This window comes from Hevea brasiliensis, chromosome 11 (genome assembly GCF_030052815.1).
Source record: "Hevea brasiliensis isolate MT/VB/25A 57/8 chromosome 11, ASM3005281v1, whole genome shotgun sequence".
Taxonomy (NCBI): domain Eukaryota; kingdom Viridiplantae; phylum Streptophyta; class Magnoliopsida; order Malpighiales; family Euphorbiaceae; genus Hevea; species Hevea brasiliensis.
In genome coordinates this window covers 83,139,231-83,211,319 of record NC_079503.1, presented here as the reverse complement: position 1 = coordinate 83,211,319, position 72,089 = coordinate 83,139,231, and the positions used below count along the sequence as shown (strand labels likewise).

General features: G+C 31.4%; 7 protein-coding genes and 1 long non-coding RNA gene across 12 annotated transcripts; 1 reads left to right on the top strand and 7 right to left on the bottom strand.

The window, feature by feature from the left end:
- Positions 1-2,014: 2,014 nt before the first annotated feature.
- Positions 2,015-4,954, bottom strand: LOC110632860 (uncharacterized). The gene is made up of 3 exons (XM_058130263.1): positions 4,558-4,954; positions 3,132-3,293; positions 2,015-2,437 (listed from the first exon to the last, which is right to left on the bottom strand). Exons 1-3 carry the CDS (start codon positions 4,567-4,569, stop codon positions 2,183-2,185), a joined length of 429 nt encoding a protein of 142 aa, XP_057986246.1. The 5' UTR covers positions 4,570-4,954; the 3' UTR covers positions 2,015-2,182.
- A 2,490-nt stretch (positions 4,955-7,444) lies between these two features.
- On the bottom strand, positions 7,445-8,524 carry LOC110632864 (glutathione S-transferase U19). Its single transcript, XM_021781227.2, has 2 exons — positions 8,134-8,524; positions 7,445-8,052 (listed from the first exon to the last, which is right to left on the bottom strand). The coding sequence occupies exons 1-2, from the start codon at positions 8,446-8,448 to the stop codon at positions 7,705-7,707; spliced, it is 663 nt and encodes a 220-aa protein (XP_021636919.2). The 5' UTR covers positions 8,449-8,524; the 3' UTR covers positions 7,445-7,704.
- Positions 8,525-17,003: 8,479 nt separating this feature from the next.
- Positions 17,004-18,184, bottom strand: LOC131170655 (uncharacterized). Its single transcript, XR_009141418.1, has 3 exons — positions 17,768-18,184; positions 17,508-17,665; positions 17,004-17,063 (listed from the first exon to the last, which is right to left on the bottom strand). It is a non-coding gene; the product is annotated as an uncharacterized LOC131170655 (long non-coding RNA).
- A 7,212-nt stretch (positions 18,185-25,396) lies between these two features.
- On the bottom strand, positions 25,397-26,360 carry LOC110632859 (protein E6). Its single transcript, XM_021781217.2, has one exon. It carries the CDS (start codon positions 26,285-26,287, stop codon positions 25,562-25,564), a length of 726 nt encoding a protein of 241 aa, XP_021636909.2. The 5' UTR covers positions 26,288-26,360; the 3' UTR covers positions 25,397-25,561.
- Positions 26,361-32,411: 6,051 nt separating this feature from the next.
- On the bottom strand, positions 32,412-33,189 carry LOC110632885 (uncharacterized). Its single transcript, XM_058130262.1, has one exon. It carries the CDS (start codon positions 32,932-32,934, stop codon positions 32,470-32,472), a length of 465 nt encoding a protein of 154 aa, XP_057986245.1. The 5' UTR covers positions 32,935-33,189; the 3' UTR covers positions 32,412-32,469.
- Positions 33,190-33,665: 476 nt separating this feature from the next.
- Positions 33,666-37,543, bottom strand: LOC110632884 (uncharacterized). Of its 2 annotated transcripts, none has more exons than XM_058130261.1 (9): positions 37,268-37,543; positions 37,011-37,147; positions 36,874-36,927; positions 36,613-36,726; positions 35,814-35,882; positions 35,641-35,697; positions 35,307-35,462; positions 34,188-34,268; positions 33,666-34,060 (listed from the first exon to the last, which is right to left on the bottom strand). In XM_058130261.1, exons 1-9 carry the CDS (start codon positions 37,473-37,475, stop codon positions 33,995-33,997), a joined length of 942 nt encoding a protein of 313 aa, XP_057986244.1. In that variant the 5' UTR covers positions 37,476-37,543; the 3' UTR covers positions 33,666-33,994. The 2 variants fall into 2 exon arrangements, with proteins under 2 accessions (XP_057986244.1, XP_021636946.2); XM_021781254.2 differs by having other exon boundaries at positions 37,020-37,147; positions 37,268-37,538.
- A 1,727-nt stretch (positions 37,544-39,270) lies between these two features.
- LOC110632872 (uncharacterized) lies at positions 39,271-42,008 on the top strand. The gene is made up of 3 exons (XM_021781238.2): positions 39,271-39,712; positions 40,115-40,536; positions 41,419-42,008. The coding sequence occupies exons 1-3, from the start codon at positions 39,548-39,550 to the stop codon at positions 41,855-41,857; spliced, it is 1,026 nt and encodes a 341-aa protein (XP_021636930.1). The 5' UTR covers positions 39,271-39,547; the 3' UTR covers positions 41,858-42,008.
- A 378-nt stretch (positions 42,009-42,386) lies between these two features.
- On the bottom strand, positions 42,387-55,254 carry LOC110632871 (homeobox-DDT domain protein RLT1). Of its 4 annotated transcripts, none has more exons than XM_058130260.1 (18): positions 54,528-55,254; positions 53,780-54,213; positions 53,486-53,569; positions 50,975-51,352; positions 50,797-50,886; positions 50,552-50,716; positions 50,208-50,430; positions 49,239-49,339; positions 48,643-48,729; positions 48,405-48,557; positions 48,149-48,304; positions 47,230-47,439; positions 46,486-47,157; positions 45,738-46,298; positions 44,571-45,194; positions 44,350-44,454; positions 43,639-43,902; positions 42,387-43,386 (listed from the first exon to the last, which is right to left on the bottom strand). In XM_058130260.1, exons 1-18 carry the CDS (start codon positions 54,676-54,678, stop codon positions 42,640-42,642), a joined length of 5,205 nt encoding a protein of 1,734 aa, XP_057986243.1. In that variant the 5' UTR covers positions 54,679-55,254; the 3' UTR covers positions 42,387-42,639. The 4 variants fall into 4 exon arrangements, with proteins under 4 accessions (XP_057986243.1, XP_057986242.1, XP_021636927.2 ...); XM_058130259.1 differs by having other exon boundaries at positions 42,387-43,389; positions 46,486-47,154; XM_021781235.2 differs by having other exon boundaries at positions 42,387-43,389; positions 53,486-53,565; positions 53,779-54,213; positions 54,528-55,252.
- Positions 55,255-72,089: the final 16,835 nt, after the last annotated feature.

The window sequence follows — 72,089 nt, the reverse complement described above, 5'->3', positions numbered from 1 at the left end:
CTATTATGATGAAAAACAAACAAAGAGTGAATGAAGGATTCTAGGCAGAAATTAAAAGAGTAGATATAAGGATGAATACATTGTTTGATGCCCAATTGCTCTGATACCAAATGATGAACACCCCCTATATTTAGATTAGAGACATAACATCTAAAGATGAAATTAGATATTTTATGAATAAACAAGGTAGAATTGATAATCAATCAAGACATAATAGTAGCTAGGCTAGAGAATTGATAACCAATCAAGACACAATAGTAGCTAAGCTGCACCTTGATTATAAAGATAAAATAAGCAAATAGTCAATTTGCTTAAGTCCAAGTTCTATTCAAGAAATAAGGAAGAAATCATAAAACTATAATTAACGGCGATAGTCGAAAATCAATACTCTCTCAAGATTTGATCTTAACTATCCATATTTGATGTAGAAGACAAGTATTTATATGAGTTACAAATAATTAATCTATCACATGGCATAAAGAAACAAAAATAGAATATTCTAGAGGCTAGGCTCCAAGGTCTAATTATGTGAAGCTAATCTATTTGTCCTTCAAAGGCTCAAGCCCAAGTCCAATATGCTCCTCTTGGCGCCTCTAAAGTCTACTAACTAAGTTTTGAAACTCCCTTGCTTTTACTCTTGTAATCGGACCTTTGAACAATAGAAGTGGTTCTGGTGGTGGCATCTTCTCATCATTATTTAGCATAAATAATTATGTAAATTAGTAAAAAATAATTTACTGTAAAAAAAAATGTGTGAATGTGTGCTTTCTCAAAATCTGCATGCATGCGTTTTTATTTTCGATAAAAAATTAATTGTATATATTTACTGCATTTAATATTTATAACATAAATTTATGGTTAATTTTACTTCATATCATTTGATTTGAAAATTAGAAATTTATAAAAAAATTAATTTATTTTTATAATTATTTTAATTTTTTAATTTAAAAAATAAATTTATTTTTAAATAATATAGTAAAAATTATATTATTATGTGAGAATTTAATTAAATTTTTTTTCTTTCATATTAATTACTCGAAAGGAAGGGTACAATGACGAGGCAACAGATTACTACAGAAATAAGAATGCAAAGCATGGGACTAGCTGAAAATTGTTCAACTGAGTGCAAGGCATAACTCTCTTACATCTTAGTAGGTCAGCCACCTTTCATTCATTTAAGCTACCTATAGGCTTTTTTTTTTTTTTTTTTTTAATTATAATAATCATTTTTAACACTTTTTTTAGTATAAATTGTGAAATATCTAAGTAATAATAAATGAAATATATTTAAATGAAAATTTGTGACAAAATTTTTTTATGTTTATAATTTTATGATCTATTATTAATTATTATAGTTATTTTTTTTGAGATTTTAATTTTGTAATTAATTTGTTCTACAATTAAAATAAAAAAAATTATTTATAATTAAAAATTTATTGATCATTAGTCTAATATATAATTCACTCTAATTAATTCCCAATATGTATTTTATTTAATAGATATCATAATTTACGTGGGATACATTATTTTCAATTGTATATTTTTCTCAAATTTACTTAGTAAAATAGTACAAATTTATTTTTAAATTTCATTTTTTAATATATATATATATATATATGCCTAATTTAAAAGATAATTATATTAATTTTAATTAATAAAAATATTTTTTTATAAAATTTTAATTAAAAATAAATTTAAAATATATTTTATATAATAAATAAAAATATTTATTCATTATATAATAAATAAAAATATTTATTCATTATATAATAAATAAAAATTTAAATCAATGAACCATTTTGTTAATCAAATAAAACTTCATGAACTCTATTATAATTTATTATTAATTTTTCTAAATTTAATTCACGCCTTTAACTATAATTATGACAACTAATTAATATTCGACTATAATACTCAAAATTAAAAAAAAAAATTGCTATAATTATAATTTAACAAACCTTTAGATTTTTTTGCGCAATTGGCCTTTAGAAAAAGAATGCTAAAAAAAACCAGGTTCTCCAGGAAGAAACATAACAATGCTCTATTGGATGTGAATTAGAACATTAACAGTTCAATTTACAGTGGATCTTTCTAAAATATAGAAAATAACAGAACAGAAGACATTAGAAAATGATACATGTCAATGATGTTTATTCCCTTCTAATGCCTCACCGCTAAAAATTCATTGTCTTGTCTTGCTCTTGCTTTTGCTCATCTTTTCTAGGGTGCCAACTAGTAGAGGAATGCAAATTCCTTGTGCCATTTCTGGTCTTTGTCCTCTGGAAACTTCAGAGCTCACTGTCCTTACTGATCTCCTTTCTCGTTCGTCTAAGCAAATTCTGCTCGGCCAGTACAAGTCTCCATTGCCTTTGCCTGGTCGAATGCCAATTAGCCGGCCCAGTGACATGCTATTGTCTTGGAAGAAGGATGCTGTAGACTGGTTGAACTCACAGAAATAAAATAGATTTTGGCATGAGAACTAGTTCTAAAAAAATAAATTGCAAAGGCTGTTCTGATTGCCTTCATAGTTTTATAAAAAAAGCTTTAGCAGTTACAGCACTGCTCACATGTCCTGTGAATTGGTTTAAAGTTCAAATTAAATCCTCATAAAAGCAAGAAATTTGGAAAGACAGGTCCATCCAGCAGAAGGGGAAACAAGTCTGCAACATGAAAATTTCACTGATTTCTTTTTTGTCAGTCTTGACTAATGTCCTATGGAGAGATGAAAGAACTAATTCTGAAGATAGAGAGGCATAAGACTTCCTTGATTTCTTGCTATCTCACGTCTATCAAGCAAAGCACCACCATCAAACTATAGATTGGATGAAGGAAGCAAGGGGCAGAGCCAACGTTTGGATCTGGAAAAGACTTTTTAAGGCTTTCTTCATTGTTAAAGAGTTCACATATTAGCAAGGTCTGTGTCTTACTAGCAACTGTAATAGGCCTACCTAGAGGAATGGGTAGCATTGATGATTTCATGGTCAAAAGCAAACATTGCAAGTTACATACAAATCATTCTTTGCTAGGAAGATGCAGTTCTAACTGTAAAATTCCTTTTAAACGTGAGCTAATAGAATACACTTATAAAAGAGGAATGGTGAAAATTGGTGAAAGAGAAGTAGTCAGTTCACCTCAGTGTCAAGGTTGGAGGATGAGAAAGAGGAAAAAGTGGGCAAGCGCAAGTGTCCAGGGGAATATGATTCAGCTGGAGCAGCCTGTATGCTTTCCATCACTCGAAGTCTTATGGTCATGATCTGTAGCCCAAGTGGCCATCCATTGGATGTCTCGTTTTCCTGGAAGGACCATTAATTAACACAGAGCAGGTATTGGTAACTTCAAATTAACCCTCAATATATAGCCAATCAAACATTACTGATGTTTTTATCAGCTGGCCTGAATCTTGAATTCATAGCTGAAGAAAATCAAATGAAAATGGGAAGTTCTGGATCAATCTGGAATTGTGGATTATGCTAAAAGGTTGTCATAAGAATCATAGTTTCCGCAACAGGGGAGATCAGCTCCCCTCCAGTGCACAGTTGACCAACAAGAGAATAAGGAAATATGCACATTATCTACTCCTTTTGTGCAGAACATAAAGCTCAATACTAAACGGGTACTTCTATCTGCATTCTGGAAAAACTTTCTTCCCAATCAAAGAGCAAAGTTATGCATGAAAGTATCTTTGATTTACAAAGAAAGACCAGTAATTTTCTTAGTTTTTCATATTAACTTACAAAGCGCAGATCAATGTAAGAAAAGGGCAATTCTTCTGGGAGATTTACTGATTCTACAGGAGATTATGTTTCTCGGTTTCTCATAAATTTAAATAAATGAGACCTTTCTCAACTTACAGAAAATTAGCTCTCTCATAATTTATATTCATAGGAAAATTCTAAATCCCACAGTACAATTCTCAATTTAGCTTACAACAGAAAAACCTACACAGTTACTATCTGTATATTTAACAAAACCTAAAGAAGCACAATGGTGCAAATTTACTGCTTTCTGATAAACATGGATTACTGCATTTGGCCACAATCAGAAGTCAATTCTCTCTTTTCCTTCTCTCATCCCTCCCATTCCCTTGTTTTTGTGGAAGTAGCAGCCAAAAACACAGATCAAACAAGAGTCACAGTAACCATAAAATGAAGCCACCTACTTCTACCAAACACTTAAGCGACATATTTTGATCATAAATTTTGCAGTTGAGTGTATCCCTCAAATCCCAAGTAAGCCACCAATTCAAGAGTTATTGAACACCTTATGCGGTTATACCCATTGAGGAAATAATTAGAAATTTCCATATCAGGAAAATCTCACCCCCATACCCTTAAGGAGAAACACTTTGCTTACAAAACAATCAAATAGTAACAAAAATTAACCAGAGATTCAAACAGAGGCATCAGTTCCTATTCCAACCCAAGAAAGGCAAAATGCCAAAATAGAATTCCCCCAGAAGAATAATTCAAAAGAACCACAAGAAAAACTCATAAATTTGCACATGCAAAATCAAGAATCTGCACAATAGCTGACACAAGAAAGAAGAATGGCTATTACCTCTGTTGCCATGGATGTCTAGAGCTCCCACAAAGAAAAAGAAATACAAGGGTGTTAACAGTTGCAAAGAATTGTTGCAGACAATTAGTAGAAATTTTGCATGATAAGACCAAAGAACTGAATTAGCCTTTTGGTCCTCTCTAAAATTCCTCCTTGAGACAATCCATGGGCTTGGGTCCCACTTTGGATGTTCAGATTTTCAAATCACAACAATCTTCTCTTTCCAACAAGCAATTGATAACCACAACTGTTCTCCCCAAAAAAAGCAACTGTGCAACCGTTAATTTACCGCCAGATTTTAAAGAGTACTTAATCAATCGAACGGTCAAAAGTGAAGGTACAACATGAATTTATGATCAAGAACGTTCACTTTATTGACTTTCAGATGGGGTCACTGCCACCTGCTTATGATTGTGTTCATGAAGTTTTAACAGGAGGTAGGAGGCCCAACTGTCCTATCTGGGGAAAATCTTTTTACAACAATTCAAAGCTAAATCATTTATTTATGGTGGTGGGTAAGTTTTTGGCAGCAATTAAAGCTGTGTTGTTGTATCTGTATCCCTCTATGCTGCATTGAAGGTCACAGGTGACCTTAATATTTTTGGGATATTTCACAGGTATCTCTAACCTCATGATTAATCTTATTTACATCAAACTACTTGTACCAAACCCAATTATTAACAAGTCATCATAGTTAACTCAATAGCTAATAGCCAACCCACACCAGCAAAAATGGGTAAATTTAGACTTTTATTGTACATAGTTGTATTTTAAAATTTCTCGGATCTCTGGTTTGCATTATTATCTCATTCATTGCAATCAGTTTCCGAAGACAAGCCATGAAAAAACAGGTGTTCTACGCGGACCCACGCCCTCATATTTCTTTTTTTCTCCGCCATTCTATAAATATTTATTCGGTTAGATCCCTCCATCCTTATATTTTTCTCTTAAGAACGACAACGGATGACTGGAAGTGGGATCGCTGCCCTGTCCTTGGGGTTGGATTTTTCTTTAGTGGTTTTGCTTTTTATTTTAATTTATTATTGTATAATATAAATTTATTAATTAAAATAAAATTATAAGTTTAGATTTTTTTATTAAAATTATAATATTTAACTGTATAAAATTAATTTTTTTTATAAAAATTAATAATATATTATTATTGAAGCAGGTTAGAAGGGAGATTTTCTCTTATCTCTGCCCAGCACAATTTAAAAAAAAAATTAATTGAGTAAAAGATGAGTCGAATCAGATTCGAAAATAATTATTATACATAATTATTTTAATTTAATACAGTTTACTAGAGTGCGTAGAATTCGATTAAAATAAAAAAAATAAAAAAAATAATTTATAAATTTAATCTATTTTTTAATAAATCAATTAATTTTTTATAAAATATTTTTCATAAATAAATTATATTTTTAAACAAACAAGGCCTAAATAATCAAATTTTGATATAAATCAATTAAATACACTAATTTTAGAAGTAATTGATTTCATTTAAAATCTTATAATTTATTAGCTTCTTAATTTGATGATTCTATTTTAATTATTTCTTCAATTATAAAATAAATTAAAATTTTTAATTTGAAATTTAATTAAAATTTTTCAAAATAAAAATTATAATATAAACTTAAATTAAAAAAAAAATTATTTACTTTCACAATCTATTAACATGAAAATCAACATAAATTCGAATTACAGTTTATAATACACTTTGATGCAAAATGAATTTAATTAATGCAATTACAATCACATCCAGAAAGATGAATAAAAGGAGTTTATACATGCACCTACATAAATGTCCACACACACACACACATATTATTCAATGCTGAAGAGTCCAAATGTGAGCAGATGTGAATGTTCACCTACATTGCTCAATGCACTAAAATCAATAATAATAATCAAAGTTTTAGAATTTGTTGGTATCACCGTGCGTGATAATTTGATAGTTAATTTATGAGATGATTTTATTTTATTTAGTTAAATTTTTTATTTTATAATAATTAAATATTATCTCTATTTGAAAGTGTAATAAAAAGTGATGACAAATTATATAATAATTCATCTCATTGAATGCTACCTCAAGTTTAATAACATATCTTTTTATATGAGATTTAGTTAAATTAAGAATATCAATAAATGACTCCGAACTTCAAACTTAAAGTAGCTATGATCATCATATTCGAAGAGCCTTTATTTTTTATAGTTAAAAAAAAAAAAAGAAATTTGTCTAACAGAATTAAATTTAAGTTATGCAATTAATCAACAGAGCTAAGCCTTGCTAGGTGAAAATGGTTAAGTTAGGGAGCGATTCATCACCATCATATTCTTCATTTGGTAGAAGTATGGGGTTTCAGAACAGAGAAAATAATTTTATAATTTGAATAAGAAATGAGAGAGAAATATTAATTAAGAGCTATACAGTAGCCATTTATATCGATTTTTAATTAAAAAATTAATAATTGAAAGTTAAAAAGATTTTATTGTATAAAATTTAAAAAATTAAAAAATTTTATGTTACATTTTAAAGTTTAAAAATTATAATATTATAAACATATAAATTTAAAAATAATTATTCAAATTTATCCCTTTTTAGTGGGCAGACGCGGCCATTCCATGAGGACACGAAAAGTAATGTGTTGGTCGTTAGTTTAGACTTTTAGACTAACTTCCCTAAAACCTAGATGTCTACATTGAAATTTCCCAACTGACCCAGCGCTCTGCTTACTTCTCTTTCTTTACTTTTCTTAATAACATATATAAATAATTTTTTTTTTTTTTTTTATATTGAGTTGGGTCAGTACGCCCATTTATCCTTTTTTTTTTAATTGCACTCAATAGAATTTGAATTTGATATATATATATATATATATATATATATAATTTTTTTTTTCAGAGGTAAATAGGATTTCATTGATAGTAGAAGGCTTACAAGGCCGAAGGCCGAACAAGCAAGATAAAAATACATAACCAGTACCCAGTAACTCAAAACCCAATAAAGGCCCAAAGGCTAAAATCCAAGAAAAACGCTAGCTAGATGACGAGTCAAACGACGCGAAGACTCCAACCCGAACGAGCACAACCCCCACAACCAGTGAGGTATTGATGGCCATAATTTGAAAATTATAATTAATTTCAAATTCATTCTAATCCCCTCTTCTTACGTAGTTCCGAAATAAATTCATAGACCTTGTTGGGGTCATGCAAGGACTTGGACACACTCTCCCTTTGCAAGCATCTCTTGACCCATGCTGCGAGCTTGGGAAGCTCTTCCACTAGGTTAAAGTTTCCCAAGGTCTCATGGCCATAATAGTATCTATAGGAGGGAATGAAAGCAATATCTACAAACCCGAACGTCTCTCCTCCGAAGTAGGGCTTCTTCCCAAGCTCACCTTCCATCACTTTAAAGTCTTCAATGAGTTCCTTCTCTGCTGCTTCTCTGCTTTCACTGCTTGCTGCCTCAAAAAGCCTGTACATGGTACCTTGGATCTACATCATATAATAAAATTAATTATTTAAGAGAAGAACTTGGATAAAATAATGAAGCAACAAGTTAAGAGATGGACTCGCCTTTTGATCAACAAAATCAGCCCAAAACCGGGCATGAGCTCTCGCGTAAGGGTCAGAAGGCAGCAAAGGAGACTTGTGATTCCAGAGCTCATCTATGTATTGAACTATGATCCGTGATTCAGATATGGGTTTCCCCTTATGTATCAAGACCGGGACTTTCTTATAGACAGGGTTCATTTCTAAAAGCAGTGAGCTCTTGTTGCTCAAATCCTCTTCCTTGGACTCATACTCTATTCCCTTCTCAGCCAGGGCAATTTTCACCCTGGCTGCGTAAGGACTAACCCACAAATCCAATAAGACCACTTCCTCTGCCATTGTTACAAAAATTAACTAAGTTGAGCTTCAAGAAATGATAAAGAAGAAGAGGTTAACATGAAACTGATCAGGCAACAGCATGCTAGTATTTATAGTTGAACTATACCTAATAAATTTCAAAGTGTTTCTAGGAGAAGCGGCTTGGAAATTTCCCCTCTGGTCAATAGGAAAATTAAATAAAAGAAAATATTTCCATAGACCCATATTTTCTGGATCCCTGACATGTGCGTTGTTGAAAAAAAATATAATCAAAAAAACAAAAAAAATAGAACTCTCGCCACGTTGATATATGGCGGTTTTGGTTATTGACGACTGCCAATTTTGTGATTGCTTTATGTAATTGTCATTGCCCTGGCGTAAGCCTTGTGCAGTGCAATCAAAAATATAAATTGATAGTTTGATCTCCCCCGCCATATCAAGCTTAGAGGATGTTTGCAAACTCTTTATTTATTATAATTTTTAAATTTATAAATTAAATTTATAAGTTAAAAAGATAAATCAGGTGACTCAGTTTTTCATTTGTGTTTAAAATTAATTCAATTAAATATTTTATTATATTATTCTTATTTAAGTAAGTAATTATCATATATAATCACTTAACATTATAAATTTTTTATTAAAGTCATTGAACTTTAATTTTTAAAATAATTCACTGAATTCAATTTAATTTCATAGAAGTTACTGTGATAAAAAATTAAAAATTTTCAAGTTAATATGCTAACATGTTAATTATTTTATAAGTAAAATTATCTAATATTGATTATTGAGAGAGAATAAATAAAAAAAAAAGGAGAGGGATTTGACGGCAAGAGGGGTAGCTAAATACGTTTTATGTATCATATTTTTATTTTTTTAAGAAATTAATAAAACAAGATAGTTTTATTTGTAAAATAATTGACGGATTAACAAGTTAACCTATAAACCTTTAATTTCTAATCACAGTAACTTTCATGAAATCAATTGAAATCAATGAGTTTTGTGAAAGAAATTAAAATTCAATGACTTTTATAAATCACTAGGAAAGTTGAGTGACTGCGTGTGATATTTATCAATTTAATTTTTAAAATTTCATCATAAATTTCATTTAATATCATTTTTTCATTTTAATAATAGATGTGTTTATAAACTATTTTTTACTAAACAAATTAATTTTTTATCAGTTACTTGTATAGGCACTTTAACCAAATACTAGCTATTTAAAATTTCAAATGTTAATAAGTTCAAATTAACTTCTAAACACTAGCTACTTATAAGTTGATTTTCATAAGTTAAGCTAAACACTTTCTAAATTAAACATATTTCTCTCAAAATTCTTTAGATTGTTGCACTCTAGTAGTTGTCAAGGGAAATTTTGTTAGTAATATGCCCTAGAGCATAACATTGTACTGTATCATATAAATAATTATTATCATTTAATAGAAATTATTCTTTTCATTTATATTCAAATGCTTTAAATTTAATTTGAAAAGGCTCTTTAATATCTTGTTAGATGTTCTATTCTTAAATTGTTGAGAATATGAGTGACAGAATTATCTAGTATAAGTATTATAAATTTAGTTCACAATCTAAGATACTTCATTGGGCATGACTTATCCAGAAAGATTGCCACTTGTGTTTGTTTTCATGGATTAGTATGAGATACTAATAGGATGAAATGGTGAGTCTTATACCATATGACAAATATAGTGGGCACTTATATGATAAATAGGCCAAACTAGTGACACAAGATAACTTATACACGGAGTTTACTCTTGTCAATACAAAGTCATCTAGATCATAATAATGTATATAATCCCTTGATTTGAGATAACAAGATTATCTTGTATATAGGTGGTTTGAGTTTAATACTGTTTTCTTACTTATACTAAGTATAAGTATATGGGCATATGTTGGCTCCGACTAGTTATATATGGAGATGGGTATTAGTGAAGGTGGGATCCGTTACCTTAAGTAAAGAGGGATAAAATCCTATGTTCATTTGATTGTTCTTGATAATTCAAGTTCCTGACCATAATAGATAGACTTAGTCAGAAAAGAGTTTTTGATAAGCAAGTCTTATTAATCAAGAATTATAATCAAAAGAGAACATATGATTCAATACAATTTTAATTTGACATAAACCATGACTCCAGCTCGAATTAGGATTTTGTAACAGAGAGATTCTAATGTATGGTATGTATGATCTAAGGTTCATGAATTACAGAATTAATTCATAATTAATTGGGTAGACATAGCACATAATGCTATATGTTAACTATAACTCATGAGAACTTGAATGAAAAAGAATTTTCATTTTGAGTTTGGAATGTTTCTAATAATATTAAGAAGTTAACATTACTCTCATTGCCAATTAATAATGAACCTAGTAAGTCACACACATAAGAGCAAAGTGATCAAAGCAAAATTAATTTAATTAATTAATTAAACTATTTAATTAATTAATTAATTAATTAATTAAATTAATTAAATTAATTAATTAATTAATTAGTTAGTTTGCAATTAGATTGTAAAGTCCCTAGTATGACTTGAAATTAAATTTATCAATGAAAGTATTCAAGTTAATATTTAAAGTGTTTAAATATAAACTTAAAAATTAACATAAGAAAGAAGATGAATTTTGACTTGTCAAACTTTGACCATGTTAACTTGGTCAAACTTGAGAAAAAAATTTAATTAATTAATAGTTGATTAATTAATTAAATGGTGTAATTAATATTGATTAATCAAGTCTTAATTTTATTATTAATATTAAGCATTGACAAGTGCACCAATTAGATGGGAACAACACTTTTGATTATCCAATTAGAAATGAGCATTTGTTAGCCAATATTAAATATAAAGTCAAGATATTTATAATGGGATAAGAGAGAAATTAATTCATCTTCTTCATCCCATTAATCAGCCATTCTTCCTCTCCCTCTCTTTAGTTTTATCTTCATCCTTGAGATAAAAATTCAAGAACACCAAGTGTTATTAATCTTGAATTATAAGTGAAAAAGTGTTTCTCACCACTTTAAAAGAGAGAAAACTTAAAAACAACATACTCTTCCTCTCTTCCAAGTTGCTGGCCAAACCACAAGGAAGAAGAAAGAGCGTTTTTTAGTTGATCAAAAAGCTTTGATAAAGGAGCTTGTGTGGACATGCTAGAAGGTCAACAATTGGAGGCCTAGCTTCCCAAATAAGGTGTTACGAATTTGATTCTGTTCCTATTTGGTAAGAAATTCTCTAAGACCCTAACTTGTTAATTATGGGAAAAATGTTTTCTAATGGCAATTTGGCTTGATTAACATTTAAAACATGATTTAGTATGACTAAATTATGTATTTTTTAATAGCTCAATATGATTGCATGATGTATGAAATCCTAGGTTATAAAAAATTTTAAATTGCTAATACTTGCACCTATTGATGATTTGTTCTTGCAATTAGTGCAATTCCTCTTTCAATTGGCTAATACTTGCACCTATTGATGAATTGTTCTTGCAATTGGTGCAATTCCTCTTTTAATTGATATCATAGCCACCCTAATTTGCCATTAGGAACATAAATTCATATTATAGGCAGTTTGGGACATTTACAACTTGCATGGGATGCAATTGGAAGTGAGTAAAACTCGAAGGAAAATTGTTGGAATCAAACTAGCCATGGTGAAACCATGTCCAGGTTTGGTTCAGCCAAAATTGAGAATTTTGTAAATAATTTTATTTTTTTGAGTTAGCTTGTTTAATGGTTTTGGACATGCATATGATGATGTTTAAGACCATTCGATACCAAGAAAAGCCATAAATTTTGAGTGAAGCACCATTATGCCAAGGTAGAAAGTCCATAAGGCTATTGATGTAATCAAGGTATTTTCTGAACTTGTATTAATTTTCTTGATAATTAAAATGTTTAATCCAAGTCCCAAAACTGAATATAACATGATTATGAATGTGATTCATATGTGATTAGATTTAATTTTGAATATGTGATATTTAGAATTAAATGTATATTCATGTGATGAATGTATAGATATTGGCATGAAGGGTAATCATGGACTTTAGGAGACCAATGTGATTTTGTTTCTAATATTTTCTCTGGACATGTAATAATTATTTTAATTTTTACAAGGGCTGTATCATAAGTTGTTGTGATAGGTTTCTTAGGTTGTAATTTATTTATTTGAGCTTACATACTCAATTTCATTGTAATTTCATCTTGGTATATGAGATGTAATTGGCCTGGTGGTCTTACAAGAACAAATGGAACTTGATACATTGATAGAGATCAGTGGGAGCACAACACTTCAAGAATTGAAGAACTATAAACAAGCTGCAAATAGATGAATGTGACCTAGGATGCCCTGAATTCAATCTTTGTGGCTAGGATTGAATTCCCATAGAATAGTCCATGATCATGCCTCTTACATTACTACTGTATGAATGTATGTATGTTTGATATGTATATTCATGACGTGTGTGTGACATACATGAAAATGGTTAATGTGCAAAGTGAGATCGAATAGTAATTAGGTCGGCCAAGAAAATCTTCTAACAAAATAATTAAGTTGGTAATTGTGTAATTTAGGAAATTGCATCATGGCCCTCCACTAAGGCAATTATTTGAGAAATTTTTAATATTTGCATTGTTGATTATGGTTACATAGGAATGATGTATTTGATTTAAGAGATTTTCTCAAGATTATTATTAAACATGAGATGTTGTGAGTATGTAAATACTTTGGTGGCCAAGAATGGATGTACCTGAGGTCATTAAGGTTTAGATTTGCACACTTGTTAGCTTGGTGGGCTCAACTTAACTAATACAAGATAAACCAAGAGTGGATATACCTGAGCTCTTAAGCATTGGGGGCCAAATAAATGATTGAATCTCACATGTGATGTGATGAGTAAAGAGTTATTCACTTATAAGTTGTTGTGATTCCAATAATAGATGTGCTTGAGGATGAATGACAATTTATAAGAATTCAATCACCCACTAGAAATACATTCTAACTAGGATTTCTGTTTCCTATTTTGAAAGTGTAGTATTCATCAAATTAGTAGGAGGATCAATTTGATTAAAAGACCATGATCATTTTGGTTAATATACATGATATAATATATTAATTTGAATCTTGTCATTTTCTACAGTTTTAAATATGATAAAATGATCACTCAACCACAAACATCTAACGTCCCAGCAGGCATACTTGACCACAATAGGCTTACTGGTCCCAATTTTTCTGATTGGTTGAGAAATCTAAAGCTTGTTCTGAATTTAGAACCTATAGGATATGTTCTTGATTCAAGGATTCCTGGTCCCTTACCTGCAGGGGCTTCCCAGGAAGAATAAGAAACTTTAGATAGATGGAAAGAGCATGATCTTAGGGCTAGATGCTATATGCTTACTTCTATGACAAATGAATTGCAGAAGCAGCATAAAAAAAATGCAAAGTGCATCAGACATCCTCACTCACTTGCAAGAGTTGTATGGTGAGCATAACAAACGTGCTAGATATGAGATATCTAAATAGCTGTTTAGAATGAGGATGACTAAGGGACAAAATGTGAGAGACCATGTGCATAAGATGATTCGGCTTATTGAACAGTAGGAGGATCTTGATTTTTCCATGGACTTCCATTTGCAAATAGATTTGATCCTTCAATCATTGCCTGAGTCATTTGGATCTTTCATTACAAATTTTCACATGACTAAACAGGAATGCACTCTAGCTGGGTTATTGAACCTGTTAGTAATAACCCAAAAGAACATGCTAGGAAACAAAGGAAAAGAGGTTACTTTAGTTGCCTCTTCTTCTTCTATTGGAAAGTCCAAAAAGAAGAAGAAATGTAATAAGAAAAAGAAACCTTCTGTTCCAGATCTATCTGGAAAATAACCAAAAAGAAGAAAAAGAAAACTGAGGCTATTTCAGACAAAGGAAAATGTTTCCATTGTTAAAAAGAAAGGCATTAGAAGAGGAATTACCTTGAGTATTTAGAGTCTGTGAAGAACAAGAAGGATAAACCTTCTGAAGGTATATATATTTCTTGTTATTTAGATTCTAGTAATACTCATATCTCATCTACAGCTTAGGTTTTAGATACTGGTGTGAGTTCTCACATATGTTTTGATATGCAGGAACTAGTAAGCAGTGAGTGGCTAGATTCATAGGATGTTAGACTCCGCATTGGCAATAGAGCAATGGTTACAGCCTTAGCCATAGGATCTAAATATTTATATCTAAAAGGATATGTTTTATATTTAGATCATGTATTATATGTACCTAATATTTTCAAAAACATTATTTCTGTATCTAGTTTGACTAGAAATAGATATGAATTTTGATTCATAGATGATGTATGCAATATTTATTTTGGAAATAAAATTATTGACATGGGTAGTTTACATGATGGACTTTATTTTTTGGATAATAATGATAAATACAAAACCAGTGCAAGCAATCAAATTGAATTTAATGCCATAACTGAAACTAAATCAAGTCCAAAACATATTTGGCACTTGAGATTAGGTCATGTTGCAGATGATAAGATTATAAAATTGGAGAAAATGAGAATTTTGTCTCCATTGGGTTCTGAACGTACTCCATTTTGTGAATCGTGCCTTCAAGGCAAAATGACTAAATCCCCCTTTGTAGGACAATGACTAAGAGCTAAAGACATTTTGGAGCTGGTACATAGTGATTTATGCAGCCCATTTAAAGAAATGGCAAGAGGAGGTTATCACTACTTTATTACCTTTATCGATGATAAATCTAGGTATGAGTATTTGTATTTAATGAAATACAAACATGAATCCTTTGAAAAGTTTAAAGAATTTAAATCAGAAGTAGAAAATCAAACAGGAAAAAGTATTAAAACTCTACGATCAGATTGAAAAGGAGAATGCTTGAGTACTGAGTTTGATGAGTTCTTAAAGAAACACGACATTATTTCTCAATTGACTCCTCCAGGATCACCAAATTAAATGGTGTGTCAAAAAGGAGGAACCGTACCTTATTAGAATATTAACAGAGTTCCTTCCAAATTAGTCTCTTCCACCCCGTATGAGTTATGGCATGAAAAATAGCCAGGTCTTAAGCATGTTAAGATTTGGGGTTGTCTAGCTTACATTAAAAAGCTAAAGACTGAAAAATTGAAAACTAAATCTGAAAAGTGACAGTTTGTTGGATATATAAAAGATAGTTTTGGATATTATTTTTATCTCCCCTTCATCACAAAGAGTTGTAATAAGCCGAGATGCCATATTTCTTAAAAAGGAGTTTATTCAAAGAGTGGCAAAGGAAGGTAGACAGAATTGGAATTAGAGAATTCCAATAAACCAACAGACCAAATGAATGTTAATCCAACCAGTCAACCTCAACTTATTAATGGTATATCCATAATACAACCTTGAAGGTCAACTAGAATATCTCGTCCACTAGATAGATATAGTTTTCTTCATGAAAATAAACAAGAGTTGTTTGTTCATGAGGAATTTGATCATGGTGATGATCCTATGACCTATGAAGAATGTCACGACCCAACCTATGGGCCGGACCGGCACTAGGACCTGGGCCAGCCTAAAGCCCCCGAGGCCCGTAGTAAGCCTTAACTATTCATTAACCCAACTCTAAGGCCCATTTGGGCCCAATATCAAGAAAACAAACGGACAGAGTCCGGCCATAAAATGGACTTTCCAACGGGAGTTTTCACTCACCCACCTGTAAACACAATAAACAATCCATTGGGGAGCTCAGCTCACCCTCCACATACTCATCAACATAATAATAAATGGGAGCTCAGCTCCCTCATCCAATCCATCAAACAGACTTAAAATATTAAGTTTACAGGTCCAACATGAATATAATATTACAGACCAATTTCAAATAATTACTGCTAACACATGCGGAAATTCTAGGAGTAATTAAATTACACAATATTGATAAACAACCTGCGAGGTAAAAAGGCAGGTTAACCCAGAACAAAATATCCTCCTGTGGCCTGTAAAAATTTTTGAACAGGAGTGAGCGTTCGACTCAGAGAGTAAAATATCAATCTTAACTATAATCTCTATAACTATCTCAAACTAATGCAACTTTGTAGAGTGAAATGCAACATACACAACATTTTCACATCATAACATCAAAAAGGTAATTTGGAGCACTCACACACCTGTAGTATCAATCATAACATATGGGGTGATCCCTATCTGACTCTCTTAAATCCAACCTGGTGCCAGCGAATTACTCAAGCTCGGACTTCCACTTAATAACCAAATCGAGGGTCCCAGCGAATTACTCAAGCCGTGACTACCCCTCGAAGGATCGGGTCCCAGCGAATTACTCAAGCCGTGACTGCCCCATCCTATCCATAGTCCACACCACATCACACGCACGCCAACGCACGCACACTGCTCCAAATTACCACAACAACATTCATGGCACATTAACAGTTATGAATGCAACATAATTCGTGCCTAGAGTTTAACTAAATAAATATATGCATATAAGTGATGCCTGGGCATCTTGAACATATATTAATATCGAAATTACAATTATATTTTATATTTTACTCACAATCTTGACGACAAATTTCTGTGTCTGCTGGGCGGAGGAAGAAGGCTGTCCCGGCTCACCTGACAATCATATTACATTTATTTAATACAATCTGACTCAATACAAATAAAGAAAAGACCAATTACGTCCTAAGTCGTAGAAAATCCCGTGAGTCTCCCTATACCTAGGACCTAACCAACCTTCAAAAGGGCTAAAAACGCACTTCAAAATTCACAATCCATACATCAACAGTTCAATCATATCACACAGCCCCTCCTGGGCCCATCAAATCAATCATCCATCATAATACGCAAAATTTCAATTTAGTCCTTATTATTGATCATTTTTGCAAAAACTGCCCAAACAAGCTCTAAAAATTATAAAATTTTGCCCCGCGGTCCTTAGCAATATTACTAAGCTATTGCAAAAAGAATCGTAATTTTCTAAGCTACCACGAATATTTTATGGATTTTTAATCCTATTTAAGCACTAGAAAATTACGTAAAAACTAGGTTCGGGTTTACCTTTGCCGATTCCGACTTCGGGGACGCGCTCGGGACGTCTGACAATGGGGGGCTAGCCAAAACCTCGGCCCAATTCGGAGACTTTTCCGGTCACGGGTCTGTCTGGCCCGAAATTTGCAGACCCGGTCAACTGTCGAATTTCCGCGAATCGAGGATACCTACACGAAGCCCATAACACGGGGGTTAGCACATAAATTTTTCAGAATTTTCTAAGCTCATTTAATGCTCGAAATTACACTGCGAAGTTCCGTGGGACCCACCGAAAAACGGTGTCGGAAAAATTCGAAATTTATGTCGTTGCGAAGCTCTCGACGAATGGAGCGTGCCGGTGGCCTCGGTTTCCTCGTGGGATTCACGGTTTTCGAGAAATCTAGCCCAAAAGTCGAAATGGGCTAAAATCTTCCCGAGCAAAAATCGGACAAACCGCTCGATGGATTTCGGCGTTCTTGGTGTCTATGGAAAGCTCTCGCCGAGTAGATGATTTTAGACACAAGACCCGGTCCAATCGGTGGCCGGATCGGCCGGATTTGGCCGGAGAAACTGGAGCGACGCGCGCGCGCAGGGGAGGGGAGGAGAGAGAAAAGAAAGAGAAAAGAGAGGGACGACGCGCGCGGGAGAAGAAAAAGGAAAGGGAGCCGGTTCGATTCGACCGGTCCGATCCGGTCCGGTTCGATTCGGCCGGTTCGATTCGAAATACAAAATTTTGAATTTTTACTGCACGGGACCAAAACGAGGTCCAAAATTCAAAAATTCAGAAACTCAGAAAAATACGTAGACTCCAAATATATTTTTAGTTTTGCCACGTGGTCTTTAAATTAATTTTTAAAAATCATCAAAGTTTATATTTTCGGAAAATCGAACCCGATTTTTAAAATCCGAAAAATCTCAAAAAAATTCCTAAAATTTAAATAAAATTAAAATATCAAAAATACTCATAAATAATAAAATTTGGGGTGTTACAAAGAAACTATATTAGATATAGACTCTTCTAAATGGATCAAATTAATGAATTCTGAAATGGATTCCATGTATAAGAACCAAGTTTGAGATCTTGTGGACCCACCTAAAGGTAGTATACCTATAGGGAATAAATGGGTTTTCAAGAAGAAAATTGATTCTGATAGAAAGGTGGAGACCTATAAAATAATACTAGTTGCGAAAGAGTTTTGCTAAAGGCAGGGGATCGACTATGAGGAGACTTTCTCGCCTATTGCCATGCTTAAATCCATTAGGATTTTATTAGCTATAGCAGCATACAATGATTATGAAATTTGGTAGATGGATGTCAAAACAGCCTTTCTCAATGGATATATTGAGGAAGACATATTCATGGAATAACCTAGGGGTTTTGAATCTCAAGATGGTTTCAAAGTATGCAAGCTATGATCTATATATGAGTTAAAATAAACTTTGAGGAGTTAGAACAACTATTTTGGTGAAGTCATTAAATCTTTTGATTTTATCAAAAATGAAGATGAGCCCTGTGTATACAAAAGGTTAGTGGGAGCTCAATCACTTTCCTGATTTTGTATGTGGATGATATTTTATTAATAGGTAATGATGTTGGTATACTTACTACTGTAAAACTATGGTTATCAAATACTTTCTCCATGAAAGACTTAGGAGAAGCAACCTATATTCTTGGTATTCGATCTATGGAGATAGATCAAAAAGAATGATAAGTTTGTCGCAAAGTCTTTGCTTGGAAAAGGTGTTAAAGAAGTTTAACATGCTTGATTCCAAGAGAGAATTGTTACCAATAAGACATGGTATCCACTTTTCCAAAGAAATGTCTCTAAAGACACCTGAGGAAAGAGAGAAAATGGCCAGGATTTCATATGATTAAGTAATTGGAAGTTTAATGTATGCAATATTGTGTACTAAGCTAAATATCGCTTATGTTGTTCGTTTTACTAGCAGATTTCAATCCAATCCTGGTGTGGATTACTGGATAGCTGTTAAGAATATCCTTAAGTACTGGAGAAAAACTAATGATTTATTCTTGACATATGGAGGAGGTGATCTCCAAATAGATGGTTTTACAGATTTTGATTTTTGATCGGATGTGGATGATAAAAAGTCTATCTCCGGTTTTGTATTCACATGTAATGGATGAGCAGTCAGTTGGAAGAGTTTCAAGCAGTCAACAACTGTAGACTTTACTATAGAAGTTGAGTACATTGCTGCATTAGATGCTGCAAAAAACGCTGTTTGGATTAAGAAGTTCATAACAAAACTTGGAGTGGTTTCATCAACTATATCACCAATTCCACTGCATTGTGATAACAATGGTATAGTTATACAAGCAAAGGAACCCCGATCTCACTAGAAATCTAAACACATAGAAAGGCGATACCATATTATCAGAGAGATAGTTGAAAGAGGTGATGTAGCTATGCAGAAAATAGCTTCGGCTGATCCCTTAACCAAAGTCATAACACAAAACTAGCTAGATCGACATCTTGAGAAGATAGGTCTCAGATTTTGTAATGAATGACCTTAGTGTAAGTGGGATATTATTAATAATATGTCCTAAAGCATATCATTATACTGTATCATATAAATAATTATTCTCATTTAATAGAAATTATTCTTTTTATTTATGTTCAAATGGTTTGAATTTAATTTGAAAAGGCCCTTTAATATCTTATTAGATGTTCTATTCTTAAGTTGTTAAGAATATGAGTGACAGAACTATATAGTAAAAGTATTATAAATTCGGTTCACAATCTAGGATGCTTCATTGGCAATGACTTATCCAGAAAGATTATCACTTGTATTTGTTTCCATAGATTAGTATGAGACACTAATAGGATGGAATGGTGAGTCTCATACCATATGACAAATATGGTGAGCATTTATATGATAAGTAGACCGAACCAGTGACACAATAAGACTTATACATGGAGTTTACTCTTGTCAATAGGAAGAGTGACACAAGAAGACTTATACATGGAGTTTACTCTTGTCAATATGAAGTCATCTAGATCATAATAGTGCATATAATTCATTGACTTGAGATAATACAATTATCTTGTATATAGGTAGTTTGAGTTTAGTACTGCTTTCATACTTGTACTAGGTATGAGTGTATGGGCATGTATTAGCTCTGACTAGTTATATATGGAGATGGGTGTTAGTTAAGATGGAATCTGTTACCCTAAGTAAATAGGAATAAAATGCGATGTTTGTTTGATTGTTCTTAATAATTCAAGTTCCTAGTCAAGACAGATAGACTTAGTCAGAAAAGAGTTTTTGACAAGTAAGTCTTATTAATCAAGAATTAGAATCAAAAGAGAACATATGATTCAATACAATTAAAGTTTGACATAAACCATGACTTCAGCTTAAATTGAGATTTTGTAACGGAGAGATTCTAATGTGTGGTATGTATGATCTAAGGTTCATAAATTAGAGAATTAATTCATAACTAATTTGGTAGTCATAACACATAATGCTAGATGTCAACTATGACTTATCAGAACTTGAATGAAAATGAATTTTCATTTTGAGTTTAGAATGGTTCCAATAATATTAATGAGTTAATATTATTTTCGTTGCCAATTAGTAATGAACCTAATAAGTTACACACATAAGAGCAAATTGATCAAAGTAAAATTAATTTAATTAATTGATTAAAGTGTTTAATTAATTAATTGAATTAATTAATTTAGTTTGCAATTACATTGCAAAATCTCTAGTATGACTTGAAACTAAATTTATCAATGAAAGTATTCAAGTTAATATTTAAAGTGTTTAAATATAAACTTGAAATTTAACATAAGGAAGAAGATAAATTTTGACTTGTCAAAGTTTGATCATATTGACTTGGTCAAACATAAGAAAAAAAAGTTTAATTAATTAATGATTGATTGATTAATTAAATGGCATGATTAATATTGATTAATCAAGTCTTAATTTTATGATTAATATTAAGCATTGACAAGTGCACCAATTAGATGGGAACAACACTTTTGATTTTTCAATTAGAAGTGAGCATTTGTTAGCTAATTTTAAATATAAAATTAAGATATTTATAATGAGATAAAAGAGAAATTAATTCATCTTCTTCATCCCATTAAGCCGGCCATTTTTCCTCTCTCTCTCTCTTTAGTTTCATCTTCATCCTTGAGATAAAAATTCAAGAACACCAAGTATTGTTGATATTGAATTATAAGTGAGAAAGTATTTCTCACCACTTTAAAAGAGAGAAAGCTCAAAAACAACATACCCTTTCTCCCTTCCAAGTTGATGGCTGAACCACAAGGAAGAAGAAAGAGTATTTTTGAGTTGATTAAAAGGCTTTGATCAAGGAGCTTGTGTGGACAAGCTAGAGGGTCAATAATCGGAGGTCTAGCTTCCCTGATAAGGTGTTAAGAATTTGATTCTGTGCCTATTTGGTAAGAAATTCTTCAAAACCTTAACTTATTAATTTAGGGGAAAATGTTTCCTAATGGCAATTAGGCTTGATTAGCATTTGAAACATGATTTAGTATGACTAAATGATATATTTTTCAATAGCTCAATATGATTGCAAGATGCATGAAATCCCAAGTTATAAAAAATTTTAAATTGCTAATACTTGCACCTATTGATGAATTGTTATCGCAATTGATGCAATTCCTCTTTCAAAATTTACATTTAAATTGTAGACAAAGACGAGTAATGTAATAATTATTACACTTAATTTGACTTAATTTAATAGTTAAAAGTATATTACTCATCAAATAAGTAACAAATTCGAGTTTCCACTTTCCAATTTTCTTATAAAAAAACATTTCCACTTTCATTTCATTACATATATACATAGTTTTATAAATTTATTTTATATTATACCCACAAAAAGAATATGATATATTTATCGCATTAATTATTCCTTTCAAAAAATATTTTATATGTTGAAAATTTTTTGCACAAAATAAAATTCATGTACGCTTCTAAAAATTGTCACACCCAAAAGACTTTATACACGAAAATTGTGCAGAGAAATGTTTGGATTATTCAAACAATAACTTTTAAAGAATATTCTTTAAATATATTAATCAATTTCAAAGCACAGTATAGAAAATCAATTGTATATATTATTGTAATTGGATATTCATAATTCGCTATTTCTATTTTGAATAAATACTATAAGTGGTCACTCAATTTTATTAATATTTTTATAAAAATCATTCAACTTTATATAATTTGTTTTATAAAATTTACTGAATTTTGAACTTTATATAATTTATTTCATAAAATTTATTGAATTTTAATTTAATTTTATAAAAGTTATTGTGATAAAAAAAAAATTAAAGGTTTTTAAATTAATCTACTAACTTATCAATTATTTTATAAATAAAATTATCTTATTTTATTAATTTCTTAAAAAAAAAAAGGATACGTAAAATACATTTAGTTACCCCTCTTACTGTTAAATCCCTTCCATTTCTTTTTTTTTTTTCACTAGCAATCACTAATTAAATAATTTTTTTATAAAATAATTGACAAATGATTAAGTTAATATAAAAATCTTTAAATTTTTTATTATAATGATTTATATGAAATCAAATTAAAATTTATTAAATTTTATGAAAAAAATTAAAATTAATAATTTTTATAAAAATACTTATAAAATTAAATAATCGCAGTGTGATAATCACCGTCCTATTTTCCCATCAAAATAAGGGACTAATAAAATGACAATAGACTAGATTGAAGTCCCTGAATACATTATATGGAAATTGTTCCTACAGGAACCGAAACACCTCAATTAATTGACCTAACTAATGACAATGATAATGAAGTTTGCTTTTTCTGTTAAAAAAAAAAATCTTAACTATTAATGTAATAAAATACTGATCAAACGAGTAGAAGGAATTACAAAACGACATGATTAAAAGGGACAGTATTGATGGAGGTGTGGGCAACAGAAGTGGGTGGGTATGATCATTAGTCACTATTATATCTCCCAATTGCCCCCCACCTGATCATTTTCATCCTTCTTTACCCAACACCATAAATTCTTGTACAAGTACGTGTTCCTTATTGTTTGATGAATTAACATCCTTCCTGAGTTGGGGCACCAATCCATATATATCCATAAAGATCGATCAAAGTTTAGGCTACATTTACAGCCTATTTTGTATGAGTTTTGAAAGCTCAAACTATTTTTTTTGAGTAAAAATATTATTTTAAATATTATTAAAATAATAATTTAAAAAAATCGTTTCGTTATTTTAGTATTATTGATTAAATTTAATTTTTAATTATTTTTTTAATTAATATATTTAAAAAAATAATTTTTTTAATAATAATTTTAACAATAATATTAAATGGATTATTAATCATCAGGTATAGATAGGATTATACTATATTAAAAAATTATTAATATCGAAGCCGTAATGTTAGAAATTTATTGGGAAGATTTGATTTCGATATGATTATCAACTCGATTGTGAAAATTGCGTAATTAAATAAATAAAAAAATTAACCTAACATATAACAAGAATAATAGTCTTTGGCGTACGAGCTCAAGAAGTCAAATAAAGCAAATACTCCAAAGCTTAATGAGAGAATGATTGAAAAAAAAAGGTCAGCCCGCCAATCACGGAGGAACACAATTTCCTTATGAGCTTCTGGAGCGGCCATGAATCTGCCAGCGTTGCTACTCGTTATGCCAATGGTTGGTGGATATAATGTCTTACATCATATTAATTTTAAAAAATTTGATATATTTTTAAGATGAATTAAAATATTAAAATTTTGTGAAGTTTAAGTTTATTTTAAAATAAAATTATTAAGTAAAAAATATATACATACATATGTAGTAGAAAGACTCGAGAATAAATTATTGAATATATTTGATATATTAAAAAAATAATACACCTATTAAAAAAATTAATTGAGAGACTCACATTTTTACGAGGGAAAGTGCATATGGTGCATCCAATAATTTCCCTAAAGGAAGTGTGTTGCAAGTGGCTTAGTGCAGAGTCGAGGCACATGTATTAGCCAAAAGCCAAGAAAAGTGCCTACACTAGCAGCCTAGCACAACCCAGAAGTCATTTTCGCAATCTTAGGTAGCAATTTGCAAGGAAGTGCCTTGGTTCGACTCTGTTGGTGACAAGATATAGCTTTTACACCATTGGATTTTTCTTTTTTGGACCCAGTCCACCATAGAGATAAAGTGCATCTCATAGTCTAAGTTGGCAGGCAAGAAATTTCCCTTTTAATCATCATAATATGTATTTAGTGCATGGCTCGCTATCATATTGCCGGGTTTACACTTTAATCTTTTGTAGCTTTCAGTTCTTCGTCTATACAACTTTACATCCTGAATTCACATCCGATATTGATTCTGTAGATGCTTTGGCTTAACGTTGCATATATGTTTGGTTGAATTAATTCCATCCAACAGAACATATAATAAAGTGGATTTCAAATACAAAGTATTGATTTGGCATTTTCCACCCCCAAAGTGCAAGTTGAAGGATAAGATGGATAGCTATTAATTCTAACATCTAATACGAATTCTTAGTGGAACCTTCACTTTTTTGTTGGGTTATGAAGATGAATTAAAGACTATAGATAAAGATGATGAATGAAGAGGTAGCCATGCTAGCTATCATGAATAAAACTAACTATTTACTCCTCATAATTGTCATTGTCTTATTTAAGGGCCCTGGACTGGAGAGCCTCCCACATCTAAACTTTAATGTAAAAAAAAAAAAAAAAAAAAGAAATCAGTTTTTAAGTTTCTCATTAGGGTTAATTACTTGAAAGATTGCAACACGAAAAGCCATATGCATTCACTGAATTAATTATTAATAAAATATAACCATACTCTCTGATATACCTCTGTTTTTGAAAGCATGAAGCCTAAGCAAACATTAAAGAAGATCAAATTATAATAACCACAATAAATTGATTGATATTTTTTTTAATCTTTTCACAAGAACATATATTTTAATTTAACTTCTAATAACATCACCCATTAATTATAGTTGAACCAACCTCATCATTTTCTTCAGTACTTCACCTCTTGATCACAAAGCCTAAAAAAGATTAAATCAAGGCACGTACTGCTCATCTTGGGCCTCTTGGAAGTTCTCCTGGTTCTGATAGCTTTGCATGGAATTGTCATAGAAATTCTCGTTGTTGTTATTGTAATAACCCCTAGTATCGTAATTGTTTCTTGAATTATGGTACTGATTTGGGTAGTAGTTGCTCATCTCACCCTTGATATCATAATAGTACTTCCCATTTTCCAAGAATCTGGTGTCACTCATGCCTTGCTTCCCTTCGTTTTTGTACCCATTTGCACCATTGTAGTAATAGTTGTTGTTCTGGTTGGTCGTGGGGGTGTAGCTTCTTTCATGGAGGCTTGTTTCACCCAAGTTTTGTTGCTCTTCCTCGTATGCATTGTTGTTGTATTGATTGTTATTGAAATAATTGGTGTTGGTGCTGGGGTATTTGGTGTAGGTTTCTTTGTAGGGGCTGTAAGTGGTGGTGGTAGTGTAGGGTGCATTTCCCAGTTTAGTGGTGGTCGGAAATTGGGTCTGGGTGGACTCTTGACCATACAGGCCATAACCATTTTGGTTCTCTGGCATGAAGGTTGGCTCTTGTTCTTGCTTCTTCAAGTTCTCTTCTTCTACGTTGGGGATCACCGCAGCCTCTTTGCTGTTGATGGTGGTGGGAGAGACCTTGCTAAAGAACTGGCTGTCTCTAGCATAAGTTTGCATAAAGAAAAGGGCTAAGAGGAAGAAAAAGGAACAGAGTTTTGGAGAGGAACCCATGAGTGGCAATAGGAAGCTAAGATATGAAATGTCAGTGGGTAGTGTTTAGTGTATAGTGAGTAAGAGTTTGTGATGGGTATCATGTTTATATATAGAATGGTGTCTCAATCTCTCAATTTTTTCTACTAATTAGTTGAAGGGGTAGTGATGATTATTGTGGTCCCTAATGCATCAGAAAACTTTAACGAAGAGCCCTCTCCCCCTTTTTTTTTTATTATTTCCTCCTCATGCTTCCTGTTAATTATGTTTGTTTTTTATTTAGTATATTTTTCTTTGGCAGTATTTCATGAACATCCATTCTCGTGGAGAGAAACATCCCCATTCAAATTAGTGTTTCCTCTCAAGATCTTCTCATGTGACCCATTACTTAATTAGATCTCAATTATCAAATTCAAATCACTATGTTTGATCCTACTTTCTTTATATATTTCTTATCTTTGAAGCAAATCAAGCTGGATTAAAGCAAATCAATACATATACGTATTCCCATAATGAAGATTGGAAAAGATATCAATTAACATCTAAAGAATCCGAGGTTTATGTCAATTGCAGCAAATTCCTCAGAAGTTACCAATTACCCATGTAGTTAAAATGGGAAATTTCCCCCCAAAAAAAGCTGAAATTGCTAAGAATCTTCAAAACAAAAGTGGGTTTTATTTTCCTGTGACAATTAACGTAATAATTTGTTTAATGGGAGGGGCAAATATCGGAACTTAGAAAGCTTAAGCAAAGTGGATAAAGATGTATAATGATGGCCATGGTTCTGGGCGCGCAATTATGCGGGGATTGTGGGAGGTGGGGCAAAGCTAGCCAATAATGGCATTTAGTGCAGACAGCATGTGGCCTCTTCCCCTTTGTTTAATCTCCATTGACACACCTAACCTTTTGCTATTCATTTTCTCTCATTCTTTAATGGCAAATCTGCAATCTGTAAATACAAAACTATGCATAAATGGTACCTTCCATTTCTTTTCTTTCTTGTTTGTTCATAATTTAATTTTGGGGGCGTAAATTTTTCACCCTCCACCATTTATTTATCTCTATTTGTTCATAGTGAGACAATTTTTTTTTTTCAAATTACACTGAAATTATTTATAAAGTAAGAGTTTAGAGTGGTTAAAAGTCAAATTTTAATTAAAATTAAATAAAATAATTTTAAAGAAAATATTAAAAAAAAATGCATATTAGTAGCTCCTTGTTTGCAGATAAACACATCTGCGGGGGTTAACATTGTAGAAGGACAGGCTCTTATACCATATAGAGAAAATGAATTCGTTTTAACTTCATCTTAAAAGTTAACTCAAAAGAAAGAGATTTAATTCAGTCATATATTTAACTCAAATATCTTATTTCAGAAAACGTGAGATAATAGTTTAAGATGGTTAATAGCATATTATGCAGCTAAAAACGTGGCATTAATGAGTTTTACATATAGGCATGATTAATGGTGTTTAGTTTAATTTGGTTAGGTGAATGGTGTAAGTTTATATCATTTGTTGGGTTGATAGGTTTATTTTATCACCAAACTAAGAAACTTTGATGCAAAGTTGTTAATTTATAGCTCAACGGCTACGTACAAATATATGCTTCAGGATTTCCTGATAGGAAAAAAAAGTTCTAATGCTTCTAGAAATGATAAATTATTAACTATTTCAGGTATATGTGTACTTTTACTTATAAAATAGAGTCTCATATAGGAATCGCTATGAGTTGAGTTTTTGTAGGTATTCTACCTAATCGAACTCTAATAAGAAGGATTTGATTATTATATAATCGAATTTGGAATGAATTCGGATTTGAAAAATAATATCAGTGATGGGTTCGGGTCAGATTTAAATTTTACATATTGGGTATTTGTTATCCGAACCTATTTATATAAATATCTAATTAAATATAAAATATGTATTTTTTATAATAATATTTAAATTTTTTTATATTTTATTTTATATAAAATGAAATTTAAATATTTTATAAAATTATTAAATTTTTAAAATATAAATTATTAATCAAAATAATTTTTTATGAAAAATATTAATTAAAATATATAAAATTTGAGAATAAATTTTAATCGGGTTTGGGACGGATTTGGGTTTTGATAATGTTAATTGAGTTTGAATTCGGATAGGGTAATTTTCGCTAGTACTCTACTAGTTGTCATCCCTAATCTCATCTCATACTAAAATATGAGATTCATTTTCTATAATTTACGAAAGAATTCACATTTTTTAAGTATAAAAAATACTAAAATTTAATGCGCCTAATAATTTCTTTGAATAAAATCTGAAATCAATCAAGGTTTTATTGGTTTAAAATCAGCCTAAAACTAAGGTATTAAGTTTGAATCTCAGTTTCCATTTCATGAATTTGTATTTAGATTTGAGAATTTGGTTGATTTGATCTATTGGATTTGAAATTTAATAAAATCAATAAAATTAATTTTTTTTTAAAAGAAAATATCAAATCGAATCAAATTAGTAGTCTGATTTAATTAGCTGAATTAAATTGAATTTAATCAAATTGAAATATTTTCGTTACATCAATTTGGTTGATTAATTTTTTATATTTATTTTTTTATATATAATATTTATTAAAAATAATAAAATAAATTTAATCAGTTTGATTAATTTAATTTTTCATCATAAAAAATAAAATTGAATCTAATTAATTAAATATTTTAAAATTTAAACTGAACAAAATTAATCGAATAACCGAAAAGCTGAATTTTATTAATTCAATTTTTGATTTAAACTAAACAATGCTAACCTCTTATTAAATTGAAACTAAAATCAGAAGTCTACTTTGGAACAAAAAGTTTTTAAAATTTATAAATATTTAACAAATTATATTTAAGCCTTAAAATAGTTTAAGAAAATAATTTGATTAAAATATTTAAAAATATATTTTAATTAATTACAGTTGATTAATAAAATTGAAAAATTAAGGAAATAGAATCAAAATGAAGGAAATTGATATAATTGACATAATTAAAAAACAAATTAACATAACTAATTAATTGACATATATAAAGGAAAATAACATAATTAACATAATTTGAAAAAGAAAATTAATATAATTAATATGATTACAGGAAATTTAATGACCTTTTTGTCATTATATTTAAATATATGTAATTGGAAAAAACAGGGAACTGTCCAATGCTGGGTGGTTGTTCCTGCAACTGCCAAATTAAACCAAGTTATGAACATAATTATGAAGATTTGGTGAGATAGGTCCAACCCTTGTTTGTTGCACATGATCATCAACATAACCAAAATGGGTGTATCTCATATAAGCTGGGTAAATATCAAATGCAATATTATAAGTATTTTCATAAAAATTATTAAATTTTAATTTTTTTTATAAAATTCATTAAATTTTAATTTGATTTCATAAAAGTTATTATAATCGAAAATTAAAAATTTTCAGGTTTGTCAACTATTTTATAAATAAAATTATTTTATTTTATAAATTAAAAAAAAAAAAGAAAACAGAATGCATAAATTGTATCCAGCTATCCTCCTCGTTATCAAACTTCTCCCTTCTTCTTCATCGATAACTACTAGTTAGGTAATTTTATTTGTAAAATAGTTAACAGATAAATAGACTAACATGAAAACTTTTGATTTTTAATCACGGTGATTTTTATGAAATTAAATTGAAATTTCAATGAATTTTATGAAAAAAATTAAAATTTAATAACTTTTATAAAAATACTCATAAAGTTAAGTGACCATACCCCATATAAACTTGATCAATAACCATTAAATCAAATATTTGTATTAAGATTTATGTAAAATTAATATATAATAAATATATGGCTCTACTTATAAATATTTTATCTAATAATTAGCTATTTATAATCTCACCCAACCAAGAAAGGCTCCTAATGAAACTTGCTTTAGCTTCTTGTTTTCTATGATATATATATATATATATATATATATATATATATATATATATATAATTAAAATTAAAATTAATTAACCCAAATTAAAGAACTTGATAAATTGTTTAAAGGGTAAAAAAGAAAAGCAAAAGGTATAAAGTAAGTTCTCTCTATGGTTGGTACATTTATCAAAAATAAAAAGATGTTAGAAAAAAAAATTAAAATAAAGAAAAAGTTTTTATTGCTTAAACAAGCTGGCCAGTCACTCTAAAATACAAAAAAATGAAAAATTTCCAATTTGTTTAAGACATTAAAAAAATGTTTTTAATATAAAGTGCTTGATGATTAAAACGTTTAAGGTGGACAACAAGCTCAAAACTATTACCATTTCCTCTTCAAAAATGGCATTAAAACTTACATTTTATTTTAGAAAAATTATTATTTAATATTTATATTTTAATAAAATTATTTATTTAATTTTTCTATTTTGAAAAACATTATTTAATTCATATTTTTTTTTAATTTATAAACTATTTAGTTCTTTTCATTATTTTAAAATGATTTTTTTCCTTAACTCAACTATTCAGTCTCTATTATTTGAATTATATAATTATTTAGTACCTGTAATTTTAAATTCATCAATTATTCATTTTTTTGTCTATAAATATTTTATCTTTTGACTAACTTGACTAACAAAAAAAGTAAATTAGAGGATTAAATAATTCACTAACTGAAATTTTATAAAGGGATTAAATAATATATTTTTAAAATAAAGTAATTAAATAATTATTTTTTTTTAAATAAAAGGGTTAAATAATAATTCTTCATTAAACTTAATGAGTAGCACTATTAACTCCATAACAGGAGTCAGGAGATGAGATCAACATCAGCACAACACCAATAGATGAGAAGCTACAATCAAAAGAAGCAGAGTGGTGGAAGCTTGATTGATAGAATGCCAGGTGAAAATGAAGAACCAATGATGAAGCTTTCCATATATTGTCAACGTTTGCATTTTGACCTAATCAACCAAAACTCATTTTGCCCTTTTCTTTTTTCTTGGTTTAGGTGCAATTTATTCCGTGATTTGCGGCTATCAAATTTGCAAAGCTTGTATTGGCAGTAGCAATGTGGCATTATTAGAACAAAGTAAAAAGGAAAAGAAGACAACTGGGAATTGGCAAAGTATGTTACCAAAGAAAAAAAAGAAGAATAAAGGAAAATAAACAAGTTGTTGAAGCTTTGAAAGGTAAAAGATTAGCATCCAAAGTACTAAGTCATTGATGGGAATTCATTATTCTTTAGCCAATTTAGCCCATTCCATCTTGAATGTTTATCTGTTTTTGAATTAACAAGTCTCCTTGTCAGCCTGAAGAGTGAAGAATATATTTCTAAGTTTGGTTGCTTCTAGCCATCCAGAGAAGACCGATTGATTAGTCTTTCATGGAGCAGAAAGATTCATGTCAAAGGGTGCAATTCAAATTTCTTTTAACATAACAATCTCAAGAAAACGTCATGAATGGAAAAAATATGAACATAGGCAAAATGCTGACCCACTGCGGCAATACCAACAACGTTAACATAAAAATCTTCTCTTGCTACGAGCATATATTATGAATATATGGAAGAATTTTTAGATTACTTATAGATTACTTATGGCTATTTGAATGGGGTGAGAGAAAGGTAAATAAAAAAAAGATAAAAAAAAAAGTAAGAAATGAGTAAGGTAAGAAAGATTATAATAAAAAAAAAATTTATGTTTGAAGAAGAGTAAATTAATAAAAAGATAAGAAGATATAATATATATTATTTATATTTTGAAGGTGGTAAAAAAAGGATAAATTTAAAAAGTGTAAATAAAAATATTCATAATTTTCGATCCTCAAAAATTAAAATTTGAGAAGTAAAGACGTATATCACTTATCTTTACTTACTCTTATTCTCTGTTAACTCACTCTTTTTAAAATAGTATTAAAATAGTTATTTACCTATCTTTCCCTTTGTGTAGCCTTCCTAACCTCATCCAAACAGAGCCTTCTACCTTTCTTTTCAATTCTGCTCAACAAACGACTGCAACTTTACGTGGGTAGAAATAATCCCTTTTCGCTGCCTCATTAAAGTATTAATTATGTTATTCTAATTAACCAGCAACCTCTTCAGATGGGTAGGTCATAGGTATTAAGATTCGCAAAAACAGAAGTTCCAAAATTCAAAATCATAACCAAACCAGAATAACCATGATGGAAAATTGTTACAATTTTAATTACATGCACATGTTACAAACCCACAATATTTCTTAAGAATCAAGATTAGGAAGAGGGTTCCAGAGCAGAAGTGAAAACAGTAACAGATTGGGAACTAAAATAGGAATAGAAGGATGAATATTACTGCCAAGTCTTTTCCTTCTCATCCTCATCCTAAAATATACTCTTTTTTGCTCATCACCCCACTGTGCTTCCTCTACTCCTTTTGCAAGAATCAGCGGTGGGGGTTGTTGGTATGGGCACTTGGACCTCCAAGAAGTCTCAGGAATCCCTAATCTGGAGACCCTTTTGACAAAGAGAGAGAATCCCCACCTCAGATGGAGAGAAGGGAAGATCCTGGTGTCTTTGGTGCAGAGGATCGGTGGGTAGTCCCAGTTGAGGTAGCACGGAATTTGTCTGGAGATAAATAATTGAGAGTAGAGAGGTGGTGGTGTTGTGGTGCTGGTTAGGACGTGGGTTAGGGCTTGTAGTCTCTGCTCCCATGTTGTGTCCTCCATCTTGACGATGAGATTGAAATGAAAATTTTTGCTACTATTCCCGGTCTCAAAGAAAGAGACTGATGGCGTGCCGAGCTGTATGAAAACAGGGCCTTGGAGGTGAAGTCTTTTCCTCTGTTTTGCTTTTGCACGTCACGTGATGAGCTTTGCATTTAAACATAGATAGTTGAGTGATTAAATGAAATCAAACATTCAATTCAGTGGCTCCATATATATTCAAATCTGAATTATAGTAATGATAATGTGTTCTTCACCAACTATAATAAATAATATGCATGATGATAATCACATCATGATTTTTATAAGAATTAATTTTCATCGTTAAACGGTGTGTGTCTATCTCTAAATATATATATATATATATATAACCTCCATCACAAGTTGATGAAAATATGTGACCTTGGATTATGTATTTAACGAATCGGACACCCCCATATTTTATCGGTTCATACGTCTATCCACCAGTGAAAAACAAAGTGAAAGAACATGAAATTTATTATGGATATTGTAGCTTATTTTGGCTTAGCCATAAAGCAATAATGCAACATCATCCAGAAACGTATCGATTTCTTTATTCAAGGGATCTATCTAACAGCGATATTTATAAATAGAGTTGAAATGCTGGCGTCCTATACGTAATGAAATCAAGAGTTAGGGGACCAATCACCAAAGTTCTACCAACGTAAGTAGAAAACTGGCGCACACATTGAATATCTATGGACTATCCCACAGAATTTGAAACAGTAACTTGGATTCTGCATCAAAACTTAAACTCGGTTCATAGCATATTTACATTCAGAACATTAGAATATTGATTTGTAATGTCAAAAACCCAAACAATGTGGGCATAAAGTATTGATTTTGACCTTGTAAGGCTAATAGGATAACCACCAGAGATCATGTAAACGAAATTACAGCAGGATCCAACATGGACATGTGTTACAAGTACCACCCCGCACCCACTTTCCACAAAAGCTGCATAGGTTGGTAGTGTTGGTTTGCGCATTATCCTCTTCTTCACAATAGAATAGGCTGTTTTCATCGAGAGTAAAATTCTCAACTAGTGCAACTGTGATGAGAGCAACATCCAAGCACTCAAGACTGGGAATATGATCAAAGCAGAAGCCTGCGGTTTCACAAAATCCATTCCAATGATTTATTTTACAAGAAAAAACTAAACAGTGGATGCATTAGTATACAAACATCTGTTGAGAGAGAGACAGATGGAGAGAACTAATAGCAAAAAAGCATACCACAAAAAATACTAGTTCCTCATTGGCAATTCGGGCACTGAACTCATGTCTTTCCATTTCTCTTTTGATGAAACCTTGCAGCTATAAAGAAAATGAGAGTCAAAATTTCATTAACGCAACAAAATGGTGCCTAGGGGACACCTAGGTTATAGGGCCTTATTAAAGAGGACAAGGGCTAGTATTGCAATGGTGACCTAATTATGCATAAGCTCGCTTCAATGCTACTCTGTGACCATGAGCAAAATTATACATATAGATGATATTAAATATAGGCTGGTAAATGCTTGCATCATATCCACAAATCAGTAAACAGACTGTAATACAAATTAACTCTGCAATTGCTCTTAAACCTTGTCTCTTACAACTCTCAATAGTTGGGAGAGGCCATTATTAAATCCAATCTGACCAGGTCATTCTCCAAACTAGCCTTAGATTATATTTGATTGAATGAAAAAAAAAAAAACATGATATCTTGCAGAAGAAAAAGACATAGAAGATCATACTTATCATAAAGAATGTTCACTTGTGGAAAATTGAGGTAATTTTCTGAAAAAAAATTTCAAAAAAAAAACTGAAAAACAGAGTTTCATGTTCACATGTGCTAATTTTCTAAATGGAGAACTGGAAAATCAATTTTCCAAAATTTAACTAAAATGTGAAAAAGTTTTAAATTGTTTTCCACTGTTTTCCTTTATAATAAAAATTTTGTTTTCCAAATGGAAAACAATGATTTTTTAGAAAAATATTTATTTACAGTGATAAAAATTAATCATATTATTATAAAATAAATGAATATACACATTAAAAAAAATTTAAAATAAAGTTTTTAAGCATTTTTTACATTGACTTATTTTTTTAATTATGAAAGATATAAATAATTTTTTTTTTAAATTAGAAAATTATTTTCTATTATTCGCAAGTGAACACGTTTTTCATTTTTTCCTTATTTTCTATAGACTATGAAAACCAGAGTTTTCTTAGAAAATGAAAAACTCAAAATTGTTTTCCACTAGAATTTCATATCTACAACAAACTACTTTTATTGGTTATCCTATGAAGAGAGGAAATGAAAATCAAGACAGGAGATATTGTACAAAATTAAGAAGAGAAAGTATAAACCTCATGGTGGGACTCTTTCACTGTTGAAAAGAATCTTTCTAACTGATGTAGAGTTTGGGAGATGTAGGATCCAAAGGCAGACTCCATGCCAAACAAATGCGAACCCAGTGGCCCAAGAGACTTTGGAAGATATTCACCGGAAAGGTCATTTATGAACTGCAAATCCACAAAAATCAAGAAAATTGGCCATAACAAACATCTTGGATAATACATCTCAAAATAAGAAACTTCTTATCTTTAAAGACTCATTGTTGCTACTCATAATGCATGGGAACATTGAATAAATTTCAAATGACATGAAAACATGGAATAAGATTAAATATCTTAATATCACCTTCAAGAATGAGCATCTAGGAATCCTTGCTCGTCTCCGAGCCTTTAATATGCTCATCTGTTAAAAAGAGCAGGGAGGAATTGTTATAGATCATTTGAGGCATTAATATCAGCCTTTGGCTTAACAAATCCTTAGGAACCTATGGCTAATATTGCCCTTTTGCTAAAACATACTTCTCTTAGTTGAAGAGCCTGCTCAAACTGTTGAATTTGGATCCACTGCTCTGACACTATGTCAGCCATCTGAAAGAAACCAAAAAATATCCATAACTAATGAATGTGAAGAACTAAAATGTGAAAACTTGCACTAACAAACACTAATTCTTATTTTGTCTCCTAAGTACAGGAATGTATAATGTTATTAAGTGCATGATAACAACTAATCCCACACTCCCCAAAAAAAAAAAAAAAGGAGAAGCAGAAGGAGAATAAGAAGCAACAATTCAAATAAAATTTTTCCAAAACATATTCACCATCTTCTTTTCTTTAAATATTTCCAGAAGATTTTTTCCTTCTTCTTACACTGAAAATTTTTGAGGGTATAACTATAATCAAGCTGAGTCAGTCAATATAGTGCACTCAAAACTCAATGTTCGAAACTGGACTTAAGGGCAATTCAGTTTTATTTTTCATGTTTGAACACTTCTCAATGAAAACCTTGAAATACTTGAGCTCCATTGATATCTGGTTACTGTTAAAATTTAGATAAACTCATTTACTAATCTCCAATTAAAGCTCAAACAAATTTAAGTGAGCTTGAATTCGAGCTTGAGTTCATAAATTATTGTCTTTAACAGGTAATGCTATGGAACAATTTTGCCTCGTTTGAATGAAAAAAGAACTTGAAAATGAGGGGGTTGGATTAACTACTAAATGATGTAAAGATTTTTCTTGGTTTTGCTGTTTCATTCATTGAAATATCTATACACATCAAAGAGTTAAAATCATTAACAACGGGTTTAAGAGAATGGACCTTCTCAACCTGCGAAGTCACTGTTTGCAATCTGTCCTCAGCTTCTCTTGCTTTAGACTCTAAAACATGAAGATCAAAATTGTTCTTTCTTGAAGTTGCCCATAGAACTCGTATCTAGGCATTATCAAACTAAAGGCCGAGTCAGTTGAATTTTCGATGAAGTATAAAACAAACTCATTGTCAATTAAGCATAGCGCTAAGCAGATTGAAAGAGGTACCAGAGAAAAGGAAAATTTATAAGGAAATGCAACAGCAACAAACCTCTTCTTCCAGAACATTAACCTTTTGATCAGCGGGCAAAGGCAGTGAGCCACCCTACAATTAAGAGCTCAAAAGTCAATTCCAGATATTGTAAGCATGGAAGCATTCATATCATCCAACAGGTATAAGTAACGAACAAAGAAAACCTTCAAATTTGAAAGAGTAGATTGCAAATCGTTAATCTTCTTCTCCATCTCCTGAATTCGATACTCTCCTTCCTCCAAATAAAGGTCTCTATCCTTAACCTTTTGGATGATTTCCTCAAGAGAAGATTCTGCTCGTAGAAGCAAGTAAATTAGGGGTTCCTTTACAAAATTAAATCAGAAGAGCACAATCTCAAGTCTCAAACTACATGTTTGGTTCAAAAAAAAGATGAAAAGGGATTGGATGTTACCTAATTGAGCGACCTTGAGCTTGGCGTCGTGCAATTGGGGGAGCAGGTGGTGGATGCTCTGCGGATCTTGAGATGAGAGATCCAATAGAGAAGACAAAAAAATAGCGGGAAATAAAATTAGAAGATAAATCGCCGCCATTGTCGTCGTCTCGTCTCTGCTACTACGCTGACCATGTGAGCTAGGTAGTGTCCTCCTGGATCTATGCATCTGCCATATTACACTCCAAAATATGTGTGTACACGTGGCAAGCCAGGTAGGGTGCTTTGCGCGATCTAGAAATTTTGTATGGCTCTGAAATTTTAAGAGGTAATAATTTTATATATTTTTTAATTTTAATATATAAAAATAATATAATATTTTAAATTTTTATTAATTATTTTAAATTTTATTTCTATTGTTTATATCTCCTAAGTTGTTTAATAAAGATTTTATAATATATAATTATTAAAATTTAAAATATAAGGTAAAATGAAATAGAATATATTTAATGCAAATGCAATTATATATATATATATATATATATATATAAGAATTATATAATTTTTGAAAATAAATTATTAATTTATTTTATAAATGGTATATATAAAATATAATTAATATGAATAAAATTATATTTATTATATATTTCAAAAAAATTTTAAATTCTGACAAATTTTAATATATATAAAACATGAGTGCACCAATAGTAAAATATGAGTGTTTTGTAATTTTAATATTTGAATATATACATACTACATATAAATTTTTAAAATTTTATTTTTTATTTATTTTGAAAAAAAAAAAAAATATATATATATATATATATATATAATCAAAATTTGCCACTTATGCCTACCATTAATTAATATTTAGCATAATTAAAAAATAATAATTTTATTTTAAAATTTCTTTTTAACTAAACGTTATCTAATTACAAATTTAATTATATGTATTAAATAATACTAAAGTTAATAATTTTGTCTTATTATTATTAGTATTAGATAATACTCAACTTAATAATTCTATCTTAATTAAGTTTGAAATTTTTTTTAAATTTATTTTTGTAATTATAAATTTAATTTTTTATGAGGCCTGTTACTATAATTAGGAACTAAAAAATTAATAATATTAAGAGCTCTTTTAAAATATTAAATTCATGTGACATCTTTAATTTTATTTTCATAAAATTATTAAAAATAATTTATCGAATATGTGAATAAATAATATTTTTTTATTTTAAAAATACTTAATCTTTAATCATTAATTTTTACTTAATACTTTTATATTATTTTATACCCTTAAATTATATTTTTAAAAATCTTTATTTATTAAATATTTTAATTTAATTGATTGCTTCGATTTAAAGTAAATACGCCTAAATCAACATATACTAATACATAAATTTAAATAATAATTAAATTTATTACTAATATATTAAAAAACAAATAATTTAATCAATTAAATTTATTTGATATAAATTAAATAAAAATTAAAAATAAAAAAATTTAAATTATTACCACACAGCATATATCTTATTTAAAATATTTATTCTAATATATTGGTGAATTGGTATTTATCACAATTCAAAGAATAAAGGTGAGGAAAACAATGTTTTTTTAAACAATTCATAAAATTATAAACTCATATAATTTTAAAAAAACAAAAATTCGAAGTACTTAAAAATTAAAATATTTTCAAATTTTAATTTAGTTTTACATTTTTATTTTTCTTTTTAATTTTATCAATAGTTAATAATTAAAAAATAAATAATCATGAATAAAAATATTAAAAATAATAAAATTTAAGAAGGATATTAAAAGTTATAAATGAAATAATAAAGAAAGATATTTAATTATCTTTATTTTATTAATAATGAAAATAGAAAATTAATAGAATGATGAATATCTGTAAAATTAAAACTTATAGATATTTTAATTATTTTTAAAATATTAAATATTAATTATATCATAATAGAAATATAACAACTTATTTTTATAATTCAAGACCGACCATTTTCTATAAAATTCTGGAAAGTTCCACAGCCTTCTACATTTTGGTCCTCTAAGATGTTCGAGATAAATCCTTCTCCTTCTTTCCTCTTCTTATTGAGCCTCCTATAGAGCTACACCAATCAATTGGACATCAAAAGCTAACATCCCGCCATCACAGCCAACAACACCAGTAATCCAAACCCCCCAACCATATAGCTGGTAATTTATAGGTTATTGGGTGCCACCCCTTCAATTTTCAGCAGAAGACAGCAGCAAGCAACACAGAGCGAGGAAGAAGAGAAATTCGATATGGGTGTTGATTACTACAAGATATTGCAGGTCGACAAGAACGCTAAAGATGAAGATTTGAAGAAAGCTTATAGAAAGCTTGCCATGAAGTGGCACCCAGATAAGAACCCAAATAACAAGAAAGAAGCTGAGGCTAAATTCAAGCAGATCTCTGAGGCTTATGAGGTAAATTATGATAACCATCCAATCTCTCTTTCTGTTTCAAGCAGAAAGGTTCTATTTTGTATATGTATTTGCTGCTCCTTATACATGGAACTTACGTATAATTATCATTTAAAATATATATATATATATATATATATATATATATATATATATATATATATATCCGATAAGGACATAGTTGCTTTCTTGGGTTTTGGAAGGCAATTGGCGTCTTTCGTGTTTCAATCACTTTTTATCATTCGAGATTTGCTGATTTACACTTTAATGGGTCTTGCTCTGTTTTTATGCCTTTTGTCTTCTGATAGCATGGTTGTATTTGGATTCAAACTAAGAATTCTAATGTCATCTTTTATAGAATACATTAATTCTGGAAGCTCAAGTTGTATTTTGATTCTTTTACAGGTTCTAAGTGATCCTCAAAAAAGAGCAATATATGATCAATACGGAGAAGAAGGGCTCAAAGGCCAGGTGCCACCACCAGGTGCTGGTGGTCCTGGAGGAGCAACTTTCTTCTCAACTGGAGATGGCCCGACAGCGTTTAGATTCAATCCCAGAAATGCCGATGACATTTTTGCCGAATTCTTTGGTTTCTCAAGCCCATTTGGAGGAATGGGAGGTGCTAGTGGCATAAGAGTTGGTCCAAGGTCCTTTGGTGGAATGTTTGGTGATGATATTTTCAGTTCTTTCGGTGAGGGACGCCCAATGAGTTCAGCTCCTCGTAAAGCTCCTCCAATTGAAAATAAATTGCCTTGTACCCTTGAGGAGCTTTACAGGGGGACCACTAAAAAGATGAAGATTTCAAGGGAAATTGCTGATGCTAGCGGGTAAGTGATCTATTCATTCCAGATTTGTTAGATGCTTTCTTTTAGTGATTTAAAAGGAATGAATTAAAACATTTCATAGAAATATCATCTATGGTTAAGAGGCTTGGTGGCCAGGGCTTATAGTCGATAGTAACTATTGGATGCTAGCTATAGTGATGGAATTGGTGGTGACTTTTGTATTTTTCATCCTGAAAATTCAGCATTGTCGCAACCATTTTGTTGTCATCAATATGATGGCTATTGCTTCTGTAGTTGCTAATGCTGCCCTTTGCAGTTGTAAGTCACCTGTACCACTGCATGGAAGGCAGTGTTCTTTAGTTTACTTCAGAAAAAGGCATTGAAGAAATCAAAATTAGTTCATGAATCGCTGATTTTGTTAAAATAGTAAGCTGTTGAGGCTTAGACTGTTCAAGTTGGTCTTAGGTTCAATTAGCTTTCATTTAATTTTACCCTTTTTCTGACCATGATTTGGCTGATAGTTTGTACTTCTGTAGGCAATTTTAATTTCTTATTTGGTATGCTTCAGTGAATTAATTATACATGCATGATTTCTGTACTCAGAATTAACATTCTTTCTTTAAGGCATTTGGTCTTCAGCCCTTCTTGTTGTACCTTTTTTGTGCGGATAAATACTCCTGGTGAATATATTATCATCTTGTGCTAATTGATTCTAGGGCTGGAATTAAGACTCATGTGCAAGATTGGTATGTTTTGGATTTTTGGTTGTCAATGTCATCCTAGTTCACCATTAAAATTTTACAACCATACCAAGCCAGTTGGGCAAATTTTCTGTGTGCTTCTCCCTCTTGATAGCTTTAGCTACCCTGATTTAGACTACTGGTTTACTAACTTCTGGTTTTTTCTTGTTTGAAAATGACACAGGAAAACCTTGCCAGTGGAGGAAATATTAACCATTGATATCAAGCCTGGCTGGAAAAAGGGAACAAAAATCACTTTCCCTGAGAAAGGCAATGAGCAACCAAATGTTATCCCTGCAGATCTCGTCTTTGTCATTGATGAGAAACCACACGGCACATTTACAAGGGAAGGCAATGATCTGATTGTAACCAAGAAGATACCTCTTGCAGAAGCTTTAACAGGCTATACTGTCCATCTTACAACTCTAGATGGTAGGAGCCTGACCATCCTAATCAACAGCGTGATTCAACCGGACTATGAAGAAGTTGTTCCAAACGAAGGCATGCCTATACCAAAGGATCCCTCAAAGAGGGGAAACTTGAGAATCAAGTTCAATATAAAATTCCCAACAAGGTTAACTGCTGAGCAGAAGTCAGGAATCAAGAAATTATTGGCCCCATAGATTTGGGAGTTCAGTAATGCTCGGTCTCTTTGTGAATACCTTTCTTTAATTGTTTTTGGAGATGGCTGTTGTTCTGTGTTGCTAGTTTTTGTACCAGAGAATTGAACATTAAACATCTAGTTGAATAAAATAATAGCAAAGTTCTGAGATATGCATACGATAGCAAGATGCCACTGTATTTAAACTATACAAAGTTATGGGCATGGAAGCGCACTGGTTTTTATGTTTGCTTATGGGTAGGTGGGCAACGATGGGCGTCTAGACACTGTAAAGACGATAACTACCTTGGTGGAGCTGTGCAGGTGCTGCCTCAGTAAAAGGGAAAAAGGAACAACCCCTATACAAGAGAGTATACTCTATTTTCGGAAACTATTAGGTGCTTATTCATGTAAGAAGCATATATTCCGTATGTATTGTTATTTATCTACAATAGAGGAGAATTATTTTGTTCTAAGAAAAAATTTTATTATATATATATATATATATATAGAGAGAGAGAGAGAGAGAGAGAGAGAGAGAGAGAGAGAGAGAAGAAAAACTCATTTTTCATGGCGCATCGCTTATAATCAAATCCAATGCTCGTTAACAATAATGGATTAAAACGAGAATCTATTGTATTAGTTGTAAATTCTACCTGATATTGCACCATAAATTGGAAAGGGCAACCTTGTTTCTTTGTTCTCTTAGGCTTAAATTCAGTCGCTGGCTAAGCTGCAAAGGCCAAAAATAATGCAGCTCACGAGCAAATGGCTGCTGGGACTTTCATCAATAGCATACTCTTTTCAGTCACTAATATAGTCATCTGAATCTGCAGTGTCTGTGCCTTCATCATTCTCTATCTTATTTCCTACTCCCTCTGAACCCTCACTTATTTCTACATCTCCCTCGGACTCTTCAGCTCCCATTTCTTCAATGCCATTATCGTCTCCAGAAGCATCTCCATCATCATCACTCACTTCCAATACATTTCTATTCCATCTACTGGAAGCTCCATTAACACTTTGATCCCAGTTTACTTGTTCATATTCATCTGCTTCAACATTATCATCAGATTCTGCTGCTTCCATACTGTTACTATTATCAGCATCATCCACATCCATCCTCACTTTTTCAATGCCCCAATCTTCCTTGCCCAAGTTTCTCAATGATCCACCATAATTCTTCGGGCCAACAGTGTTGGTCATACGACCAATCAATGCCTCCTCAGCTACCATCATTTCTGCTCTCCTCTTCCTAACTGTTCGACGACCCCGACTGGAACCTTGAGTATTTGTCTTTCGTCCTTGTTTTGATCCTAAATTGAATTTCTCAGTTTCCCTAGCATTACGCCTATTTGCATCAGACTTAAGACCAGGTGCTCTTCTTTGCCACTTTGTACCATATCCTTGATCACGGCCTCCCCGCCGGCATTTCTTGCTGTTACGTTTGCTACGCAAGTCCGTTACGTTATCTCCTTTGACATGTTCACTTTGCTTTAGTCGTTTCCGTTCAACCTCTTTGCTCTTGAGAAGAGAGTATCTTGAAGGAAGCTTCTGCATATAAGAGGAACAAATTACCTAACCAATTCAAGAAAATCTCCACAACTGTTCCTAGAAGACATTTTTAGGGAGATAAGCCAACATGCCCACACACAACTTAACCTGTTCAGCCAAGGCACCCCAACCCCATGCTTAAGTACACCAAATTTCCCCCATTATAGGCAGGCTATGAAAAAGATGGTGAAAAGAAAGAAAAGGAAAAAGCAAAAAGGGAAATTTTGAGGGTGAGGTGAAAGAACTGACCATATATACTTTAACTGGCTTGTCTTCACTAGGCTCAACCTTTTCATGCTGAATGTACGTAATTGAACCATCCAGCTCAAAAAGCCTAAGAGCCACAGCAGCAGTGGTTTTTGGTATCCATGGAAGCACAGGAACTGATCTCAGATCAGTAGAACCATATAATGCACTCTGTGCCGAAGTGGAAGAACTCAATAAATCTTTTGTCGTCTCAAAATCAGCAGATAAACAGTCTCGTTTTATGGCACTCTCAAGCACCGTCAATATCTGCAACATAAATTATTAATTAAGGAAAATCATCCCATAATATAGGACAAATTAAGATGCAATGTTAGGCATATTATGCCATACTGACACTGGCTTACCACAAATTGTTATATTGCACATCTGTAGATACAATTCTCCAATTAAAGAAGCAAATAAACACAAAATACATAGAATCCTTGTTTTATGCACTTGTACCATACTACCATGCAAAGACTTCATAATCCTGATATGTGATTTCACAACATTTAACTGGAGTTGATAGAATTATGAAACCAATGCAAGAACAGACGCAGAAAAAGACTAATGCATCTTAGAGATGCAATGCGGCTAAAACATGTAGCAAGGCAACTATGACTACACATTATAAATTTATGTTAAACAACAACAAACAATGATTTTGCTGATAAAAATAGTTCAAATTGGGCAGTAAGAATTAATGTCTAGAACCTGCAAGAGTTCTTCAGTTGACAATGACACGTTCAACTTTGTAGCCCAGGTCTTTCTGTGGTTTTCCATCCAAAATGACTCGAGACCTTCTGGGGGAACAGATACCTGCACGTTCAAATGGACAAATAATAAACGAGTCAAGACGACATAATCGCAAGTACTTGAGATGTCAAATTGTAAGAAAATTATTACTAAACTGCAATATCAAAATGCCATTTCACCTCAATGAAAGCTAACAAAGCTTTAAGTAATCTGATGCCCAGAGGTAGAGAAGCATCACAAATCCTGTGGTTTAGTTTCCTTTTAACTTTACACTGAACCCCATGTTCTGAAAAATTATAACTCTTATTAACAGCATTGAATGTCTGGTGGCAAGAATCACAGTGAGTGTCTTCAGTGAGAAAAGAATCAAAACACCAGTCACAAGTTGTCAATATCTGTGAACACCTTTTCTTCCCATATTTCATGGAACATAAAGTCAAGGAATTGAAGCATTCCTTCCACATCCACTTCTGAAAATCTTGGTACCTTTTCATGGCACCTTTCTTTTCTATTTCATTTCTTCCAAGCTCAATTCTGAAAAAAGAAAATGTATCCAAGGTATCTAAGTTTGAACCACAAACCATACTGCTAGGACTGCTGATGCCAGCAGAGCAATTAGGGCTAGAATCTGCTTCACCAGCTTCATTTTCAGCAGTGGTTCCATTTTGGCATATAATGTCTTCAGATTGCAAATTTCTTCGAACATTCTCTTTAAAAGATTTCTCAATCTTCTGGAACATTATACGCAAATGGGATTCCCTAATTCCACGAGTATCCAAAGATGACAAAAGGGCATCAAAGGCCTACAGATAAATGGAATTGAACATAGTCAATGAACTGTAAAGTATAAGCCACAAAAACACATAATTATATGAACTAGAATGCAAAAAATCATCAAAAGCATTATCATCAGTGAATTCTCAAGAGATAATTTTCCTACATTCATGAACCAAGAAAGAGGAGCCGCTATGATGCAGGGGGAAATGTTGAAGAAAGAGTTTTCCCCTAATGCAAGGAAAACCTCCCTCAAAAAGCCAGCAGAAAACAATCATCATTTAGTAAAAAACTCCATGGCTCAAATAATAAAATAATTATGATTACACCTACAAATTATATATTTTTACTTCTAACAAAAAATTGAAGTTACACCTTCTGATAACCTCATTTGATAAGTCAAAAGTTATCATTGCCCAATTAAAAAGGTAAATAATAGTTGATGAAAATAAGTGAAACTTGTAGCCGTAGATTTGTTCAATTCATTATAGCAGACTTGCAATCAAGATACAAATGATAACTTTAATATCACAGAGGAATGGGAAAACACGCGTGCATTAGAGTTACATTACCCGTTCACAATCAATAAGCCTCCAATTGCCATCATTTAATTCAACAAAGATTCTACCAGAACAAGGATCATTTTTAGAAGCAGATGCTACAAACTGCCAGTATCTATTCCGTCTGCGATCTTGTCCAAGAGGCAAGGACCTGTAAACATATGTCTCTTCTGCTATGTGGCCAATATAAGCTTTCAGTTGTGAGCGTGACCTTTTTGAAGCATACCCATGCTGCTGACTTGCGAAGTTATCCGGATTCATGGAGAGATCTTGAACCATCAAGGTTTTTTCAGTAGGTACACTGTTCAGGTGATTCTGTACATTTCCTGAAGCAAGCAATGGTTTTTGGTCTCCAGTAGTGCTTGGAGATGCCTCCTTATTTTTACTATCAACAAAAGGCAATGGGCTTTGGCTGCCCTCCACTGCAGAAATAGTAACTTGCATTTCAGCTTTGCCCCCGATGGAAGATGGAAAATCTAATGCACTCACAATATCTTCTTTCAAGCGACTTCTATCTGATTGTGCCTCAGCCCACATTTGCTTTTTAAGAGCATTTGCAGCTTCCAAACGATCCTACAAAGCAGATACCACCAATTTTTTATAAACACACATGCTCAGACACAGAGAAGGAAAAGAAAAGGGGTGGGGTGGGGGATGGGGGGGGTGCGGGGGCGAGGGGGGACAAAATTGAGCCCAACTTTCTTCCAATTAAGAGTTATTTGATAATTATAATATATGACTAGTTGGAAAGAACATGTACCTCAAGTACAGAACGAATGGCATTTCCTTCATTTGCAAGGCCAACCAGTGCAACAAGAGCATTAAGACGCTCCTCAACACTTAAATGAGCATATTCCCCTTCTGCAAGTCCTTGAATCCATGATTCACCTGACTTGCTTTCATCAATCTCAATATTTTCCTGATCTATATTTCTTACCCCAACATCTCCATGAGGAACACGTTGCTCAACGCTACTTAGAGTCTTTGCATCCTTTGGACCATTCAGATGGACAGATGAAGATTCTTTGACAGGCTCATTTTGTTCAATTAATGGAATACCATTGCAGATACTATTTTTTCCACTTCCTGAGCAAGTATTTGCTTCACTAGACTTGTCTGCACTTCTGGTAGCACTCAATGGAATAGCTAAATCATCAACTTCAGGGTCCTCATCAACATCACCTTCAGAATCTTCATCTCTTTCAGCATCATCAGCATCTTCTCCACCTAAAAACCCATTTTCAAATACCTGAATTTTCTTTCTGGCAGCTGAAAGTATTGCCTCACCATCAGCTGGATCTTTTCTGTAAGCAGCCCGTACGCAATATGTTGAAGGGGCAATTCTTTCAAAAAGCTTTTGATCCCTAGTCAAGGCAACAGATATAGATGCCTCTGGTGTCTTGCTTGTTGTCAGGTCACGAAGCCCAGACTTCTATATGCAATTAAAAAAAAAAATTAAGTCATAGTGGACTTAAAGGTAAACTTAACAAATAAAAGAACTCACTTGAATCTTGTCTGCAAGTTCTAGCACAGTTAACCCCTTGCTTCCCTCGAGTGAAAGAACATGGAAAGCTGCAAACTTAACCGTTCCAGGTGTCAACCGGTGCCTAGATCTTCGAGGAAGTAATAAGCCCCTCTCTCGCATTAGTGCAAATGCATTTTCAGCTGCTGATCCATTGCGCAGAGTAGAAATTGTATTTTCACAACCTTTAACCTGAAATTACAGAATTGTACAATTAAATCAAAATACAGAATAAAAACTAACTATGGGTCCTCAAAAAAATCTGCACCTAATTGCTCAACAAAGCAACAGAAACTAAAAGAACAACTTAAAGTTCTGTTTATTTGCAAATTTGTCCACTATGAACACAGCAGTTCTATCAAATCAAAATATTTGCAATTTCCAAGACATAATTATGCCTCAAGAGTTAAACCAATAAAGCAATATCTTGTCTATGGAATTCAAGTTGATAATATAACACCAATTTCATCTAGATTATGAATTGTTAGATTAAAACACTGCTGTAAACTAGGACACTCGATTCATGCAACTGACATTCATTTTTATGTGGCTATCTAGCTACACTAAGGTGTAAACGTAACCGTTTTCTTATTCATACCTAACTAGATACCAAAAAGAAGCTGATAAAACTAAAGTAATTGGCAATATCAAAAGATAGATCTTATTAAGCCAAGCTTTAATCATAGCTAATGTTTCTTCTACAATAATTTTTGTTCCTCTCAAATCTCAATCTGCCTAGTTTCAGGCAATTTCCATTGTTACATCTTTATCACCTTAACATTAAGCTCAGAACATGAATTCAGTGAGGTATACATGGTGTTAGTGAAAGAGTAAGGCACACAGAGCGTGTGTGTGAGAGAAAGCCAGATAAGAAAATGCAGAAACGACTTGAAGGGAAAACCTCATCATTATCACCAAAGTATGTCCGTGTTGAATTCCTTTTCTTCAGCCGTGGCCCAAATCCTGCAGACAATGCCAATTGCCGGAATATTTCAGGCCATGTTAATGGATTTAAGTGTCGCTGCCAGTTGCGAATGTCAAAGCCCCACATATATGCCTAATACACAGCAAAAATAAATAAATAAATAAACAAAGAGAGAATAAAAGGCATATTGTGCCAAATCATGTTATTGACATATTAGTGGAGCAGAAATTACCCCTTCAACAATCAGCAGATGTCCACCTTCAGGATTAGCAGAACAATATTGATTTGAGCCCAATCCAGTAGAAGGTGTCCTAGCAACATCTTCAATATCTTTGATTATCAATTTCAGAAGAGCAACATGCACCTCACCCAGCAACCTTGAATCCTAAAATCAAAATAATATGTATATCAATAGGGAGGAAAAAGCAGATGCCAAAAATGAAGCAACAAAAAAAAAAAAGGTAACTCACATAGTCGTGAAAAGCTTGAACAAACTCATCAAGGGTAAAAGGCCATAACCCAAGAACATCAGCAAAAGTAATAACAAATCTCCAAACCTGAAAAAACATGTTGAGATATAAAAAAAGGAGGCACTAAATTAACATTAATAAAATGTCTCTCAAGCACCAATTTTAGGAAAGTGAAAACAAATGACTTAAATTTATAACAACAAAGGAAGGCCACAAATAAGGCCATTTGAGGAACCAGAATTCCATTTGCAGAATTAGACTACTAGATTTACCTAATGAATCAGATACTTGACAAATAACATAATCATGGCTAAAGTTTGAATAGAACAACCTAGCAGGAAAAGCCACTTGCCAAACACATAAACATAAACATGCACAAAAAGAGAGAGAAACTGCTTGAACTAACAAGGCTATTATTCCTCCCAACTGCAGAAATCACCATGCATTAAAAATGAACAAGTGCAGAGCATGCACAATGGAAGGATAGAGTATCAAAATGCACCTAGCATTAACTATCCATCGTAAAAAAGTAAAATAAGATAAAATAAAAAAGCAAACAAGCAAATGAGTGAAATAAAGATGATCTTAGGACATACCATCAGAAGATTCCCAATATTTTCCTCTGAATCAATCCAAGGTTGAATAGCAAATGGTTTTTTCAATTGTACAGACTCTGGTGGGAACATTCTCAAAGAGTCTGTGAAAACAAGAAAAAAAAAAGTTTGGATTCAACTGACCAGGAAAAGAATAAGTAGGGCAAAAAAAATAATGATACGCCAAACAACAATAAAAAGATCTCATTAGCATGAATGGCCAGTAACAACATTAGAAAAAATATAATGCCTAAAATTTGGGAAGCAGACATGCAGTCAACAGGTGCGGAGATAGAAGTTTATATTTGAGGGGCCCAAAAATAAATATTAAAAAGAAATTAAATGAAATCTTAATAAAAATGTAGGGACTGAAATAAAAATATAAAATATTAAGATATCAAAATTAAATAATATAAAATATATGAATGAAATTTATATAAAGTGCAGGGGTCGAAACAAAAATAAAAATATTGGAGGGTCAAAGAACATTTTTTTTAGAAATACACTAAAATTAATAAGTAAATTTTTTTTTTTAGAGGGGGGGGGGGGAGGAGGGGGAGAGTAATTTTTTAAAAAAAATATATTAAAATTTATGGGTAAACTTTTAATTTTAAAAACTTTTGGAGGGACCAAGGCCCCCAAACCTCTACCTAGTTCCCCCCTGGCAGTCAAGATGGAAACATTTGAAATGGAAGTGAATTGGAGACCCATGATAAATTGGTAATTTCATCTTTGTGAGAAGCAAAAATTAACTTTGTATTAGCACCAAACATATGGGCCTAGTTTGTGCCGCTATTAAGTCATTAGAATGTCAGCTACGCATTGGGAATATTTATATAAGCTAGCATGTTAAAATATTTAGCCTAAAGGAGAGCAGAAGCTCCTGCTGTTGTTTAGATAAAAAAAAAATAAATAAATAAATTTTACTATAAGGAGACAATCAAATATTCATTTCCAACAAGTTATCATTACCTCTAAATGAATCGAGGTTTTGCAAAGTTTCATAGTTGAGGTGAACTATTGAGGTTTGCCCCTTGCTTGCAGCAGCTAATTCCATGAGTTCCAGCTGTACATCCTCTATAAGATCCATAGATTCCTTTGCAATTCTGCGAGCAGTTGCCTTCTCAATTGCAGCTTGTCGCTTCACTGCCTCTCTCTCTCTCTGAAGTTCCTCCTTTTGTCTCCTTTTTTCAGCCTTTAATTCAAAATAAACAAAAAGAAAGAAGATACAGTTGAGACAATCTTGATCTGAAAATCAAAACATCAGCCATAAAACTAGGATAGCTCAAAGCTAAAAAATGGAATCCCATACTCACTCTTAAGTACTCTTTCTGTAAAAACTTTTCCCTTCGCTCCAGTTCACGTTTTTGCTCACGCAGCGATCTCTCCTCCTCCCGCTGCCTTTCACGCATCAACCTTTCTTCTTCCTTCCGTCTTTCACGCTCATGCCTTTCCATTTCTTTCCTCATTCGCTCTTCACTCTGAGATCACAAGGTTCAAATATTAGTGTCAGATAGAATCGATTGCATTGATCAACATCTCATGACTGATAAGACAATACCTTCCGCCTCAGTTGATCCTGTTTCTCAAGCTCTTTGCGGATCTGATTTTCATGAGCTTCAACTTCCCTCGCAATTCTAGCTTCATCATTCTACAATAATCAACCACACATAATTATCAGTCCATTAGAAAAAGAAGAAGAAATAGCCTACAAAACACTTTTGAATAGTTCAGGATACCTTGCGTTTCTTTCCAATCCGCAAATCTGTATCAGTATGGAAGACTTGAGCATTAGGAAAAATATCTGCATTTTCTGATCCCGCAATTGGGTGAGCAATAGACTGAGCACTTATTCTATTGTTTGTAAAGAAGTCATGATGCACAGGATAGTCATCATCCCTGTGAAGTGATGTAAAGATTTGTCCCCTCTTGTCTTGTTGAGACAAATGGCGAGCACCTTGAACCTTGGCCAATGGTTCATCTTCATGCACAAATGATGTTTTTCCCCTCGAAATATCAACTGGAGGATCACGATAAGGAGATTGAGCTACTTGCCCATATGCATCAGATCTAATACTGGAGTCCTGGAGAAAGTCATGAAAAGCCCTTGCAGAGGCCTGGGATAGAATTTTTACAACTGTGAGAATTTAACAATATAAACCAGGCAATATACTATATGTAACTGGATATTTGATGTTGACTTGGAAATGCATACATTAGATCAGACTAAGAAAACTAATATCATAAAAAAAAAATTATGTAAATGCATTATGAGCATGAATTCCTTGTTCTTTGGAGAACCTTAGCACATTAATACAAACATTCAGGAAAAAAGGAACTTAAACATATAGTGGAACATTTACGATGATAATTCCAGCTAAATATGTAAGCAAAACTTCTTCCTAAATCATTTCTTTCGACCAGATGGCCTCTTGGATTCATTATTCATGTTTAAAAGAAGAGGATAAAACATGATTCTTGCCCAAAATCCAATAAGGAGCTACTTGCACCTAATTACTCAAACCAGAAAATATATAAACACAGGAGAACATATCTAAACCATGCCAATTGACATCAGGATATACTCCATATTGGATTAGGAAACAAAAGGCAGCATGATACCCTTGTTCAGTCAACTCCTATAAAAAGTGATGTCTTATTCAACAGCAAGTTCAGAGGAGAAGACCTCAGTGGCCAACAAAGATTGAAGAGTTGGGAATGAAGGCATACGTCATGGTTTTCTAAATTACCAATACATAACATGTCAGCTATTGAGTAATGGGATTTCAGCCTACCTACGGATTCAATATTTTCTTGTTTATCACTCTCTGCTTATGGAATCATCCTCAATCAGTCTGAATTGGCCAAAACAGCAGATATGGAAGTTATTAATGTAATTGCTGTAACAGCCATTATAACTAAAACAGCTGTAAAACATGGATTTTCTGCCATAAAATCTCATTTCTTACCTACCCAGATCCCATAAACATTTTCTTTGAATTCAACCTTTTAGAAATTATATTGACATCAACTTTATTTTGCATTGATATGCTCAATTCCAAGTTTTGCTCCAAAAGCTTTTTGCAAAATAAGGTATTCTTATCATCTTTTTATTTTATGTTAGCAATAATTTGTTTTAAACAACTTTAAATTGTTAGGTGCACAAGATCAATGTTATGGAGCAATTTGCTTGCATCTACAAGATTATGATGCATATTTAGTTAAATTATTGTTTTACTATTGATTCAAGTCATTTTGCTAGTTTTTAAAAAATTTCAAAGTAATTCCAACCAATAGAATCCTGTATGGTCCAACAACACAACCACCACTTTGACAAATTACCATTAATTCAAACCTTTAGTGTAACACAAGAATGTTATCAAATCAACCCTCTCTCTATGTCTATCTATCAACAACTTTTCTTATCTCTTATTATTGCTATGATCTGCACATTCCAGCAGCTTATACTTGTTTCTGCAACTTGCCCAGCCTTTAAAACTCAACCATTTGAACCATGCCACAAGTCCATAAATACTTCAATACCATAATCCCAAATTAACTACATACCAGCACCATAAAGGTTCTAGCACGCAGATAACTCAAACTTCCCACACCAGAATCCAACATCAGCAGGCAAGATAAATAGTCAATTATCTATGATATAGTTCAATTTTAGAATCCAGTCTAGAAACATACAACAAGTCAAACATAGCAATGGAGAGAAAACTAGCCTTAAGAACTTACGGGACATGACAAGCCTTGACTTGAATGATAGTAAACTTGACCAGAAGAAAATATTTTGCAGATGTTTTCTTTAGCTTCAGGTTGCCACCTAGCTTTAGCTATTTTAACAGAATATTAATATTTTCTTAATTGGTAATTGCGAGTTGTCATTCTCATGATGGGCTTATCTATTAGCACTAAGATAAAGAAGGACAAGGTGCATGTCCAGACAAATAATATCAGCAGAAAATTTTGAAACACCAAGGACTTGAAACTGGGAAAAGAAAAAAAAAAAAAAAAAAAACACTAACACCACATACCATGATGAATAGATGCTAAAAAGGAAAGGGGAAAAAAAAAACTAACACCACATACTACAATGAATGGATGCTAAAGGCTCATCAAGCATTTAAACCATATTGTAGTTCCGTAGCTGCATGGAAATATCACAAATCTGACGCATAAATGTGCATGCCAATATGATCAATATAATACGAAGACTCATATAAAGAATTTGAGAAACCAACTTTGCTGGATTTTGCATCATGTCGCTCATATACTTTTCCATCATAAGAATGCATTGACCGCTTCTGGTGCTCCACCATTGCTACCGCACATGGAATACCAAAAAAAAAAAAAAAACTTAGCGAATGCAATACTAAAATAAAAAATTAGGAGGCATAACAATTTTAAACAAGAAAAGTAGAGTCCTGATTCACAATGTCTTTATTTACAAGATCTCATTTCAACATTAACCATATACACAATATCTGGGCAATTAGAAGCACAGTACTACAGAAACTTGTCAAGCTGCTCATACCTATAGGTGCCCCAAACGCATCAGGCGGCAATGGATCAAACTCCATCCCAAGAATTGGCCCGTCCTCCCTCAATGGCTCCCCCAGCTGTGCTTCCACGCACGCAATAGCTCTAAGCTCCATAACTGACTGTGGTGATGACTCATAGAACCTCCTCATCATTGACACATCATCCAAAGACGCCTTCCTTGGCTCCATAAATGGGCTAGAGCCTGAACCTGACCCAGACCCATAATCACTTCCAGGCTCAGTCCCCACTGCCCTCATCTCCTCCACAGGAGACTCCATCAAAGGCACTGCCTTACGGGGTTTCTTAGCAGGAGTCTCCTTTTTGTCCTTTAATCTCCTGTGACAAAACCACATCTGCAATTGCCTATCAGAAAGACCTAACTTCTGTGATAATTCTGCCCGCATAGCCTCTGATGGGTATGTCTCCACTGTTAAATCATGAACAAAGCACCAAAATCAACAAACTAAACAAAAATATTCAACTTGTAAACATGTAAATACATAAAGCATCAAGTTTACCTCTATAAGCATCAAAATTCATTCACTTCACAAAAATTCAACACAATGAACACACACCCCAAAAAAACCGCAAAAATCAACATTGGCATATAATAACAATACACATATCAAAAAATACACCCAAAAACAAAAGGAAAGAAAAACAAAGGGATCAAAAACATAAGAAATCACAAAATTTAAAAAGAAAAAAAAAAAGTAGTTATTAAGAAGGAAGTGCACAGACAAGTATAAGCCTTTTCGAGAACTTCAAGTTGGAAGGGAGTCTTCATCTGGCGTTTAGGCCTGCTCTGGCCTTCATTAGAATTACCAACGTTGTTGTTGCTATTGTCGTTGCCGTCTGTATTCTGATAGTCCCCTTCAGAATTCGCCTCCATTGAAGCGATCTCGATCTCAGAATCCAAAAATCGAAAGAATTAGGGTTACCAAAACACAACCAAAAAGAGAAAGACACTAGAGAGAGAGAGAGAAAGACGGGTAAAAATAAAATAAACGGTGAAATTGCAATTTGTTTGGCTTTCCACTTTCTATTAAGAACTAAATATCGTGATAATCAAGGAAGAGAAAGATCGATTGAATTAACACTTTATTTATTTTCTTTTTCTCGTTATTAATAATAAAAAAAAAAAGAAGAAGAAATCAAGAACAACAAAAGACCAACAGCAGCTGCAGTAGTAGTTTTTGTTGGGGTTTCCATTTTTAATTATAATTATTAATTTTGTTTTGTGATAAATAGAAAAAAAACACGAAATTAAATTCTTTTTTGGTTTTATTTAGATCATTATTTGCTTTTCTTGTGTGGTGATTGGTGAAGTTTGTCAACTTGTCAATGTATTTAAAAAAAAAAAATGAAAAATGAAAATTGATGAAGGTAGCTTTTGTGGGGAATAAATGGCTGGGTTCTTGTTTGTTTGTAGCTTGTAGACTAGAACATGGCTGTTTTCCGAGGATTCGACCCTATGGGATCTTCGTCTTCCACAATCGTGGGAGGACTTTCGGTTTGTGTTGTTGGACGGCCCCATATCTCTCCTCCGCCTTTCACTTTGGGCTCTATTGCTTACTCGCTCTTCCCCTTTGCAAATTGGGCTTTCTGGCCCAATAAAGGATTTCAAATTTAACCCAAAAAAAAAACTAGATTCTAGATTAATTAAAATAGAAAATTAATTTATTTTTATATAACTTTTTTATCATAAAAATTTAAATATTATAAAATGAGTCCTAATAATAACTAGATTACAATTAAATATTATTAATTTTTATTAGGATAAATTTATAATTATATTACATCGTTTGCAATTTTTATGTTATATATATATAATTAATATTTTTAAATGATTAAAAATAATTATTAAATATAATTATTTTTTTACAAAAATTTGATAGAGTGATATATTAAATTTATTAAATAAGTTTGATTAAATATTTGATTAATTATATTTTATATATTTCATATTAAATTTATTAAATATTTCATTAAGAATATAGGCATCGACAAATTTATCACGTGTATTAATATAAAAAAAATTAATATTTTATATTAAATATTTTCTTAAAATATATTTATAATAATTATATTTTAAATATTAAAATTTTAAAAATAGAAAACAATAATATATAATCAACTTTCAATATTTATAAATATGTTTGTATTTCATGATTTTTAAAATTTAAAATTTTAATTATATATTTCAAATATTATATTTATAAATATATAAATATTTCTTTGAGAGAAATAGTTGGCTTGCTTCTACACCATGATTAATTGTGGTACAAAATTTTATCATTAAAATCTTAGTGAAATTTCTATTCAAAAGTAAATATTAGTGAATTTTAATTTATTAAAATTACTTTGATTCTTGAAATGTGTTGCTATGTGAGTTTAAATTTATAACACATATTACCACATTTTTTAAATAAATTTACTAAAATTATATAAATAATATAGTTTTATGTTTAAATTTGATAATAATTAATATTTTTTTAAATTAAAATAAAAAATTTCAAAAGATTTTTAAAAGGCTAATAAATTTCCAATTATAGTCAATAATTCAAACTGTGATATATATCTAAATATTGTATACTCGAGAAAAATGCTTCATATTAATAATTTGAAGTTAAATTTGCTACTGCACAATTAGCCATAATTAATTAATTAGTGCTATGATTAAAAATGTTAAGCATCTTCATAAAATAATATTTACAATAATAAAATATTGAAATCACAAAATAGAAAAATAATAATAATATATGATTAATTTTCAATATTTAAATACAATTAATATAATTAGATTTTCAATGTCATAATTAATTATAAATAAACATTAATTTTTAAATTAAGAATATATATATATATATATATATATATATATATATATATATATATTAATTGGTCAAATCAAAATAAAGAAAAAACTCAAAATTTCTTAAAAAATATAATAATATATTTATAATTTAAAATTTTATTAGGTGTTCCAAGAGCATATTTCTTTTACAATCTTCCTACTCTTTCTTTCACAATCTTCCTTACAACTTTTAGGAATTGCATTGTGAAATTTTTGAATTGTCCTTTGTTATTTTATATGTATATATAGATTCTATATGTACATATTTCCATGGTCATCTTTAGATGCGTCTATCTTAATTATGAGAGGTAGCTTAGATCAATAGCAGGATCAGCCACAAGGGTTACTGAGGCATTTTCATACCCTTATACTCAACCAAAGCTTTTTTGGAAGCAAGCTTGGCAACTTTAGTAACACAAAACATCAGAACCACTGCACATAACCAAAAAGGATGATTAAGCATTTCAAATGTTCAAAATTTTGATAAACTAATGATAAGTTACAGCAGGCTTAATTGCATTAACCGTCCTTAAACTTAAGGGGTCTTTTCATTTTCATCCATAAATTTCAATTTCTTAAAATAAAATCACTCAACTTAAGTTTTATTTCAAAAAAAGTCACTTTGACTTGCAATGGCAGGTTTGTAAGTTAAAAATAATTAAAATTACTCTTTTATCCTTCTCTTTTAATAAGAATAAAAATATTATTTTGTCTCTTTTTAATTTTCTGTCCAGTTGTCTCCCTCCCAGCTCTCTCCTACATGACCTTCGTCCCCCTCCTCTTCTTCCTCCTATATCTACCTCTTAAAATGATATGGACTTGAGGATGTGAGAAGTTTTTTTTTTCTCTCTCTCTCTCTCTCTCTCTGAAAAGGATGTGAGAAGCTGAAGGAAGAGTTGATGAAATTGTGAGGGGCAAGAATGGAGGTTAATGGCCAATTTGATGGAACGGTGCTTATTAAGGAAGAAGGAAGAAACGACATCAGGGAAAGGCGAGAGATTTAGCTAAACGCATAATAAATTCTTGGAAAGCAGTTGAAGATATTGGAACAGATGCAAACGTGACCCATCTTCTCTTTGTAACTCTCTTTCTCTCTCTACTGTAACTCTCGTTCTCCATCTACTGTAGTTCTTCTTCTTCTCTATACTTCTTTTTTGCAATTCTTGTTCATATACAATAAGTTTGTATCTGTGTGTTGTTTTTCCTTCTCTTTTGCTCGGTAGATCTCTAAAAGTTGAAACTTTTTGGTATGGGTTTTGGTGTTTATTTTGTTTTATGATGTGGGTTTTGGGATTAAACCAACAATTTTTCAGTTTTTTGTTAGACCTAATCTATTTGATTTCTTCTCATTATTTTCTCAACAATTTTTTTCACTCAACATTGAAAATTTTCTAGTAAAGCCTTTCCCCACCTGTAATCAATGGTGAGATCTAGGTAGTTCAATTGATGATTCTGTTAGATAATAAGATTCAAATTGATTTTTAGTCTACTTGTTTTCTTTAGTATCAAATTTGATTACTCTAATATGCTTTTCTAGTAGAATTGTGTATCAATTTCAATTGAAAATCGTTCAAGGTTAAGTTAAAATTATGTAGATTTTTATGAAGTTATGTTTGTAATAAAGATTTTTAATTGAATTATTGTGTCCAATAAAATTGTTGTAAGTTATCAAATTTTGAAATTTTGTGTTCATAAATACATTATGTAGTAAATGAAAAGTGGATAGTTAAATTGTGTTGAATGATCATGTAGGCCTTCTCTGGTTCTTCCTTTATGTTATATTTTTAATACTTCTACGTTTGCTTATGTTCACAGGTTTGAAAATACGAAGGATGCAATGAGACTGATTAAGGAGTTGAAGTTTGAGAGTTCAAGGCCATTTGAGATCCCTACAGGTTAAAGATGATGATGTTTAATGAGATGGGATTTTGTGGTGACATGGATTTCTTTTCTGCTCCTCTTGGGGAAGATGTGGCTAGTCCACAAATTGAGCTAGAGCCTACTGTGGAGGATGATTATAGCGATGAGGAGACTGTTTCTTTTGAGAGATGGACAAAATAGTAATTTTATTTTTTTTAACTAGTAAACCTGCTACTGCAGGTAAGAATGACTTTTCTTAAAATAAAACTTAAGTTGAGCGATTTTATTTTAAGAAAATGAAGTTTAGAGATGAAAATAAAAAGACCTCCTATGTTCAAGGATGATTGGTGCAATTAACCCAGTTACAGCACCAATCTTCAATTAGCGATCCTCAAAAGGAAAAATTGAAAAACTTCATTTATTAATTAGGTGTAGATTCTGTAAATGAAACACCATAGTCCATTTTTCCTATTCAATTTCTCCCAATACAATTGCTTTAACACATGAATTTCCAAATTGATATTATGTTCAAAAGGTACCACCCTCACACTAAAAATTTTGTTACAAAGATAAATTAACTTACTATATAAAGGAAAATAAAAGTACAGGACATTTCAATTGTGACAAATTCTTAATCAGAAACTTACTGGGAAAATGAGAGTTATATGGTAACCCTGTTATTCCATGTAGGATTAATACATATAATGGTAGACCAATTAAAAATTAACATGCTATGGGACCAACTCATACTTATTTGTATAATTTTAATTGGCTTTCCATTCCATGTAGGTCATCCTACATGAATTCACTGCTATATTATATAATTTTTCCCAACACGTGAAATGTTTGTGCACATGCCCCAAAGGTGTTGACCATGTCAACTTCCATTTAGCTCACTTCAATTTATGGATATGTAATGAAAATCACTCCAATCTCTTTGAATGCTAAAAAGTCAAAACCCAACTCAAATGGTCAAAGAACTAAACTTAATAATAAACTTGGATTACTTGTAATTGGCACTTAACAATCAGCAACATTTTCAGAGAATAAGCTAAAAAAGATTCCAATGGCTATTGAAACCCCCTTCTCGCCTCCTCTTTATCTCTGTCCCTCTCTCCAAATAACAACAGAGAGAAAAGCAAAAGAAAAAAAAAATACCCCTATAGCAATCAGAAAAAAAAGAGAAGTGTAATATATTTTACAACTTACCAGATACAACAAGCTTCAATATGATGCACAACTGCATTAAATGAGTAAAAATGCATCAAGAATTAGAAAAATGGCAACAAAATTTGTGCCATAGAGATGTATGCATAAGAAAGTAGCTAAAATATCAATAGAAACCTTAAACATACAAGAGTCTAATAAGGTCCTTACCCAATGAGTAGTTGAAAACTCACTCCATCCATCAGTCACATTAGAAAGATCTCTCAGAGTTGTTCCAACATATACATTAGCAAGAGTTATTGGTTATAAAGAAGATGTAAAGTTAGATACATCTGCACAGCTGAACCTCATAAGAAGCACTTTTTTCTGATAAGGTTAAAAAATTCTAATTTCAATATATTTCAAGGTTCATTTAGGCAAGATCTAGAATGACAATGTAATGTAGTGCATATAATAATAGATTTTTGTTTAGATTTGAATCAACATAAAGAAAATAGTGAGTGTTTAAGTTGTTTGGTCCATAAAATTTGAATTACTTTAAGCTTGCAAAAGGCAACATGCATAAAATGGATTAAGAGTGAATTGTCTTCAAGTAATTTCAATTCTAAATTCTTAAACACATAGCTGAATCATATTCATAATGTCACAATTACAAAGCATTCCTTTTACATATTTAAAATTGACATTTGCTTAAGACAATAGAAAGAGACACACATGCACACAACACCAAACAATCATCATCCGAGCACCACATGCCCAGATCAAGGTTCTGAAGCATGATTCAAGTTTTACGTGGCCTAGACGACAACCATATATGAACCTGCTTAACTCCACCTCAAAATAACCAATCCAAATCCATAAATTAATCTAAAACATAGTTTCCAACTCTGAAATCTAGAGTTTTTATTCACTCATGGCGATATTTACAAGTGAAAATGATAAAGAAAAAGAAAGAAACATGAAAATAAACTAAAAATAGAAAAACCCAAGTGGAAGAATCCAAGATTTTCAGGATTCTACAACTCCAAACGTCTTAGCAGCCACTTTTCCCTGAGAAATTAATGGCGTCTTCCCTTCTTTCCTTTTCTTTCTTGTGTTTTTTCTTTCTTTCTTCCTTTTTAGGGCAAAAACTAGATAATAATGCTTTTATATAGTCCAAAAAATTATCCTAAAGTAGGTCTAAAAATGGATAAGGAAAAATGAATGGATAGGAGATGGTTATAGAAAATTCCAGGTTAGCAAATGATTTCGCATTCTAGAGTGTCTGCTGACAAAGTTGCTTAACTTGAAGCAACATTTCAAGCAAGATTCCAGGCACTGCACTGCTTAGCGACATAGGGTTAAGCAGGTTCTTCAGCAAATCTCGCTAGGTTCTTCTTCTTCAGTGCAAATCTGCTGCACTTGACTTTCAGCTTGACCTAAGTTGCACCGCAATATGCCATAAGCAACTTCTAGAGCAAATCTTGGTAAGCTTTGATTTCAAAATTTAATTTCTTCAACTTTTTCCCATTATTTAAACTTCCAAATTTCTCTAAATTATCTCCTAATACATTATTGGCTTTCAATTTACCACAAAAACCTATTAAAAATATCAAAATTATAAATATCAAATATCAAGTAACTAAAATTAACAATTTAACTAAAATAAAGACTAAAAACATAAAAACACTTAAATAATAAGAGCAAAATAGATGCAAAACTACTCTAAAATGCCTATATGAAATGAGTGTAATAAATTCCTCCAAAATCAAACATTTGCTTATCCTCAAGCAAATTAAAAATAATTTATGCAATAGGGGTACCTTCCCTAGATTCGTGAAAACTACTTATCCAAGCTCTCAAGTTTACCTTTAGCCACCAACAAACCATATATCCACTTTTAAGGTACAAAGAATTCAATACTTACCAAAACTATCACCATTTAGCCTTGGGTCAATTATCCATATTATCAAGCCCAAACTAATCAACTACAAAGAGAAATCATACCCAAATAAACTCTAAAGCAATCCATAAACTAAAGCGTCTCAAGTGATAATGGAAATAAATAAATGGATGAATGATATCCTAATCCCATAGGCAATCCTCTTATTCTAATCTCCACTAATATAGCAAAACACTATTAAAAAATCAAAGGGACTTTTAAAAGTTATAATGGGGCTAAGAGGATGATAATGAGGCTAACAAAGAAAGGATAAAGGTAACAAAGCATGAGAATAAACAAATTATTGAAAGATCAATATACACAATTTTTTTCTCTTTTTTTTTTAATCAAGTCGGAGGAAGAACTTTACAATAAATCACTAATGCTAGCATATAACTTTGAAACTCTTGGAGGAACTACATAAATAACATTGACTTTGAATTATAATTGTCCCTTTTAATTCATCTCCAAACTCTTTTTTTTGTATACTTGGGTAGTGAATTACTTTACATACCATGATTGACTTTGCTAGCCTCTTTAATTTAGTTACTTCTCTCATCCAATTATTTTATATATATATATATATATAGAAAGAGAGAGAGAGAGAGAGAGAGAGAGTATCTATTACTTAAAGAATTATTCTCATGAACGATAGGTAAGTGTTTAAATTTATGGCTAGATAGTAATGTGCGTACTGAAGAAAGAAAAGAGAACAAATATAGGCTCAAATTGGTTCCAAAGGGAAATTTTAAAGTGAGGTTGGCTAAGGCTAGATCATATTTTTTTCTCAAGTACCTGCTAGGATTTTTGCCTCGAAAGTTATATAAGCTTTGTTCTAGGATTGGTGAGATAAAAATAGTTACTTATCATCCTAAAATTTTCTCTAAGTATTCAAACTCAATGCAATTGATTGGATGACCTTTGGCTAAGAAGATATAAACTAAGGTAAGAATCTAATAACCTTATACCTATCCATAACGTTCAATCCATCAAAACCTTCTAAAAGTAAGCTCAATTGCTTTTCAAAGCAACTCTCACTCATCTAAGGATAAGGTAAAAATTTATTTTTATGATTTGCATGATCCTAAAATGAATGCATAAATTAAATAAAAGCTAAGTGCAATCTATATGAAAACTATATGCAAGTGTATGTGTATAAGTATGTGTGGTTTAAGTGTAAGTATATGGACTAATTGTGTGTAAATGAATGAAATGCAATAAATGAATGAAAATGCTCAAAAATTTTAAAAATTTTACAAAAATTTTGCCCTTACCCCCAAATCAAATGAGACATTGTCCTCAATGTCTAAAATGAATGCAAATATGGGCAAAATTGAATAAACCAATCAATTCATAAAATATATAATAAGCACAAAAAATTTAAAATTAAGGTCAAAAAGATATTAATAATGTATTTCAAAGAGAAAAATGTGTAAAAGTATCCCAAATGTATGAATTGACAATACTTAAGAAGTTGTTTAACCTTGTGTCACAATGAAATAGGGTAAGCAATAACATCATGTCATAAGCACAAATATCTGAAGCATCAGCTGTTACCTCATGATGAGTTTCAATATATAGACATTTAAATGAAACTGTATAATTCATCAACATTAATAAATTTAGATTGTAAGGAAATGGAAGAAGTAATACATGGAGATATAAATGACAAAAGTATTCACAATATATATATATATATATATATATATATATATATATACTCACAAAAACAAAACAAACCAAAATATAGATCAAACCAATGCATAGATATACGCAAAAGTATAAGGAAAAACATGAAAGGTAATTTAAATATCTAAAACTGTCACCAAAACATAAATATATCCAAATTATATGTTCTAAAACTGTCACTAAAAGGAACCAAGAACAAACAAGTGACAAAAAGGAAATATTAAAAGTAATCCTAAAATGAAAACTAAACTAAAGGATCTAATGTTGTTGTTGCTACTACTATTGCTGCTGATGCTGTCGTCAGATGATGCCTAGGCTGCTGCTTAGTCTGTTGGTGGTGCCAGAGGGTCTGCTTTAGGTTCAGCTACTGCTTCAGCTAGTGAGTCCTGGACCTTAGAATGCTCAAAAGCTTTTTCTAGATTCTTAGTTAGGTCCTTCATTTGCTGGAACATATCCTGGCCTTAGTGATAAAGATTATTTTATGATTGGGCTAGCTTGTTGTAGAGTTCCAACATTTTTACTTCATGATTCTATTGCTTCTTTTGTAAGGACTTGAGTTTCTGCTTAAGCTTCTGTTGCTGTTTCTTTTGTTGCTTAACCTATTGCTTACTTAAAGCATCCACCTTGCTTTGCAAAGCTTTTAATGTAGTCAAGATATCATTAATAGCTATTATGGGAGCTGGTGCCTTGGTAGCTAAGCCATCTACCTTGGCTTCAAGTGATTTTAGCACTGTTAAGATCAGAAGTGGGTTGCTGTGCTACATAATGTGTGGCTTGAGGTTTATGCATAGATTCTGCAGTAGGGGTTGCATTAGGGACTGCAAAACCACTAGTGTCACTAGGCTACCTTAGCAAAACATAGACACCACCCTTTTTTTCACAAAGGTCTATATAGAGCAACATAGTACCATCAATATAAGACCCACCAGTACCATCAATACAATACCCACTAGATACTAGAAGAAGGTTATAAACACTAGCAGAAAAGCCAAATGTCTTAGCTATGGCAGTAATGTAGCCTCTAAAAATAATACTGCCAGCAGAATGCCAACTGACAGTTTGTTCCCATTGCTTAGCCAAGAAATAGGCAATGTTCAATGGCTTTCTCTCTCTCATACACCATAGCAAAAACAAATCTCCTGCACCCACTTCATTGTTGCTATGTCCTCTCTTCAAAATAGTGTAAGAGATAAACTTGTGTAAATATTTTAAAACAAGATCCTTAATCCTAAAGGCTTTAGCAGATTTAGGCCTATAATAGTCTCCATAAGGAGATATTTCCTTTCAAAATTTAGCAGGCTAATAAATTAGACCCTGCCATTCTATCTGCTTATAGCCTTCATCCTTCAAGCCAAAGATAGCACTCATTGAACCCATGTCAAGCTCTCTATCAATACCAGCACACCTAAACTAGATTAAATCTCTATGTCGCTCTATATCAGGTCTAAATACCAATTTTAAGGAACTTAAAAATTCTAGGATTAAATCTACATTAGGGCCACCTAAATCTATTTATCTCTTTGTTGCAAAGTCTATAGTAGGATGACGGTGAAATGGCCTACAAGAGTTGTAATTTTTATCTCATACATATTTATGGAGATCACAAAGTGGTATGAACACAATTTTTTTTTATCCATTTATCTATTCTCTTTCTCCCAAACCCATTCATCCTTTTTGCTTCTTTCGAATTCATACAATAGAAAAAAAATTATACTTGATGATTGCATGTGAATCCAAACTATATAATATAGGCAAAATTAAGTATTTTTTTTTTCGAATATACCTCAATCTATATTAAAGTGTTGATTTTTTTTGTGTGTTCTTTTTTTTTTTTTGAAACCACGTCAATCTCATTTATCAATGTAATTTGTTCAACAATGGTTTAAATACAATAATGCATTAAGTGCTTTTTTTGGGTAAAAAATACTCACAGAATAGTCATTTTGTTATAGTTTAATTGGTTATAGTTTGATTGTGATAATTTCTTTAGCATATTGATCGCTTGGTTGTGATAGTCTCCTCTATCAAATTACATTTTTCTCATCACAAGTTGATTGCAATGATTATGATAGTTTCTTTTGTTATTATATATCACTCTAATCTAAATATGAATGTTTTTTTTTATAGAAAATCCCTATACACATCATCCAACAATTAGGCCAACCATTAAGAGATTATTTCATTTGTCATGTGTAAGGTTATGAAAAACACTCTTGAAAAGTATGAGTCACATTAGAAAATTTTCTAAATAGAGATTATCCTATTACTTTTCTTAATGAAGGTCTTAAGAATATGTTAGAATGATATGATATGAAACCTCTATGGATCATATATTTTAAGATTGTTTCACATAAGATTATGAATGTATCTATATTCATGAGCAATGGGTGCAAGGCGAAATATAGAGATGCACCTCCTCTACTTATTACTGCTAATGAACTATAATATGATGTAGTAAAAATACTTGCTAATAGAAGCTATGTGGAAGATAGTGATAAAGATAGTGATTAAGACAGGAAAAAAAAAGACTAACGAAGACAATGAGAATTGACATCTTAATAGTTAAGTGTTGTTAAATTTCTATCCATTTCAATTTTTCCCTCTATAAAATTAGTTAAGCGTATATATTCTAACAATACAAATCCATACTTTTTTTAGTGCATCTGCATGTGACTCCACTGAAGCTAAAGAATCTAAGATTTATTTATAGGCTGAATAAATATGACAACAAATACAAAATGATTAATAAATCTTTAATATACTTTATATAATTAGTCATTAGAATTGATTTTTATTACTATTTTATAGATATTTTCCATTTGTATTCATATTTTGTTCTTTTTCATATTATACAACAGAATATTGCTATTGATTTAATTAGAAATCATGTTGTAGCTGTGAGGAAGAGGTTGTATGTTTACATCATTGAGAAGCAAATATATTGGAGGTGTGAGTATGTGCCAACGAATAATGCCAAATGAGTGATAAAGAAAGGAATGATTGAGAATGGATGGATTTATTTTGTAATAGTCCACAACTTGAAGAAAATTGATACAGTGGAATTTATCGTGACTGTCAATGAACCAAAATATGTTCTTTTTAATGCCATAATCAGAAGGTAAAATAAGAAATATGTTTTTTTTTTATTTACCATATATATATATATATATATATATATATATGAATATGCGTGTGTTTTATTTAAAAAACTAAACTTTTAGAACCTTTTTTGCTTGTACATACTTTTAAAAAGTGGATGGAGGATGTTCCATCTCACTTAGTTGCTATGATTTTAGATTCAAGCTTTGTACATTCTATAATTGTTTATATTAATATTATTATATTACTGTTTGTTATATTAATATTATTTTATTACAATATCTTATATTAATCAACTTAAGTTATAGTTTTTAAGTCAAGTACAATATATATCATTAAGTACTACAATAAAGTAAGAATTAGATAAGGCTACAAGTTTATAACATAGTAATGTCCCATGCATGTTAATTCTCATTTCACAATACTGAGAGAAGTATTGTTGAATCTGACTCTAGGATAATTAACTTAGCCCCCCATCTTTCTTGCTAATTGGATTGCTTCCAGTATTGCCCGAGCTTCTTCAAACAAAGATGAGAAATAAAAAATTTCTTTGGCTGACTCATTAATAAGACTCCAAAAATAATTTTTATCCACCACCGCAATTTTTTTTATCTCTTTTTTTCAACTTATATTGATGTAGATTAAACTGAGGAAGTAATAATATTTTGATAACATTCAATACTATAAAAACTACAAACAAGATCTACCACAATCAATAAATTTCTTACTAAGTTATAATAAATTCATTTTCGAACTTATGCCATTACATAAATCTTAATAATTAAGCAAATCTTGTCCTAATTGATAGTGAAATTCTTACCTCAACATCATTGTAATTCTCTTTTGTTTTTGATTTTTACCATTTTTTTTTTTAAGAAAACAACACTATATCATGTTATCTTTTTTAAGAAAATAACACTATCTTTTTTTTATACTTAATTTTATTTGTTGACATTGTAATTTAATTATTAAATAATTAATAGATAAAAAAATGTAGGCAAAATATATTAATTTCCATTAATATTGAACCTTTTTTGGATGAACACAAACTAATATACATCCCAGTTAATAGAGCAACTATCAATTTATTGACATTTGAATTATTAGATATATTTTCTTTCTTTGTGATTTCTACATTTGATATTGATGCAGTGATATTAGATGATAAAGTTTCTCCATCTGAAGATAAACTTACATTTCTCTTTGACTCAAAATAATATGTTAGAATTATGACTCAAAATCCTAGTGGGATTTGGAGAGACTTTTTCCTGATTTGAGTGGGAGAAATATTCCTCAATAGGATTGAGGGATATTTCCTATATAGAGTGCTGTCCCTTGTAGCAACCCAAGAGGGGGGGGGGGTGAATTGGGTTCTAATTGCAAAATTAAAGACTAAAAAAAATTTAGGTACAAAGAAGAGTAGAGGAAGAATGATGATGCAAGAAATTTATAGAGGTTCGGCTATCCCAAGTCTACGTCCTCTCCTCAAGGCCTTCCTTGAGAGTTAACTCCACTAAAATTCTTCTTTGGGTAAAGAATAAACCCCTTACAATCGCCACAATAACAAACCCTTGCTATTTTACAAATCTCTTTACACTCAAGAGTTATTTAAAGCTCTATCACACTCAAAATTACAATAAGTGCTCACAACAATCTTGAATGAACTCTCAGAACAAAGAATTTACAACTCAAATATCAAGTTCTCAACATTAACTACAGTAGCTCAAGTTCTAGAGAGAAAGAATGAAGAAAATCTTTAGAACACAATAAATTTCTAAAAAGATTATTATTGTCAAAACTTATTTTCAATCATAAATAGTGCCTATTTATAGTTTTTACAAGAAAATAACCATTGGGGGTGCATTAAAATTCTAAACTAGTCATTCAACCACCCAAAGCTCTGTTTTATTAAGTTGCAGAAACCCAAGTTCGGCTGCCGAGGTTATTTACTTTGGCTGCCAAAGGTTGGAGCGCCAAAAAATAGCTTTTGAAAAGTCACTTTTGGCTGTCGAAGTTCCCACTTTTGGTTGTCATAGTGCTTTTTGGATAAAATGGCTTTTAACGCTCAAAAACCATGATTTAAAGAATGAACTTCGACAGCTGAACTTCTCACTTTCGGCTGCCAAAGTGCTTTCTGGACAGAAAGTGTCAAAAGGGCACTTAGACTTCGGAAATGCGTAACTTTTTGACCGAAACTCGGATTTTCAATCCGTTTGAACCGTTGGAAAGCTAATTTGATAAATTTTTCAATGAAAACACTTTCAAAAAAAAATTTGCATTTCTCAAATGTAAAAATTTCATTTTACTCTCCATCGGTCAAGAAAAAATTACAAGTAAAGATACTAAGAAATTAAGAGTTTAAAAAAGTCATAACTTTTTTATCCGAATTCAAATTTTTGATCCGTTTGAACCATTGGAAAGCTAATTCAATGTATTTTGCAACTAAAATACTTTTCAAAATTAAATTTTAATTTTTAAAAAATTTATATAATTTTCCCTTGATTAAGAATTAAGTCAAAACTAAGTTGAACAAGATATTCTTAGTATCACCTAGACATGAGCCAACATAATTAATTAAATGAGATTTACAACATATAAAATAAATAAAAGTTACATTGTAGGGTCACATAAATATTTGCTTCCTTATCTTGCTCTTCCTTAACCTTGATTTGAAGCAATTTGATAATTTTGAATCTAGGGCCTACAAACTCAATACAAACACTTCCAAAGTATATTAGTAGCACACTAATTATTTATTATCATCAAATATGGGTTAAGACACCTAGGTCTAACAATCTCCCCCTTTTTGATGATGACAAATAATTAGTGGATGAGGAAAATTAAGCACAAGTGAAGTGTGAGTTTTTCAGAAATTCTCCCCTTTAATGTACTCCCCTGTAAAAAACAATTTGTGCCTTAATAAATAGAATTTGGAGAGCACATAAGAGAGATTTTGACTCAATAAATGCAATGCCATGAGCCCTCGGTGAATGATGATGCAAAGTCATTTCTATAACAATTTAGAATATTTATCAAAGGATTACCAAGAAGCATCATATAAGTATACTTAAAACTTGTATCCCACTAAAAGCCATGTAATCATGTTTAAAGCCTAAAATTTTAAACTATTCATCCACTAGTTATAAATCTCCCCCTTTTGGCATCATCAAAATGCACTCTAAAAGGAAAGATATACAAAAATTATGGTATCATTCAATGGCTTAATATTATCAAGGTAACAAACTAGATAGTATTATAAAACCAATTGTGAAGAGATAGAATACATGACATTGAATGAAGATTACAAGAACACTTCATATAATGGCAAACTTATAAGTTGCAATTCTAAGATAAGGCATAGCTTATTGGATTTGAATTCTAACATGAATACAAGTGTATTGTTTAGACACTCAAACCACATATCTAGTGTGTGCTAAATCTAGAGGCAGCATAAACAACTATTCTCAAAAATAGCCTATAAAGAGCCAAGAAGACTTCAATACAAATTCACTAATTTCATTTGCATAGGACTTGTAAAACCATCATGGAGTTTATTCAAAGCAACAATAGAATTTTGGCAAATAACCTTCATAGAACAATCAAGGAGAACAATTTAAATTAATGAGGAATGGTATTGTGATCATATGACAGCCAAAAATAGGAAACCAATATTTTGTTCATGTGAACAGTCATATGAACAGTAATGTGAACAGTAAATCACAATCTCAAGCATCAAGGTTTTCAAGCATGCCTAATTCTCTCTTAATAAAATTAAACCTATCTTCACATAAAGGTTTTATAAAGATATAAGCTAATTAGTGATGTGTATCAATAAACTCAAGAACAACATCACCGTTCAATACATGATCACATATAAAATGATGTCTAATGTCTATATGCTTGGTTCTAGAATGTTGTATGGGGTTCTTGGTCAAATTGATTTTACTTGTGTTATCACATTTAATAAGAATGTGATTAAGAGATACTTTGAAGTCTCTCAATTGTTGTTTGATCCAAAGTATTTGGCTACAACAAAGACCTGTAATCACATATTCAGTTTAGGTTGTGGAAAGTGCAACCGAGTTTTATTTCTTGCTACACTAAGAAACTAAAGAGTGTCCTAAGAGTTGATAAGTATCTAAGGTACTCTTCCTATCAAGGATGCTTCCAGCAAAGTCTGCATCCGAGTAGGAACATAAATCAAAGGATGCATTTCTAGGATATCATAGACCTAAATGTAATGTACCATTCAAGTATTTGAGAATATGTTTAACAGCATGCAAATGAGACTCTTTAGGACATGATTAAAAACGTGCACATAAACATACGGAAAACATAATATCAGGTCTACTAGCTGTCAGATATAAAAGACTACCAATCATACCTCTATAGAGCTTTTCATCAATCGATTTTCCTTTTTCATCCTTGTCAAGTTTGGTGTTTGTGCTCATTGGATTTTTACTTGGCTTGCTATTTTGCATTCCAAACCTCTTGATCAATTCTTTGGTGTACTTGGCTTGGTTGATGAAGATGTCATCCTTAGCTTGCTTGATTTGAAGCCCAAGGAAGAACTTGAGTTCTCCCATCATACTCATCTTAAACTCACTCTTCATGGTATTAGCAAACTCTTCACACAAATACTCATTAGTAGCACCAAATATAATATCATTAACATATATTTGTACTACAAATATATTATTTACATGATTTTTAATGAAAAGAGTTGTATCAACTTTTCCTTTTGAAAAACCATTTTGCAAAAGAAAGTTACTAAGCCTTTCCTACTAAGCTCTAGGAGCATGTTTTAAACCATACAAGGCTTTAATCAATTTAAAAACATGATTTGAAAACTAATGATTTTCAGAACCAGGAGATTGCTCAACATACACCTCCTCATCAATAAAACCATTTAGAAAAACACTTTTAACATCCATTTGGAAAAGCTTAAAATTCATGTATGATGCATATGCAAGCAAGATTCTAATGGCTTCTAATCTAGCTACGGGGGCAAAGGTTTCATCATAGTCAATGCCCTCCTTTTGGTTATAACCTTTGGCTACTAACCTAGCTTTATTCCTAGTTGTGTTTCCATCCTCATCTATTTTGTTTCTAAACACCCATTTGGTGCCTATGGATAGATAGTCCTATGGCCTAGGAACTAAGGTCCAAACCTTATTCCTTTCAAACTGATTGAGCTCCTCTTGCATTGCAAGTACTCAACTCTCATCATTAATGGCCTCATCTATGCTCCTAGGTTCTATTTAAGAAATGAATGCAAGGTTATTACATATATTTCTAAGAGATGATCTAATTGTTACCCCTTTTGATGTATCACCAATGATTAGGTCCTTAGGATGATCCTTCTTGAATGTCCAACTTTTGGGTAGATCTTGTTGAACTTCTTGATATGGAACTGGTTGAGCTTATTGCTCTTGAAGCTCAACTTGATCAACTCCCAAGTCCTTCAAGGGATCTTCCATGTGTTGATCTTGATTTTCACTAGATTGAGGTCTTCAAGAGTCAACTCATCAAGATTACCTACAACATCATCATCACAAGAAATATCCTTTATATGACTAAAGGGGTTAGCTTCATCAAATACAATATACATTGACTCCTCAACAACTAAGGTTCTCTTATTGAAGACTCTATATGCTTTACTAGATGTAGAGTACCCCAAGAAGATACCTTCATCAGTTTTGGAGCTAAA

Coding starts and splice junctions, on each gene's coding strand:
- LOC110632864 (XM_021781227.2), bottom strand. CDS start 8,448: ATGGCAGAGGAAGTGGTCTTATTGGATTTGTGGGTTAGTCCTTACGCA. Junction 8,053..8,133: donor CTGATTTTGTTGATCAAAAG/GCGAGTCCATCT, acceptor TATATGATGTAG/ATCCAAGGTACCATGTACAG.
- LOC110632871 (XM_058130258.1), bottom strand. CDS start 54,678: ATGGAGGCGAATTCTGAAGGGGACTATCAGAATACAGACGGCAACGAC. Junction 50,887..50,974: donor GGATTGGAAAGAAACGCAAG/GTATCCTGAACT, acceptor TGATTATTGTAG/AATGATGAAGCTAGAATTGC. Junction 43,903..44,349: donor CAACTGAAGAACTCTTGCAG/GTTCTAGACATT, acceptor TTTATGTTGCAG/ATATTGACGGTGCTTGAGAG.
- LOC110632885 (XM_058130262.1), bottom strand. CDS start 32,934: ATGGAGGACACAACATGGGAGCAGAGACTACAAGCCCTAACCCACGTC.
- LOC110632859 (XM_021781217.2), bottom strand. CDS start 26,287: ATGGGTTCCTCTCCAAAACTCTGTTCCTTTTTCTTCCTCTTAGCCCTT.
- LOC110632872 (XM_021781238.2), top strand. CDS start 39,548: ATGGGTGTTGATTACTACAAGATATTGCAGGTCGACAAGAACGCTAAA. Junction 39,713..40,114: donor AGATCTCTGAGGCTTATGAG/GTAAATTATGAT, acceptor ATTCTTTTACAG/GTTCTAAGTGATCCTCAAAA. Junction 40,537..41,418: donor GAAATTGCTGATGCTAGCGG/GTAAGTGATCTA, acceptor AAAATGACACAG/GAAAACCTTGCCAGTGGAGG.
- LOC110632860 (XM_058130263.1), bottom strand. Junction 2,438..3,131: donor CCTCCAACCTTGACACTGAG/GTGAACTGACTA, acceptor GAGTTCAACCAG/TCTACAGCATCCTTCTTCCA.
- LOC110632884 (XM_058130261.1), bottom strand. CDS start 37,475: ATGCATAGATCCAGGAGGACACTACCTAGCTCACATGGTCAGCGTAGT. Junction 34,269..35,306: donor TGAAAGAGTCCCACCATGAG/GTTTATACTTTC, acceptor TTTTCTTTATAG/CTGCAAGGTTTCATCAAAAG. Junction 34,061..34,187: donor AGGAACTAGTATTTTTTGTG/GTATGCTTTTTT, acceptor GTGAAACCGCAG/GCTTCTGCTTTGATCATATT.